This window comes from Macaca nemestrina, chromosome 11, assembly GCF_043159975.1.
Source record: "Macaca nemestrina isolate mMacNem1 chromosome 11, mMacNem.hap1, whole genome shotgun sequence".
NCBI lineage: Eukaryota > Metazoa > Chordata > Mammalia > Primates > Cercopithecidae > Macaca > Macaca nemestrina.
The window spans coordinates 138,732,494-138,792,948 of NC_092135.1; the positions used below are offsets into that span (position 1 = coordinate 138,732,494).

At 58.1% G+C, this 60,455-nt stretch overlaps 3 protein-coding genes across 6 annotated transcripts; 2 read left to right on the forward strand and 1 right to left on the reverse strand.

Moving 5' to 3' along the window:
* Positions 1 to 761: 761 nt before the first annotated feature.
* On the reverse strand, positions 762 to 4,848 carry LOC105473782 (probable E3 ubiquitin-protein ligase RNF144A-A). 3 transcript variants are annotated; one of them, XM_071073732.1, is made up of 5 exons: positions 4,683 to 4,848; positions 4,384 to 4,560; positions 2,228 to 2,325; positions 1,655 to 1,822; positions 762 to 1,442 (listed from the first exon to the last, which is right to left on the reverse strand). In XM_071073732.1, exons 1-5 carry the CDS (start codon positions 4,741 to 4,743, stop codon positions 879 to 881), a joined length of 1,068 nt encoding a protein of 355 aa, XP_070929833.1. In that variant the 5' UTR covers positions 4,744 to 4,848; the 3' UTR covers positions 762 to 878. The 3 variants fall into 3 exon arrangements, with proteins under 3 accessions (XP_070929833.1, XP_070929834.1, XP_011726107.1); XM_071073733.1 differs by having other exon boundaries at positions 4,384 to 4,509; positions 4,683 to 4,846; XM_011727805.3 differs by lacking the exon at positions 4,384 to 4,560 and having other exon boundaries at positions 4,683 to 4,838.
* A 623-nt stretch (positions 4,849 to 5,471) lies between these two features.
* On the forward strand, positions 5,472 to 33,437 carry LOC105473997 (uncharacterized). The gene is given in 17 exon segments (XM_071073734.1): positions 5,472 to 5,659; positions 6,206 to 6,334; positions 6,571 to 6,612; positions 6,912 to 7,008; positions 7,101 to 7,222; positions 8,500 to 8,573; positions 9,622 to 9,801; positions 13,241 to 13,339; positions 16,386 to 16,577; positions 17,441 to 17,572; positions 18,257 to 18,291; positions 18,836 to 18,886; positions 20,695 to 20,910; positions 28,617 to 28,840; positions 29,783 to 32,200; positions 32,341 to 32,389; positions 32,391 to 33,437. Coding segments are annotated over 17 exon segments (4,359 nt in total). The 5' UTR covers positions 5,472 to 5,508; the 3' UTR covers positions 32,539 to 33,437.
* A 14,974-nt stretch (positions 33,438 to 48,411) lies between these two features.
* On the forward strand, positions 48,412 to 54,611 carry LOC105473780 (aquaporin 12A). 2 transcript variants are annotated; one of them, XM_071072488.1, is made up of 4 exons: positions 48,412 to 48,580; positions 48,617 to 49,064; positions 50,724 to 50,840; positions 54,412 to 54,611. In XM_071072488.1, exons 1-4 carry the CDS (start codon positions 48,458 to 48,460, stop codon positions 54,609 to 54,611), a joined length of 888 nt encoding a protein of 295 aa, XP_070928589.1. In that variant the 5' UTR covers positions 48,412 to 48,457. The 2 variants fall into 2 exon arrangements, with proteins under 2 accessions (XP_070928589.1, XP_011726103.2); XM_011727801.2 differs by having other exon boundaries at positions 48,412 to 49,064.
* Positions 54,612 to 60,455: the final 5,844 nt, after the last annotated feature.

Below are 60,455 nucleotides of genomic sequence, written 5' to 3' on the forward strand. Positions count from 1 at the left end.
ATGAGCACAGTGGGGCCTGGTCCCAAAGTTCTCCTCTTAGGGCTCTGCTCCTGGTCTGCATCCAAGTTGATATTCCCTTTCTTCCCAGGCCCAGCACTGCACCCCCAGGGCAGCCTGGATCTCACTGAAGAAGCCCCAGGGAGCAAAGAGCCCAGAATATCAGTGAGCAGGGACCCCCAGCCTCATGTGGGTGACTGTCCCCGGTGGGTTCGTGCCTGTCTCAGCAGAACAGGTGGCTCTGTGCTTCAGTAGGTGTGTTTACCTAGACCTGGGTCTGTGGAGGCAGTCCTTTCTTCCTTTCCATCTTTTTTCCTGTTTAGCTTTCTATCTTTTATATCTGCATATGTCTATGTATCCCTTTTCCCATCTATACATCTATCCCCCATCCATCCATCCATCCATCCACCCACCCACCCACCTATTCACTCATCTACCAATATATCTATATACCTGTCCATCCATGCATCCATTTATCTGTCAATTCATTCATCTTTCCACCCAACCACTCATCTCTCCACCATAGTACCCATCCACACACCCATTCACTCATCCGTCCATGCATCCATCTATCCAGTCAGTGATTTGCGGCTGTGAATCTGGTGTTCTTTCATTTCCCATCTCTCTCAGCCAATGACTTGGCTCCTCCCTTGTTCCCTCAGATACCCTTGAATGTACCACCTTCTCTGCGGGCCCCGGACCCCTGACTCAAGAATGGTGTCTCCATGGTCATGTGGTTGGGTGTCAATCACAGATCAAGGAACTCCTCACAGCAGCTCTGTTTCTGAAAGGGCTGGTGACACAAGGCAGGGGAAGGACGTTTCAGGCTGAGGCAGGAAAGGCAGAGGTGGGAGCACCGAGTAGAGCCTGCTTTATGCTATTCATAAAATCAAACATCTCTCCTCGTTCGCCGCCGGCTGCTGGGCAAAAACAGCTCTCGGTCGAAAGGCTTCCAACTCAAGAGGCTGGCCTTGCAACAGCAATCTCTGTTGGTACGGGCTCCACACAGGAACGTGGCTTTGCCGTGGGGCCAGGGGCTTGGCGCACCGCTTAAACCAGCTGGCTGGCTTGGCAGCCTCGCAGGCTTGAGCCGTCTCCAGGCAGGCGAAGCAGAACTTCGTGTCGCACCGGGAGCACGTCACGTACTTGCAGCGCTCCTTGTGCTCGATGAGCAGCCCGCACTCGGGGCAGGCCCGGATGGAAGGGCAACCTTGGATCGAGCTGTCTGGGAGGTCCTTGGTGGCACAGGTGGCGAGGATGTGCAGGATCGGGTCCCTGCAGTCCTCATTGCCACAGCGGTTCGAAGACAACATAGGCCCTTTCCAGGCCTGCATGCACTGCCAGCAGAAGTCGTAGGGCACACCCCGTATGGTGCAACAGACTGTGCAATGCACCCGAAGCTCGGCTGGATCCTTCCGCTCCACGAGGCTCCTGCAGCCTGGGCACTGTGGGGAGGGGCCTCTCAGAGCAGGTGGAAGGAGCCCTGCCTCCCCCACCACCTCCCTGCGGGGACACAGTGAGGGCCCGGCTGTTGGAGGCAAGGACAGCAGGGCAGTGAAGGACTGCGGGGTACTGAGGTGCCTTTCTGGGGACCAGCATGGCAGGGCTCAGACCTCCCGCACTGTAGGGCAGGGCCACAGGACCTGAGGACTCTCACCACTTTCAGGTTGCAGTAGCGTCTCATTGCAGCCTGGGCAAGTCCTTGCTCGAACTCCTGCTGCTCAGAGTCGCTCAGCTGGGTGCAGCGGCGTACCTCCGGGTAGAGCCACTGGGCCCCACACTTCTTCCCCTTGACTTCCGCGGGGCAGTGGAGTGTGTACTTGCCCTGAAAAGACAGAGTGGGGAGGGCCCAGAGTGCGCCTCACACCAAAGGCCCCAGTGTGGCTGCAGTCCCCACCGCCAGCCCGCCAGGCCCTGTGCAGACTCCCCTGGGACACCGCCCCTCAGGCCCCCACATCCACCTGCCCTCCTGAGGGGTCCTGAGTGTGCTCTGCGCCCCAAACCAGGCCTGTCATGGAGCCCAATGTGCACACCGCATCCCACACGTGGGGCTGCAGCCTCCTGATGAGGACCCGGGGTGCTGCTTCTCAGCCCAAGGAAGCCGTTAACTGGATTCTCCCAAAGGAGCTGGGAGCCTGCCTCCCTCCAGATAGGTCAAATCTAGGGGCTCTCCGGCCCCCTCATATGGCAGGGAGGACTCCACATGGCATGGCTGTGGCCGAGCTCCTACCTGTTTTATCAGCTGGAGGCACCAGAGCTTCAGGTTCTCTGGGTCCACTGCGTGCCCACAGCTCATCTCCACCCTGTCCACACCGTCATACTCGTCCCCTGTATGGGCCAAGGGTCCTTGTCAAGGGCACAGTGCGGCAGGACTCTGGCACCCCCAGTCCACACTGTTCTCTGCCAGGGCTGTCGGGGACAGCACAGTCCCTCAGCCTCCTCATCCAGGGTCCTCCTCTCCCTCCACCACTCTCCTCTTGGCCTGAGCACACAGCCTTGTCCCCGGTGCACACAGAGAAGCCAGGGCCCTTTGCAGGGTAAGGCATCTCTGTGGGGTTCCTCTCTGGGCTGCTCCTGGCACTAGAGCAGGTGCCTGTGCCTTTTCAGCCCCCACCCACCCTGCCCCACCCCTCAGGCCTCATCTGCCATGGCCACCCCTTCTCCTGGCCTCCCTGGCTGGTCACTGGATTGCGGGGAGGGCAGCAAGGCCAGGACTGGGTGTGGCAGCAGGACAGGGCAGGGATGGGGACCTCAGCAGCCCTTCAGGGGGCAGTCTCAGGTGTTGGCTGTCAAGGACACAGTGGGGCCGTGAGCCCAGGGAGAGCCGCTCCACAGCGTGGGATGGAGAGGGAAGGATGGTGCCACCTCCATCACAGAGATCTTCAGCACAGGAGCCAGTGGAGGAGGCAGGGAGAGGGCTCAGCTTCCCACACACTGAGTCTGACCTTTGGGTTTGAGCAGCACCTGCCCCTGTTGTCATTAGTGCCCCAGATTTAATGGGGGTCCCTGAGAAAGTGGTCTAGAAGCAGCCAAGGACAGAGTCCTGTGTGCAGGACCAGGCTCCGGGGAGCACGAGGAGAAGTCCAGCATGTGTGCACAATGGAGGGTGACCCCTCCTCAGGCTCCTATGCAGAGCCTCTGGGGACTTCCACTTGAGATGAGCCCAGCGCAGAGGGAGGAGGGGCACCTGGAGGCTGTGAGTTCATCCCTGGCTCTGCTGGGCCTGGGAAGGCTTGCTTTCTCCCCGAGCCTGTTTGACTACAGAGACAGGGTGGGGAAGCTGAGCCCATGCCCGGCAGCTGGGACCCTGGAGGGCCTGGCTTGTGGGGATCCCTGGTGGTCCTAGGGGGCCTGCTGCTCTTCCTGGCCCTGCGTCCAGCACCGAGCCACGTGTGGCTAAGACAGCCCAGGCTTCTGGCTTTGGGTCCTCCCATCTTGGAAGTGGGGCCCTTCCTCGGCCCCTTTGCTCCAGCCTGGAGCTCTGGAGTCACGTTGGATTTATTCCCCCCCACTTTTCCCAGACCCTGCGGGGAGGGGTATCATACCCTGGGGGCTCCTCCCCACCTCCCCAAGGTCCCCCCAAGGTCCCCACCTGCTCTGGCCTTGCCCAGGGAAGACCCTTGTGAACCAAAGTTCTCTGAAAAGGAATCTGGAGGAAAGGGACTTTATTCCAGTGAACAGTTTGTGAACCCTGGAGGCTCAGCCTCCTGTGCTGAAAGAGCAGGGGAGGTCAGAGGCGCTATGGAAAGGAGAGGTGTGATGAGAAGGAGTGCCTTCAGCATCGCTCATTTCACTGGCACTGGTAAGGTTCCGAGGAGCTGGCAAGCGCTGACCAGGGAGTGCTCCCCGTGGTGTGGAAAACTCGTCTGAGTATTGTAGCCAGACTCCCGGGTCAGGAGATAAAACAGACTTCAGGTTACAGCCGGTGGCGTTCTCAGCTGCCAGGCTCGCCGAGAAGGCTGTTTGGAGTGATGTTTTGTGTTCTGAGTGCTGTCTCCCCCCTGGCTTCTCAGCTCTCTGGCCGAGTATGACAAGAATGACCCAGTTCCTAGGATCAACATCCACACCCTCCCAGCAGGAGCTCTCAGCCCTCCCCTCCCTCCCCCCCCTGCAGCCCTCCCTTCCCCCCCTGCAGCCCTCCCCTCCACCCCCTGCAGCCCTCCCCTCCCTCCCCCCCGCAGCCCTCCCCTCCCTCCACCCCCTGCAGCCCTCCCCTCCCTCCATCCCCTGCAGCCCTCCCCTCCCTCCATCCCCTGCAGCCCTCCCCTCCCTCCACCCCCTGCAGCCCTCCCCTCCCTCCATCCCCTGCAGCCCTCCCCTCCCTCCACCCCCTGCAGCCCTCCCCTCCCTCCATCCCCTGCAGCCACCACCCGCCACTGACCTCACCTCTCACTACCCTTTCCTGGTCCCCCAACTCCAGTCGCCGTGGTCCCGGGTGTCTGGGGTTCTGGGGATCCCAGGCTCCTTCCTCAGTCCTGTGTCTGCCCAGTGTGGAAGCCGCCAGGAAGCTGGCTGTAAGCCAGGTTCTCTCAGACCCCAGCAGCTTGTTTTCAAGTTTAGGAACTTGGGGGGTGACGGGGAGGAACTCCTTTTACATCACCTTTCCAGTCCAAACGCAAGCCTCTAATTAAATCCAGTAGTCCCCCGCCCCACCCCACCCCACCACCGTGTCTGCCCGGACTCACCAGTTATCTCATCTTTGCCCTGCACAAACTTGAGCGGGGGCTCAGGGGCGCTGTGGCTCATGGGGAGCTGGCTTGGGGGCCCTGGGGCTACAGTCTGGCCTTGCACTCTCCACAGCTGGCAGGAGCAGCCAGCAGCTCAGGCTCCAGCCCCACCCCTACCCACCCCTGTCCCGCCCACTGGGGGAGCTGCCTGGGCCACCCCACCCCAAGAGCTGCCAGGAAGGGGGCCCCCAGGGGGTGCACCCCATCTCTGATGCAGGGCAATGCTCCCAGTGGCCTTCCAGCTAGGGAAATGGGGCAAAGTTGGGGTGGACATCGACCCTGATAACTGAAGCGGACGCTTGGTGAGCTGCAGGCACCAGGGAGGGGAGGGTCCCCCAGGCAGTGCCGCCTCCAGGCCAGCGCAGTGGGGAGTCCCACCCTCAGGCAGAAGCCAAGGTCAGGGCCAGGCGTTCCCAGGCTCCTCCTGCCTGTCTGTCTCCAGATGAGGAATTTTCGGTTTGGGGGAGTGGCGTTGTTTGCTTGCCTCCATGTGCTCTGCAATGCATGGGAGACTGTCTCCCCACCTGCAGCCCCAAGGCCAGCCATGGGGGCAGGAGGGTGCAGTGGCTGGAGCCCACCCCTCAGGGCCATGCAGGGCAGGGGCAGTGCCCAGAGGGGGACAGGGGAAAGGGCACCGGGCTTCCCCTTTGGGGCCCCTTCCTCACCCCCCAGGATTTCCCAGTCCCCCTTCCCCCTCCAACACCCACACAGGAAGGAGAGGGCGGGGAGTTCTCAGAAATGTTCTGCAGAGGAGAAGGAAACTGAAACTTGCCCCAGCACAAACATGGAGCCCCACGCCCATCCTTCCTTGGCCCCCACCCCAGTGGCCCAGAGAAGGCAGCCAGGGCGAGACTTTGTCCTGCCGCACAGGGAACATGCCTGCAGATGGGTGAGGGCCTCTGGACTCCGTGCCATGAATCGCTTTCGTTCGCCGGGTAGAATCCCTGCCCTTTTCCCCTTACGGTGTCTTTGGTTCGCAGCGTGGGAGCTGCGCTGGCCTGCAGCGTGCTGCCTCCCTTTCCTGCGGCCCGGCCTCTCTGCTGCTCTGGCACCTGTGTCCCGGCCGGCACAGAGAGTGGCTCCAGGAGGCCGGGGTGTGCAGCCCGGCCGGGAGGCTGCAGACAGGAGGCTGCACTGTGCGTGTGGCGGGGGAGGGGGCACCGCCTGTGCCTGGAGGGGTCTTGTGTGGAGAGCAAGGTCTCCACTGACACTTTCTCCTTAAACCAAAGGAACATTAACTTTCCCTTGGGGAGGGCCGGGCTGCCCGTGCTCCAGCGCCTCCGGGACGCTGCAGCTGCCTGGGGCTCTCGTGTGGTGGCCTGGTGGTGTGAGCGTCACTGCTGCCCCTGGCCCCAGTTCCTCCTCAGTTTCCTGGGGTGCCTTTCACATGTGCTGGGCTCAGAGCAGTCACACCCGTCCGTGGGACACACCAGCCTGGAGTCAGCACAGAGCCCTAAGTCCTGTCTCCCCGGCCGCCGCAGGGACATGCTGGTGTGGAAACCGTGAGGCAAACGTATTTGCTGACCGGCACGCTGCAGGTGCTGCCTCGGGCAGGAAGCCTCGCCGTGGCCGCCGGGGCCGTGATGCCGTGACCCACAGAGACGGTCGTGGTAAGTCCACACCTCCAGCATGGGCCCGGGGTGGATGCTGAGCTCCAGGGAACCCAGAGCTTCTCTCCCAGCACCTGCCACCCAGACAGGACTTCCCTCAATGGCCTGCGGCAGCAGCACCCTCTGGGCAAGCATATCTGGAATGGAGCCGCTGCGGCAGGTTCTGCAAAAGGCGAAAGCAGTTGCGCTGTACTGTTCGGGGCCCCTGTGGGCACTGAAGCATTTTGTCACCACAGGCTGGACAGATGCGGAGACCGAGTGCAGCCAGGAGGCTCCAGGTAGGACTCCTGGGTCTCTGGGCAGGGGCCCCAGGGAGAGCCCTCTGGGATGGTGCTGGCCCTGAAGTGTGTTGAAGGAGGCTGCTGCCACTGTGGGCAGTGGACAAGGAAAGGACAGAGGGCAAAGGCCCTAGGCCCCCTTGGACCCCTCTGCCTGGTGAGTGGGGAGCTCCCAGGCTTGTGTCCAGCCCAGTGTGAAAAGGAAGGAAGTCAGAGGCCCCCTCTCTGAGACTGGGGGCGCCTCCAGTTCTTGGGGGAGAGCCTGTGAGTTCAGAAGGCTTTGGCCACGGTCATCCTAGGTGGAGCCCCCTTTGCGGGTCTCATCAATCAAGGCCTCACCTGCTACCTCAACGCCCTCCTGCAGTGTCTCTTTCTGACGCCTGAATTCCGAGACAGGTGAGAGGCTGGGTGGCCTGAGGGCCTCTGGGCCAGGTCCCGGCAGGCCCCTGCGGACGAGGTAAGGACCCAGGCTTCCCCTGTGGCCACAGGATCCAGGAGAAGCCTTGGACCTCCGAGCCCGAGCAGGCTCTTGGCGAGATCTTCAGGCGGCTGCAGAGGCGGTGTGGACCTGTGCCAACGAGTGCCCTCACCACCTGCCTGGGTCTGCACAGTGAGTGGACGTTGGGAGGCACAGGGACAGGGCACCAGGCAGAGGTGGAGCCCAGACCCTGAGATCCCATGAAGGGCTGTGTGTCCCCCTGAGGGGTCTGCACCACCCCTGACCTGGTGCCACTGGGGAGCAGCGTTCAGCGGAAGTTGGGAGAAGGCGGTTGCAAGATGGCCAGAGGCCTGCATGGGGCGGGTTCCAGGGGACAGTCAGGAGCAGAGAGGCTGACCCATGGGTGGAGCGGGCCCCTTTCCTGGACACCTCAGCATAGAGTCTGTGACTCACCTGCCCAAGAAGCATCCTGGGGCTTCGCACCGTTGGGAGGGGAGGAAGCGGGACCTCAGGGAGTCACCAATGTGATCCAAGTATGTGCTGGCCCAAGGAAGACGCTGCTGGGAGTGTCCAGAGAATAGGAGCCCTCTCAGTCACCCGGGGCTGGGACACTGCGGTCCATGAGCTGATGGTGGCAGCAATTGCCAAGTGTGGGGGGTGTTGTCAGGAGACTGGGGGTAGGGCTAAGGGACACTCGCTCCGTCAGCAGGAGGGACGTCCACCTTGTGCCAGGCTGGGTTTAGAGACTCTGCCAAGGAGAAATGTCCACACTCTAGAGGGTGGGTCAGAGGGAAGGGCCAGTGGCCAGGCTATAGCTGGGCCCCACCCCAGGCCCCATGGACAGCTGGGCAGTCAGCCTGTCATTCCAGGGCTGACTTAGAGGCTGGGCCTGAGGGTGCTCCACTGCCCAGCCAGGCTGTCCCTGTTGCTCTCTGAGTGCCCAGTGCCACTCCTGAAGTTGGCTCAGGGCCTATTTGCTGAAGGAATGAGTGAATCAGTGAATGGACAAAGGAGTGAACAAATACTGGAGCTTGACCTGGGGTCCCCTGGTCAGGAGGGAAGGGCCAGAGCAGGAGGGAAGGGCCAGAGCAGGAGGGGAGGGTCAGAGCAGGAGGGGAGGGTCAGAGCAAGAGGGGAGGGCCAGAGAAGAGGGGAGGGTCAGAGCAGGAGGGGAGGGCCAGAGAAGGAGGGGAGGACCAGGAGACAGCTTGGTGAATCCCAGCAGAGGCACTTGCTCTTAATAAGCCCCTGGCCAGGCAGCCTGGCAGATGCTTGCAAAGATGCGTGTGATAGAACCAGGACCAAAAAAGGAGAGGACATGGGGTCCGGGGTGGGTTCCAGGGTACAGCCATCAGAGGAGGTAGCTGTGAGGGGAGGGGCTGGGCCACAGAAGGCTCTGGGGTGGTGGGAAGCAGCTGCGCTGACCTGGCTCTGTCTCTGCTCTGCAGGCTCCGTCCAGCAGGACGTGGCTGAGGTGTTTCTGCTTCTGCTCCAGCACCTGGGCCGGGATGAATTGCAGGAGGTAGGCAGTGGGGAGGGAGGGCGGCAGCTGGACACCTGCCAGGGGATGCAGTGGGCAGGGTAGGGAGAGATTCGGAGGGCCACTGGCCAGATCACAGCCAAGAGGGCACCAGGGCCACAGGTGTCTGCCTTGGAGTGCAGAGTGACAGGCAGGAGAGACCTGAGACGCTCTCAGGAGCATTCACTCAGGCCCCTCGCCCTCCCTGCTGAGGCCATGAGCATGTTGGTATTAAATCAGCAGGAGCAGGGCCTCTCCCATCGCAAGGCTTACTCAGTGGGGCTGGTGCTGCTCAGGCCCTGGGCCCTGGGCTCACTGGATCCTAGCACTGCAGGCAGGTGCCACCATCACCATTTTTTTCTAGTGGCCACAGGGAGGACAAAACTTGCCCCAGGCCACCACACTGAGGACCAGGCACACAGGTAGCAGCTGCAGAGAGCAGGCCCCATAGGGACAAACAGGGTGTATTCCCTGGAGGTAGCATCGCCTCCCTGATCAGAAACCCGTGCACCAACCATAGCTGGATCAGCAGCCCTCCTCGCCAACCATGGCCAAGCCCAGGGCCGTGCCCCTGAAACCTGTCCTGAGGCAGCCACCTTAGTCCATCCCCATGGGGGCAAACCCAGGCAGGGCTCTCCCTGCCCACTCCTTGCCCAGTCCTTGCCTCCAGGCTGCATTTCCCAAGCCCCTGCTCTGGGCTGGGGACAATGTGACCTCTAGGCTCCCTGATGGGACAGAAGTCCTGTGCCTTGGCACACGGGCAGTGCCCAGGCTTTGACCCCTTCCTTGGGACTCCTGTGGTATGTTCCCATTTAACTCAAGGCTCCTTGTGATTGGACCAAGCAGTGTGTTCATAAGACAGAAGGACCAAAGCTTGTGACAGCACAGATGGGCAGTGTCAAGGGGGCCTGAGGATAGGGAAGGTTTTGTGTGGCCTGCTACCCTGAAAACGGAGCCAGGTGCCAGAGGGTGTTTCCAGGACAGCACTCCTGACTGGCAGGGCCTGTCCAGACCTGTGGTCCCGCCCAACTTGCCCCATCCTCTCACACAGGTGTTCCAGAGTGAGGTGGAGAAAATCATCCAGTGCTTGGTGTGTGGCCATGAGGAGCACATCCCATCGGGAGGCAGGATGCTGATCCTGCCCCTGGCTTCCCACACCCAGCTCTGTGGCTTGGAGGGGGCTGGGCAGAAACCTGGCAAGCCAGCCAATCCGTCTAGTGGAGTTTCCCAGGTACTGTGGTCCCAAGGTCGCCCTGCAAGGTAGTGTTCCTGAAATGCCAGGGCTAAGGGCCCATCATTCATTCATTCTTTTGGCCCACCCACCTGTCTGGAGCCCCTGTCTGTGCCAGGCTCTGTTCCAGGCACATTGATGTAGAGATGCCCAGATCTTGGCCTCTCGCATGGCAATGCCAGCCCTGATTGTCTGGTTGTGACTGATACCTAGGCTGGTGAGTGCGTTCATGGGGCTCATCTAGATGTTGAGGGCCACTGGCCCCTGCCCTCTGGTAACAATGGCCAGGCAAGGGAGCTGGCAAGTGCCAGGGAGCCAAGAGTCACAGAGGAAAATGGCCTCTATGTGGGGTGTGGGGTGGGCGTGGGGCAGGGTAAGGAGTGTGAGCCATCTCCAGTGATAGGTAAGGTCATATGGGTCAGGTGTCCACTCTTCCTTTAGTTCTTTCAGCGTCTTTAAGATAGAGTTTTAAAGTATTTATCTGGTAGATCTGTCATCAGGTCTTTGGCAGGGACAGCTTCTGTTGATTTTTTTCACTTTGAATAGGCCATGGTTTTCTGTTTATTTGTATGCGTTGTGATTTTGTTGTTGTTGAAAACTGGACATTTGAATCTAATAATGTAGTAATTCTGGAAGTTAGATTCTCCTCCTTCAACCAGGCTTGCTGTTTTTCTTATTGTTTTTGTTTATTTTTTTTAATTTTATTTTTGCAGTCTGTCTCTATGCTGAGGAACAGCCTGAGGTGTAAACTTCAGGTCTGTCCAGAGCCTGTGCCTTTCCCATGCACACTCACTTTCTAGTTTTCCTCTTACATGCAGTTGTTTTTCAATGCCCTGATCTTTAATATCTGGCTCCCAAAAGGGGAAAAAGAGGAAAATGAAAGGGGGAAGAGCTGGCCCTTTAAATCCCCCAAAAGTCACTTCAACCAGTTGGGGAGGGGCTTGCAAGAAGGGGGAGAGGTGCAACCACAGTGGCCACATACTTTTCTGTTTGCACCTCCTTGATCAGAATGAACAGCAATGGACGATCCTTCAAGTTTGGAGGACAGGGCCCTTACTGCCCACCCTGTGTCCGGCAAGCTCCAGGTTGCTCTAGAGGAGCACAGGCACACTTGCTGCCCCAGGGCTGAGGATGAGGGATGGGTAGGTGCTACTGGCTAAGAGCTGGAGTTGTTCGAAATTAACCATAATTTCCATCTGAGCCTTCCCCTGGAAGTTGCAAACCTTTGATAGACTCCAGAGTTCCAAACAGTCACCCAGGGCAGATTCTGCGGTGAGGTGTCCGGGAGGGCAGTTGGCCTCTGGATGCTTTCCGCTCTCCCGTTCTCCCAGAAGCTCTCAATGTGGACTCGTGTTGGAGCTAGAATTTCTCCCAGGCATCGTCAGGTCAAGCAATGTTCATTAGCTGCTTTTATTTCTTATTTCACAACTACATTGTTCCTGTCCCATATTTCATCAAGTTACCCATTTTTCTTATGGATTTATCAGATACTTCTTTATAACATGGAAAATGACTCTTTGTTACCATTTTCCCTATTCTGTCATAAAGGAGGAAGTGTAATCATTAGCAAAAGGTAGCATATTCAATAAACAACATTGGGACAGTCATTTATTACTTGGAGAAAAACTAAGTTAGACGCTCACTTCACACCATGTATCAAAAGGAAATCCAGCTGGATTAAAGTATGAGATAGATATGCAAAGAAGGGAAGAAATCACAAAGAAAGTTAACAGGAGAGAAGCAATGAAAATATACTTGTTCTCAGAATGGGAAAAGAGCATTAACAAAAGCAATAGCATCAATTGATATATTTGACAATGTAAAAGTAAGATCACGTTGTACTCCCTGCCCTGAGAAGGGCTGGCGTGGGCAGTGGGATAGGGGTCTGTAGGGTCCAGCCCCACAGGGTTGGAGGGATTTTCTCCCAGTGTGTGGAGACGAGAGATTGTAGGAATAAAGACGCAAGACAAAAAAGACAGCTGGGCCCAGGGGACCACTATCACCAAGACGCGGAGACCGATAGTGGCCCCGAATGCGAGGCTGCTCTGATATTTACTGGACACAAGACAAAGGGGCAGGGGAAGGAGTGAGAGCCATCTCCAATGATAGGTAAGGTCACGTGGGTCACGTGTCCGCTGGACAGGGGGCCCTTCCCTGCCTGGCAGCCGAGGCAGAGAGAAAGATAGGAGAGAGAGGGAGACAGCTTACGCCATTATTTCTGCATATCAGAGACTCTTAGTACTTTCACTAATTTGCTACTGTTATCTCAACGGCAGAGCTGGGCGTACAGGATGGAACATGAAGGCGGTCTAGGAGCGTGACCACTGAAGCACAGCATCACAGGGAGATGGTTAGGCCTCCAGATAACTGCAGGTGGGCCTGACTGATGTCAGACCCTCCACAAGAGGTGGAGGAGTAGAGTCTTCTCTAAACTCCTCCAGGGAAAGGGAGACTCCCTTTCTCAGTCTGCTAAGCAGTGGGTATTTTCCCTTGACACTGATGCTACCGTAGACCATGGTCCACTTGGCAACGGATGTCTTCCGAGACGCTGGCGTTACCGCTAGACCAAGGAGCACTCTGGTGGCCCTGCCCAGTCATAACAGAAGGCTCACACTCCTGTCTTCTGGTTATTTCTCACTATGTTCCCTCAGCTCCTATCTCTGTATGGCCTGGTTTTTCCTAGGTTATAATTGTGAGCAAAGATTATTATAATATTGGAGTAAAGAGTAATTGCTGCAAACTTATGATTAATGATATTCACATATAATCATATCTATTATCTATATCTAGTATGACTATTCTTATTTTATATATTTTATTACACTGGAACAGCTCGTGCCCTCGATCTCTTGCCTCGGCACCTGGGTGGCTTGCCGCCCACAGGGGTCTGGTGACCCCACCTCCCAGGCCCTGCCTGGGCTGAGGCCCTCCCTTCCCCCTGCTGAGCAGGTTTCTTCTCAGTCCCAGAACCCTGGAACAGTCTTTGAAACTCTGACCAAATGCCAGTGGGAGGTGGCTCAGGGTGTGGGTGACTGAACCTTGGACACAGCCGCAGGTCTCACCTCCAGGACCGCAGAGGCAGCCTTGTTCCAGCCCCACACTTTGGACTCTGGATCTGCACAGGCCTGCATGCAGTTGCAGGCATTTGATGGGCAGGGCAGGGTCCCGGGATCCACCCATCGCTGGGGAGGGGGCTCCAGAGAGGACTGGGGAGGCCCCCACCGAGCCAAGCCCAGTGTCCCTGCCCTCCCAGATCCACCAGCCTGGGAGGAAGGCAGGTCCTGCCAAGTCCCTGTCTTGGCTGTAGCCTGAAATCCACCCTAGAGCAAGACATAGGCAGTGGAAAAGAAGAGGGAGGAAAGGGTCTGGGGACCTGGGCGTCCACCTGTGTTATGGCAGATTCCCCAGAGACTCAGCCTCTTCATTTCTTCTTCTATAGGACACAGAGGTGCTGAGTTTCTCTCTAATCCAGAAATTTGATGATGAAGACAATCGGTTCTTCTGTGAGCCCTGTAATGCCAAGACCCCCGCCTCTGAGGTAGGGGCCCAGTCTGGGCTGCTTCCCTCACTGTGGTGTGGGAGCGGGACATCAGAGGGACAGGAACCTCTGGGGACAATGCAGACACTGTTGTCCCTCTGGCTCAAAAGAGCTTCCCAGGGGTAGGGGTCAGCAGGTGCACAGAACTTAAGACAGGGTAACAAGGCTTCTTAAGTATTTGTGGAATGGAGAGGAAAAGAGGGGAGGGAAGGAGGTAAGAGAGAGGGAGGGAAGGATGGAAGGACGAAGGGAGAAAAAGAGGCAGGAGGGAAAGAGACAAGAAGGGAGGAAAGTGGAGGGAAAGAGGAAGAAGGAAGGGAAGGAGGGACAGAAACAGAGAAGGAGGAAAAAGGGAAGTGAGGGGAAAAGGACAGAGAGTGGGGAAGGAAGGCAGGAGAGGAGGGAGAGAAGGAGAAAAAGGGAGAGCATCAGGACCCGGGTTAGGAGACAGACTCAGAGAGCAGAAAACCTAAAGGACCCACGTGTCTGTGGGATGGAGGATAAAACAAGAACAGCTTTTCCAAGTGCATATCCCAGCCTGAGAAAATGACTTGAGAAATATCCCTTTTCTATTTTTTGAAATAATATGTATAAAATTAGAGTCATTTCTTCCTTTAGTTATTGCTAAACTTTGCAAAGGAGGCCTCCTGGGTCTCGGGGTTGTCTGTTGTCTTCGTGGGAAGGTTTTGCTGACTGTTAGTGCCAGATTCAACTTTCTGATAAATAACTATGTACCTGTGTGTGTATGGAAGGATGCCCGTATATATATATATATATGTCCTACTACTATTCAAGCCTCTTATTTCTTCTCGTCATGGCTTTAGCTGCTTCCCTCAAGGTTTGATTTATAAGATTTTCATAACTGTTCACTTCAAAATATTTCTATTACATGTTATCTTTGACTTGTGGGTTATTTAGAAATATATTTGCTTCTTTCCAAACATGTGGGAATCTTCTAATTATCCTTTTGGTGTAGGTTTCTGGCAGTGTGCCAGAAAAAAATAGTTCTGGACTCTTTGGGCACAAATGTGAAAAAATTGTACTCAGAAAAAAACTGACCGATGGCCATTTTTAAAAAACTTGTTGAGACCTGTGAGAGACACGCACACGGCTACAGTCAGCTTTCATAATCATTTCACGTGCAAAGGAAAACCTCCTGCCGTCTTGGGGTGTACCGTCCTCTGCATCCTTTGGGGCAAGCTTGCTCAGTGTGTGGCCATCACCTTATGGATTTATTTTGCTCTGTTGTTCTTTCAGTTATGCAGAAAGTTACGTGAAGTCGTCCCAGTAGAACTGTGGATCGGCACAGAGGTCCTTGTGCCTCTGTCCATTTTTGCTGTACACATTTTTGAAGCTATGTTATTGGGTGGATAGACATTTAGAATTGTTGTCTTCCTGGGAAATTGACCTATTTAATATTTTGAAATGTCTACTTTTGGCTAAGCTTTTGCCTTAAAATCTTCTTAGAGTGATCTTAGCAGACCTGCCGCGGCCTTCTTTCGGTTGTGGTTTCCCCGGTCTGTCTTTCTCTACCCTGTCACTTTTGACCTTTCTGGATTCTAGTGGATTGGATTCTAGTGTACGCTTCCTCTAAACTGCATGCCCTTGACTTTCAAAATGACCTCTGACCATGTGTGTCACTGAGTTAGCGATGTGACTTCTACCTTCCTTATGCCTGTGTTAAATCTGCCGTCTCACGAAGCAGCTTCTGTGTGCCCCGCCTGCCTTGTGAGCTTCTCTCCTTTCTGGCATCCTCCATGTCAAAGAATGGTTTGGATTATTTCATTATCCAGAAGACCAGGACAAAAGCTGGACACCATACCCATCTGTGTCGACCTGCATGTTTGTGTGGTGTCGACCTGCGTGTTTGTGTGGTGTCGACCTGCGTGTTTGTGTGGTGTCGACCTGCGTGTTTGTGTGGTGTCGACCTGCGTGTTTGTGTCCTGCTGTTTCAGCTCCGTGGGCTGATGTTGGCTGGTTCTTTTGCCACTTCTCCAACGGTGCAGGAACTTTGTATTCACCTCTCTCCATTTCCATGGCATTGCGTGTCCTTATTGTGGGCTCTAATTATTTATTTTACATGCGCAAGGCATTTCTATTGCTCTCTACAGCTAGCATTTATCTCTATTTGCTCATTTGCCATTTTGGTTGTTCTTTCTTCCTGCAATCTTTGTTTGGATTCTTTTCACCCTGTAGAACCTCCTTTGGTGCAGACTGTTTTCCACACAGGTGCTAAGTCTTATCCTTCCAGTAAATGGGGGGTCTGTGGTGTCCGGCTTCTGTCCTGGTCGTCTGGAGGTGGGTATGGTGTCCGGCTTCTGTCCTGGTCGTCTGGAGGTGGGTATGGTGTCCGGCTTCTGTCTTGGTCGTCTGGAGGTGGGTATGGTGTCCGGCTTCTGTCCTGGTCGTCTGGAGGTGGGTATGGTGTCCGGCTTCTGTCCTGGTCGTCTGGAGGTGGGTATGGTGTCCGGCTTCTGTCCTGGTCGTCTGGAGGTGGGTATGGTGTCCGGCTTCTGTCCTGGTCGTCTGGAGGTGGGTATGGTGTCCGGCTTCTGTCCTGGTCGTCTGGAGGTGGGTTGCTTCCAATTGTCAAACTTTCCCAAAAGACATTCTTCTCCCTTAGAGCACAGACAGGAATCTTCAGCAAGTGCCAAGTGCCCACTCATGTCCATGGAGCTTGACAATGACCAGGAAGCTGCCCCCTGGTCCTTGCTCACTCCTAGTCTTATCAGCTTGACCTTCCCACTAAAGGCTCAAGGCAGGGTTGTGCTGCAGACAAGGCTGTCCCTGGACACACAGGCACGGGCTACAGTCGTCCGCCTTCCCAGGGCCCTGGGCTTCAAGACTGCCCACTTAGAGCAGGCACCACAGAACTGGGAGGTAGATGGTCATGTTTTGTGATATTCTCTGTGCTTTTTAAACCAGAAGCAGTGCAGACGAACCTTGACTGAGGAAATGTGGGAGGCAGCTGGGGCAGGTGGCTGGAAGGCTCTTCCAGAGCCAGTGGGGTGTGCAACTCCCTGCCCCCACCTCTCTCCTTCCTTAGGAGACACGCTTCCTGCGGCTCCCAAAGGTCCTGATTCTGCAAGTCAGGGAGCTGACATTTGAAAACGGGAGGTTTCACAAAATTCAGAAGCCTATCAACATTGCCCAGGTGCTGAAACTGCACACCAGCCCCAGAGAGCTGACGTTGCCTAAGTGTAAAGCTTCCCACAGTGGCACACTCACCCCCAACCCGGTGAGTGCCCAGTCTTGGAGAGGGGGAGCCGCAGTGTGGGGCATCATGCCCGCAGCCTGCAGGGACAGTCACATTTCCGGTCAGCGTGTCCTGCCTGCCTGTCCCTTCATGACAGGAACAACCGCAGGACAGGCAGGGTGGGCTGGCGCCGGGGGGTGGAGGCCATCCTGGCTATGGGAAACCTGTCTGCCGGTGTGATTAAGAAGAGCTGCCCACATCATGTGATGGAAGGCGGGGCAGTGATGGGGTCCAAAGGGCTTGGGAGGGGGCCCCGGCAGCTGGGGGCAGGAGGTGTGCGGGGCAGCTGCCCGTTGGCGGGGCGGCCTGCGTGCTGGGCTTTCAGGACAGGCCTTCATGGAGGATCTCCTCTCCATGAGCCCCTTGAGATGCTCAGTTCCTTCCAAGCTGACCCAGAGCCAGTGCAGGCTGAGGAGCAATGTTTGGGCTTTCCCCAGAGTGGCTGTGTAAGCAAGCCAGGAAGTGCTTCATTCTCAGATGGGGGCCGGGGATTCCCATGGCCTCCTGAGGGGACGGGAAGCCAGGTGTGGGATGGCACTTTCCAGGGAAAACCCGGAGCTTTAGGTTTTCAGAGCTAGGGAGTGGTGGAGGGAGCTGTGCCCCAGCCCACCCCAGCTGGGAGGCAGACTCTGGTCCTGTACAGCCCCGTTGCTCTTGGAAGCTGAGCTCTGGGCCCCGAGGCTGGCCTGCAGCTGTGACACTGAGGGGTGGTAGGGTGGGGTCCATACTCCTGCCCCCAGAGCACAGTCACAGCTAGCAGGGCCTCCCCCATTGCCCTGGAACTCAGTCCCACACACGCCTGCCCACGCACACCCCCACCCTCTGAAGCCCCAATCGCCCTACAGGAGCAGAGGGTCTACCACCTCTATGCCATGTGCTGCCACTCGGGAGACTGCAGCGGGGGCCACTACACAGCCCTGGCCCAGCCCCCCGGCAGGGCGGAGTGGTTCCGCTTCAATGACCAGCAGGTGCACTGTGTGAGTCCCGCCCGTCCTGCGCCCCGGGGTCGGCCACCAACGGGCATGTTTAGGGAGCCAGCGGTTCTCTGGGGCCTCCGGTGTACTGTCTGTAATAAGGAAACAAAGGGACCCCTGAGCTGGTGCTTAATGTCGCTTCACTATTGTTATCGGAAGTTCTGGGAACCTTTTTCTCCCCTCAGGTTTAACTTCTGTAGCAAAATGTTATGGTTTCTTAATTTCTGAAAGTAATGTGTGCCTTTGTTTAAAAAGAAAGTATAATAAGAAAGGAGAATTTTAACAGCACAAAAAAAGCTATTGCAGAGACAAGAACATGGGTGAGGGCTGTTGGACACAGTGAAGCTGAATGGGGAGAGGAGATGCAGGTGCAGGGGTGGGTGAGGCGGGAGAAGGCTGAGACAGGAGGAGGGTGGGAGGGGGGAAGGAAGCCGGAGAGGGTGGTGGCCCTGGGGAGGGCAGGCTGGGAGGGCTGCTGCAGGCCACTGTGGCAGGAGGGCAGCGTGGCCACCAGGGACGCTAGCGAGCATTGCAGTGGGCAGGTAAAGGTGGTCGGACCAGTGAAGGGCATGTCCGAGTGGAGGGCAGTGACTCTCAGGGTGACCCCGCTGAGGGCCAGGCTGAGGTGGGAGGGCGTGGGGATGGGTGGCAGGGCAGCATCCTCAAGGCCCCACCTTCCTACTCTAGGTGGGGCCAGAATTTCCTCTGCACCACACGTTCAGGTAGGCTGCTGGGCCCTCCTGGGGCGGGGTGGGACCCTGTCCTGCGTGATGACCCCAGGGCCCTGTTGTGGAGGCGGCGCCCGCTGAGCGCAGCTGACCTTTCACCCGGGGAGGGAGTGGGACAGGCGGGGCACCCTTCCCTGAGAGGGTTACTGTCGTGGGGTCAGGTTTGACCCATGGCCTGGACCCAGACCCCTCACAGGGCTGTACCCACACCCCGAGCTCACACCACACCCCTGTGGGAGGAAGGTCTGTGCCTTCTGCTCCCTCTTATCTGTGTGGCAAGGGCCCCACGGGCAGGGGCGAGAGTGGGGATCATCCCCTGTGTGTCATCTGCCACCGTCCAGGGAGGGGAGGTGTGATGCCCGCACAGCAGGGCTCAGGAATAGGAGGACCACCCAGGAAACGGTGAGTCTGGCCAGAGACCCGGGAAGCCGAGGCTGCTGAGCCTGGGTTTGCCGCTGTGTGGGACAGACGCGGCCGCGTGCCTGGTGGGCAGGACTCCACTCAGGCACGATGGGTCCTGTCCCTGCTCCTCTCGCAGGTCTGAGACCCCGTACCTACTGCTGTATCGCTGTCAGGACACTGAAGACAGGTGTGTCCCTGTCTGGTCTCGTGGGTGGTGAGTGTTCGGGGAGCCTGGAGGAGGCACAGCCACCCCAGCCAGCTTTAATTGGGTGGGCGATTTTGCCAAGAAGGGGATGGATGCTGTGGGTCCCGAGGGCCACATCTGTGGGGATGGGCTCTGCCCTGGGCCTCCTCCCCACAGGGCAAGGCTGGGGTCAGGCCTGGATTTGCAGGTCAGGGCGATGGGCTGAGGCCTCCCCTGGGACCCATGTGGTTCGGCCTGGCACCTGGTGCCTGTGGCCACACACTCCCTGGGGCCGTGTTCTGAGGCCTGGCACCTGGTCCCTGTGGCCACGCACTCCCTGGGGCCATGGTCTGAGGCCTGGCACCTGGTCCCTGTGGCCACGCACTCCCTGGGGCCGTGTTCTGAGACCTGGCACCTGGTCCCTGTGGCCACGCACTCCCTGGGGCCGTGTTCTGAGACCTGGCACCTGGTCCCTGTGGCCACGCACTCCCTGGGGCCGTGTTCTGAGGCCTGGCACCTGGTCCCTGTGGCCACGCACTCCCTGGGGCCGTGTTCTGAGGCCTGGCACCTGGTCCCTGTGGCCACGCACTCCCTGGGGCCGTGTTCTGAGGCCTGGCACCTGGTCCCTGTGGCCACGCACTCCCTGGGGCCGTGTTCTGAGGCCTGGCACCTGGTCCCTGTGGCCACGCACTCCCTGGGGCCGTGTTCTGAGGCCTGGCACCTGGTCCCTGTGGCCACGCACTCCCTGGGGCCGTGTTCTGAGGCCTGGCACCTGGTCCCTGTGGCCACGCACTCCCTGGGGCCGTGTTCTGAGGCCTGGCACCTGGTGCCTGTGGCCACGCACTCCCTGGGGCCGTGTTCTGAGACCTGGCACCTGGTCCCTGTGGCCACGCACTCCCTGGGGCCGTGTTCTGAGGCCTGGCACCTGGTGCCTGTGGCCACGCACTCCCTGGGGCCATGGTCTGAGGCCTGGCACCTGGTCCCTGTGGCCACGCACTCCCTGGGGCCGTGGTCTGAGACCTGGCACCTGGTCCCTGTGGCCACGCACTCCCTGGGGCCGTGGTCTCTGAGACCTGGCACCTGGTCCCTGTGGCCACGCACTCCCTGGGGCCGTGGTCTCTGAGAACACGTGTCCAGGGAGAGAGGGATGGGATCTTAGTCAAACAGCCTGTTCTCTCTGCAGCACCCACGTCTAACTCCCCTCCACAAAACAGGCAGTGGTCAGTGCTGACCGCCTGGAGGGGAGAGGGCCCTGGGGGAGATGGCGCTGGGGGGTTGTGGGGAGGTGATATCCTCCTCCTGGGTTGTCCCTGCAGACCTGCTCAGGGACGCTGCAGAGGTGCCCGGGGAGGGCAGATCACATAAGTCCGTGAGGGAGCTGAGACCCTAGGCCAGGCCTCAGGCCTCCAGGCCGCCCACTGGTCCCTTCTCCTTCCGCTTTCTGACAAAGACCCCCCATTTCCCCAGAGACAGATGCTCAGGCGAGGGGGTGTCTGTGGCTGGGGCTGCTTGTGGCCTTGCCAAGGCTTCAGGGACCCCCCATTTCCCCAGAGACAGATGCTCAGGCGAGGGGGTGTCTGTGGCTGGGGGCTGCTTGTGGCCTTGCCAAGGCTTCAGGGACCCCCCATTTCCCCAGAGACAGATGCTCAGGCGAGGGGGTGTCTGTGGCTGGGGGCTGCTTGTGGCCTTGCCAAGGCTTCAGGGACCTCCAAGCATGCCTGTGTGACTGATGCATACCAGGCCCCTGGGGCCTGTGAGGGGCGGGATGGTGGGCCCCTCTCAGCCAGAGTTTCAGTTCTCTTTTACTGCAGGCAGGAGCCAGAGGCACCCGGGCCTGACAATGGGGATATGAGAACCATGACAGATGTAGCTGTTCCAAAGGAGAAGGTGCCTTGTCCAGGAGTGGAGGGAGAGACCCTCAAGACAGACTCTGCCACAGTCTGCTGGGGAGGACACAGCCAGAGCCTCTCTCCTCTCCGGGACGACAAGCCCATCTGCCACAGACAGAGTCCTGCCAAGAAGTACAGGTACGTGACCACCTGACTTTGTCCTCTGGAGAGAGCCAGGTGGCCCTTGGCCCTGAGGTGGGCACGTTCAGCAGCCCCTGTGGGTTGGCTCAGACCCTGTCTCACTGAATATATGTGTGTGCACCCACCAAGGGCCAGAGACCCAAAGGGGACCAAAGAAGCAGGTCTGGGTCTTTTGGGAGCTGGGGGCCTGCATGGCTGGACAGAATGTGACTGAGAGGTACATGTGTGGATTTCCAGCAAGAATGCACTAACGCTTGAGGGCAAGTGTAGGGGTGGCCTCTTCTGGTCACAAGGCAGGGGTATAACCTGAGGGGCTGCATGCCACCTTGCCCGCGGAGTCGGAAGGATGCACAGGCAGTGTCCCTCGGAGGCATCACTGAGCTGGTGGGAATGTAAGGAGTGTCCCCTAGGGTACCTCTAAGCCAGTACTGAGGTCACACCAGAGCTATCCTGGTCTGCAGGAAGGAGAAAGCCAGTCTTAATAGTAAAGAATGTATGATTTAAAGATGGCGTTTGGAAAGGAGAGGGAGCCAGGGCCCCACAAGCAGGGACGGCCCCGAGACCTCTGCATGCAGTGCCACCGTGAGCTCTCAGGTGCAGGAGGTGCAGGGCGTCACTGGCCACGGGCCTCAGAGAGACTCGATCTGATGCATCTTTGGGAGAAAAACCATGTTCCCCTGAGAAGCTGTGCGAATGACTCTGCCGTCATGCAGGTTTGAATTTAGAGAATGTGCAGGGCCCGGGATCCTCCGAACCATGTAACTGATGTGAACAGAACAAGCTCCCCCGTGGCAGCGGGAGGCACAGGGTAGAGGAAAATATGAAGCCTCTCAAGACAGTTATGTCCTCACCTAACAGAGGGTCACCTGGCTCCCCACCCGCAAAGTCATTTTGAAAATGAGGAAACAATTCGTCATGCATGGGGGGCCCTCAGACAAAGTAAAGAGAAGGTCAGCCCCTGTGAGTTTCAGAGAATCTATAAAAATCAGTTGCAAAATTTAAAGACATGAAGCATAGGACTGAGAACAGAAAAAGAATGAGACATACTTAGGGTAAATTTGAGGAGAAAAATAATCTGTATCTCGCCTGTAATCCCAGCACTTTTGGAGGCCAAGGCAGCTGGATCACTTGAGGCCAGGAGTTCAAGATCAGCCTGGCGAACATGGTGAAACCCCATCTCTATTGAAAATACAAAAATTAGCCAGGCATGGTGGCGCATGCCTTTGTGGCATGAGAATCACTTGAACCTGGGAGGTGGAGGTTACAGTGAGCTGAGATCACACCACTGTACTCCAGTCTGGGTGACACAGCGATACTCTGTCTCACAAAAAAAAAAAAAAGGCCGGGCGCGGTGGCTCAAGCCTGTAATCCCAGTACTTTGGGAGGCCGAGGCGGGTGGATCACGAAGTCAGGAGATCGAGACCATCCTGGCTAACATGGTGAAACCCCGTCTCTACTAAAAATACAAAAAACTAGCCGGGCGTGGTGGCGGGTGCCTGTAGTCCCAGCTACTCGGAGGCTGAGGCAGGAGAATGGAGTAAACCTGGGAGGCGGAGCTTGCAGTGAGCCGAGATCGCGCCACTGCACTCCAGCCTGGGTGACACAGCGAGACTCCGTCTCAAAAAAAAAAAAAAAAAAAAAAGGAATCTGTAGAAACAAAAACATAGTCATTGATATTTTAATTGCATTCACTGTGTTACACAGCATTTAGAAATAAGAGAATAGATATTTCTCGGATTAGAAGATGGATCTTGGGAAAGCTTTTGCACGTATTTTACCAGAAGATAAAAAGATGTGAAAGAACGGTTTTCAAAGAGGGCATGGAGAATAGAATCAAAAGGTCTGAGTGACCTTCCAGAAGAAGTTAGAAATTTCCAACAGGACTGGCAAAAAGGGAGAACAGAGATCACGAGGGGAAAACAAAACTCAAGGAGATAATAAGTGAGAATTTTCCAAAACCAATGAAAGGCATGAGCCCCCAGCAAGGTTTAAGCCAGATAACCAAACCTAAATTACTGGGGGAACCCACCCCCAATATTTCAACGTAGGTTCTTTCTATTTTCCTTAAGTGTTGGCTGGCTGAGAAATAAAGAGAGACAGTGCAAAGAGAGGAATTTTACAGCTGGGCCACCGGGGGTGACATCACGTATCAGTAGGACTGTGATGCCCACCTGAGTCTCAGACCAGCAAGTTTTTATTAAGGGTTTCAAAAGGGGAAGGGGGGTAAGAACAGGGAGTAGGTACAAAGATCACATGCTTCAAAGGGCAAAAAGCAGAACTACTAATAAGGGTCTAACAAAGATCGCAAGGCAAAGGGCAAAAGCAGAACCACTGACAAGGGTCCAACAAAGATCACAGGGCAAAGGGCAAAAGCAGAACTACTGATAAGAGTCTATGTTCAGCAGTGCACGTATTGTCTTGATAAACATCTTAAACAACAGAAAATAGGGTTTGAGAGCAGAGAACCAGTCTGACCACAAATTTACCAGGGCGGAGTTTTTCCCCCACCCTAGTAAGCCTGAGGGTACTGCAGGAGACCAGGGCGTATCTCAGTGCGTAAGACAGACATTCCCAGAGTGGCCATTTATTTATAGACCTTCCCCCAGGAATGCATTCCTTTCCCGGGGTCTTAATATTAATATTCCTTGCTAGGAAAAGAATTTAGCGATATCTCTTCTACTTGCACGTCTGGTGATAGGCTCTCTGCAAGAAGAAAAATGTGGCTCATTTTGCCCAACCCCGCAGGCAGTCAGACCTTATGGCTGTCTTCCCTCCTTCCATAAAAATCGCTGTTATTCTGTTCTTTTTCAAGGTGCACTGATTTCATATTGTTCAAACACACATGTTTTACAATCAATTTGTACAGTTAACACAATTATCACAGTGGTCCTGAGCTGACATACATCCTCAGCTTACGAAGATAGCAGGATTAAGAGATTAAAGTAAAGACAGGCATAAGAAATTATAAAAGTATTATTTGGGAACTGATAAATGTCCGTATTAAAATGAAATCTTCACAATTTATGTTCCTTTGCTGCGGCTCCAGCCAGTCCCTCTGTTCAGGGTCCCTGACTTCCCACAACACTAAATCTATACCTAGACTTACCTGAGAAAAGTCTAAAAGCAACTAGAGAGGAAAGAATATTCCATTGAAAGGAACAATTATGTAAAAGTAGACATCCTAAGGGTAAGGTAGAAGACAATGTAATGTCTTCTTAACTGGCAGACTCTAATTCTATACCCAGCTAAACTCTCTCATAGTCAGGTTGTTTCAGGCAAGCAAAGGGTTAGAGAGTTGACCACTAGTAGCACTTGTATAAAACAACTTAAGGCTGATTTCCAGAAATATGTACATCAAGTCTAGGAGGAAGAGCTGAAGTGCAAAAACAGTGATTTTCAAATAAACTAGCAAAAATGTAACACAATAATTAAACATGGATTGTATAAAAAGACCTAATGATAATGGCTAATCTGGAGAATATTAGAACAAAACTAAAAATATGACACATCTCAAAAATCTAAATAGCAAGTAGGAGATTGGAGTGAAAGTCCTCTAAGCCATCCTTTTGTTTTATGGGGAGAGTAGAGATATTGGTTAACTGTCGACTTAGTTGAAAAAATAAGGATGTCAAAATTGTCAGGGTATCTTAGCTCATATTTCTTAAAAGTAGAGTTGGAGATGTAAGTGGTTGATTGAGGAAGTTCTTGAGAGGCTGGCCCCATGGAAAATGTCTGGAGCACAAATTGGGCAACAGAGGTGAACTTGCCTGGATGAAAAGGCATCAGCAATTTGTACTCCCATCAGACATGGGAGTGCATGGGGGCATGGCTTTGGGGATGTGGAAGCCCCTATTGGCCAAAGGCATGGGTCTGGAGAAGTCAGCAGCTCTGATTCTGAGCACTTAGCAGCAAACACTCCCAGCAGGTGTAGGACGCAGGCACCAGCGTGGAGAAAGGTATCTGGTAGGACACCACGGCACCCATTCCAGTCCATCCCCCAGGCCGCTCAGGCGCTCCCTACAGCAATGCAGCCACACCTTCATCAGCATTCCATGGTTTCATATCCTCCTGGAAAAACTTATACGAGGATAGTTAATAAAAACCTTTGACTGTACCCACCTTGTTGCAGTTATCTCTGGGGATGGACCCAGAATTCTTCTCTTTCCTCTGCCACTTACATGAGTGCCCCCTGATATGGTTGGGATATTTGTCCCCTCCAAATCTCAGGTTGAAATATGATCTCCGGCATTGGAGGTGGGCCTCGTAGGAGGTGTTTGGGTCTTGGGGCCAGATCCTTCATGAATGGCTTGGTGGCCTCCTACAGTAACAAGTGGGTTCTCGTGCTGGTAGCTCATGGAGGGCTGGTTGTTTAAAAGGGCCTGGCACTTCCCGCCCTTTTGTTTGCTCTCACCATGTGATGCGCCTGCTCCTGCTTTGCCTTCCACCATGAATAAGCACTCCCAGAGGTCTCCCCAGAAGCCTCGATGATGACACACAGGCTCCCATGTTGGCCAGCTGGTCTGCCACTCTGTGAGGCCTCAGTGGTGCTGGCAGAGGCCCTGAGGGTGAGAAAGAAAAACTCATACCTGGACTTTATGTCAATCCCTGACAGGATGAAATGTGTTTTACCTTCTCCCGGTGGAAAAGATCTGATGCCATCAACTTCCATCCAATGGGTGGTTGGTCTTCTCTGTGTTTCCCAGGCTTAGCACTGTGCCAGGGGCTCAGTGCCAGTCCCACAGGCAGGGCAGACAGGCAGCAGAAGGAGCCGGAGCCACTTTGGTGAGAGGGAACCCCTGCTTCTCCCCCGGGCAAAGCCCCCATTTTCTGTCTTGGATATTCTGTTTGCAAGCCCATTGCTCAGGAACTGGAGTGGCCAAGGACAGGCCCCCGTTGGCTGAGCCATCATGTTAACTTGGTAGATTGTACCTCTGTTGGCACACATTGCACCCTCTCCCATAGGTCCATTCTTTTCTCCAGGCTTTCTTTTCCAGATCTTTCAATCCTGCTCTTCCAAACCCTGGCCATGCAGCTAGGCTACTGGCCACACACAGCCTTCCTCAAGAGCCTCAGGGAGCTGCTCTGTGACCCTCCAGGTGGGACTTGCCGGAGGCTCCTGGTGGCTTCACTGTCCACCGTGAGATCTTCCAGGTCATAGGGCCCAAACTGCAAGGTTACTTTTACTGCAGCCTAGAGCTGCTGCAGACTCCTTTCTAGCACTGGGCCCACTTAAAGCTACTAGCCTCTGGCAGCGTTTGACAAGTAGGTCCTAGAAGCCTGCCCAAGTGTGACCTGTGCTGCCTTCAAAACCCAAATCGATTCACCAAGCATTGTGTTCCTTTCTCAGGGGAAGGGGAGCAGACAGCACAGTCACGGCATTGGTTACTCCAGAGGGAATATCCCAACAAGCACTGGAGCCCTGGGGTGCAACTGCACTGACGTGGCCACCCCTGGCTCTATGTGGGGTTTATCTCCTCGCCTTCTAGGGGGCCTTTTCCAATGCATCCAGAGTACTTCCTGCTTCTTACTAGCAAGTCCGATGAACACAGAGTTATCAAGATCGTGGGCCAATGTGATACTCTGCAGAACGTGCAAATACTCCACATGTTCTAGACTCCCTCATGACAGAACAGAACCAACTCAGCCTGGGGAAAGCCTGTGTCTGTGCACTGAGATCTGTCCCTTGTGCAGTATGCTGCCTCTGACAACCTTCCCTGATGTTAGAGAAAAGGATGTGTTTGCTGAGGCAGTGGCTTCAAGCCACGAATGCGAGACCGTGTTCATCTGACCCAGTGAAGGCATCCCACCCAGCAGGACAGCTAGCACTGGGCTCCCGCTTGGTTAAATTGGTAGTGGCTGGATCCAGTCCAGACAGGGGCGAGCTTAGGACGTTGAATGGGGATTGGTTAGGGTCTCCGTGCCTGCATCCCTCAAGGCTTTGAAGGGGGAGCTAATCCTTGGTGTTCCCCTGAGATGTGATGCTGTTGTCGAATCACTGACTTAGCAGGAGATCCACCGGGCCAGGGGCGCCCACTTGGCCTTTCCTACGATAGCTCTTATCCCGCAGCCCTGGGAACCTCAGCTAGAGTCCGGCTAGCTACTCAGGAAGTCATGCCACGGCTGCTTTCCAGAACTGGAGGAAAGTCCAGTATCGGTCCAGGCACCCAGAGAACACGGGCCAGGACGCTGCCTCAGGGCACTGCAGGGGTTCCCTGCCCCACAAACCCTGCTCATGGCGGGGGAGGGAAGCACATGGGAGCTGTGTGTTCTCTGTCTCCATGGGATGCATGTTCTCTCTCTCCGTCGGCTGTGTATTCTCTCTCTCCGTGGGCCGCATGTTCTCTCTCCATGGGATGCATGTTCTCCCTCTCCATGGGCCACGTGTTCTTCCTCTCCATGGGCCAAGTGTTCTTCCTCTCCATGGGCCAAGTGTTCTCTCTCTCCATGGTATGCGTGTTCTCCCTCTCCATGGTATGCGTGTTCTCCCTCTCCATGGGATGCATGTTCTCCCTCTCCGTGGGACATGTGCTCTCCCTCTCCATGGGATGCATGTTCTCTCTCTCGGTGGGATGCATGTTCTCCCTCCCCATGGGATGTGTGTTCTCTCTCTCCGTGGGATGCGTGTTCTCTCTCTCTGTGGGATGCATGTTCTCCCTCTCAGTGGGACAGGTGCTCTCCCTCTCCATGGGATGTGTGTTCTCTCTCTCCATAGGACGCGTGTTCTCTCTCTCCGTGGGATACATATTCTGCCTCTCCGGTGGACTTGTGCTCTCCCTCTCCTTCAATCTCTAGGTTCTGGGTCTGCGATTTGACTTGAATCTGAGCAAGGGGTTGTGACTGTCCTCAGGGCACTGACCTCTGTGGCCTCTCCTGCATCCTTGATCACATTTTCTGATGTGTGTTAGGCAGAACATTGGTTGCCTCCGGGAGCACCCTGTCCCTGAGCCGATGCCCGGGGGGCTCTGTCTCTGAGGGTTGGGTTCCTTCCATGCCCCCATCCCCCACTCCCTGTTTATTGTGGGAATTCGGGCTGTGACCACCATTGGGCCCTTTCTCTCCTGGACGCTTCCTCCGGGAGGATGCTAGGGAGCCAGCCATGTCCCCCAGCTGCCCTGGCCCCGCCTGCAGAGGACAGCTGCCCCGGAGCTTGCGGTGATGCTGGGGCCACTCGCAGAGCACCACAGGCCACCTTGTAGCCGACCTGCTGAAAAATAAACTCCTGGACGTCCAGTAACAGAGTGGGGCATGAGGGAAGCAGAAAGCGCTGTAGCTGCCAAGGTCAGGACAGGAGGGAAGGCCAGGACACAGCACTGGATAGGGTGGAAGAGAGGAGTGTGACTGTGTCAGCCGCCACCCACTCAGAAATCCACCCAGTTTGCTGGTTGAAAAACAGAGCTCGTTAGATTATATTTAAGCACACATATTGCTGAATCCCTGTCAATGGAGCTGCAAACCTCCGAGGAACCTGGGACAGGCCCTGCCTCCCCCGTCTGGGGCTTGCTGTGCTTGGGAATGGAGGGGCTGAGCTGGGCAGCCCGCACCTGCCCCCATCACTGCAGAGACCCAGGGGCTCTGCCCTCCTGCAGCCCAACGGTCTGGTGAGCTGAGGTTCTGGGGTCCCCACCCCAGCAGGGCCTCAGGGGCTTCCCTCTGCTCAGGCGAGAGTCCACTTTGTTCCATTAACCTCCTGGCTTGTGTTTCAGGAGGGACAGGGAGCCTGGCCTTGGGGACAGGGGCAGAGCCTCAGAGCACGTGGATGAGGAGGGCCCTAAAGCAACAGGGGAGCAGGGGGAGGCCCGAGGCCTGCCCTGCGGCCCCCAGTGTAGCCCCGAAGAGGAACTCCCTGCCGTGGGAATGAGGAGCTCGGCAGCTGAAGACCAAGCCCTGTCCCACCCTGTGCAGGGCCCGGCACAGCCTGGAAAGACACGTAAGTGACGCCTGACCCATGCTCTGAGACTGGGGCCATTTCCCTCCCTGATGGCTGCTGACTCTGCAGGGACTGAGCGGTCAGCCCCAACTCCAGGTCACTCACCACCTCACACCGATGCGTCCCAGCCGCCGCCATGCCCTACTCCTTCCAGCACAGGGGTCCTCACCCTGAGGGAGAGGCCCCATCCCTGCCCCACGGAGCTGACCTTAAGGGTCCGTGGCACCCGATCCCACGATGTCTCACACGGCCAACAGGCCAGCCTGCTGTCCTGGAGGAAATGCAAGGCTCAGACACCAGCGAGCCAGGTGGTCAAAGGGGCTCCCGAGGTGGGCGTTGGGCCTGAGGCCGACAGCAGGAGGAGGGTTGGGGTGGAGGAATGGTGGTGACAGCCAAGACTGAAGGGGCTGAGACCCTCAGATGAGCAGGAGCAAGGCTGGGAGGGGCTCATGGAGAGGCCAGAGGAGGCCCCGGCTGGGCCCAGGGGCAGCAGGGACTGTGCACCTGGGAGCCGGCAGGGACCTGCCCGGGGCCTGGTGGGGCTGGAGAAGAGTGGGCGTGATTCCACCCCTTGAGTTCGGGAGGAAACTTTCCAGGGCTAGGCCTGAGGTGAGGGTCTGGGGCAGCCCCAAGACGGCCCCAGTCTCTGCCTGGCTCACTGGGGGTGCTGGAGCTGATCCCAAGATGGGACTTGGAAGGGTGGGGTGGATGGCTGGACCCGAGGGCTGGGAGTTGGGTCTGAGGGACCCAGGGCTGGGACCTCTGTGGCCCCCAGCCCTTCCGTGTTGCCTGGTGTCCGGGGCCCTGTGTACAGGTGGTATAGGATTGAGGTGGGGGTGCCAGCGAGGTGAGGGCTGCCCACAGGGTCCACAGGGCCCATAGGACATGAGCGAGGGCTCTGTCTAACCAGCTCAGCCTGGGTGTCCACCCCTTGCTCTGCAGGCCTCAGGAGCAAAGATGGAGGAGCAGAGGCTGCCAGAGAAGGAGTCCGGCTCCTCGGAGACAGAGAAGCAGAAGTCATGGCCACCAGAGAAAGAGGAGTGGAGGTTGCCAAAGAAGGGGGCCAGCTCCTCAGAGACGGAGGATTGGAGGTTGTGGCCTCCAGAGAAGGAGGAGGGGAGGTCGTGGCTGCCAGAGAAGGGGGCTGGCTCTTCAGAGACAGAGGAGTGGAGGCTGGGACTGACAGAGAAAGAAAAGGGGAGGCTGTGGCCACCAAAGGAGGAGGAGAGACCATGGCAGCCAGAGAAGGAGAAGTGGAGGCCATGGCAGCCAGAGAAGGAGGAGCGGAGGCCATGGCCACCAGAGAAGGAGGAGCGGAGGCCGTGGCAGCCAGAGAAAGAGGAGCGGAGGCCATGGCAGCCAGAGAAGGAGGAGCGGAGGCCATGGCAGCCAGAGAAGGAGGAGCGGAGGCCATGGCCACCAAAGGAGGAGGAGAGACCATGGCAGCCAGAGAAGGAGGAGTGGAGGCCGTGGCAGCCAGAGAAGGAGGAGTGGAGGCCGTGGCCACCAAAGGAGGAGGAGAGACCATGGCAGCTAGAGAAGGAGGAGCAGAGGCTGTGGCCACCAGAGAAAGAGGAGGAGAGGCCGTGGCCACCAAAGAAGGAAGAGGGGAGGCCGTGGCAGCCAGAGAAGGAGGAGCTGAGGCCATGGCAGCCAGAGAAGGAGGAGCGGAGGCCGTGGCCACCAGAGGAGGAGGAGGAGAGACCATGGCCACCAGAGAAGGAGGAGCAGAGGCCATGGCCACCAGAGAAAGAGGAGGAGAGGCCGTGGCCACCAAAGAAGGAAGAGGGGAGGCCGTGGCAGCCAGAGAAGGAGGAGCAGAGGCTGTGGCAGCCAGAGAAGGAGGAGTAGAGACCATGGCAGCCAGAGAAGGAGGAGCGGAGGCCATGGCCGCCAGAGAAGAAGGAAGAGAGACCATGGCAGCCAGAGAAGGAGGAGGAGAGACCATGGCAGCCAGAGAAGGAGGAGCAGAGGCTGTGGCCACCAGAGAAAGAGGAGGAGAGGTCATGGCCACCAAAGAAGGAAGAGAGGAGGCCGTGACAGCCAGAGAAGGAGGAGCTGAGGACATGGCCACCAGAGAAGGAGCAGCAGAGACCATGTCAGCCAGAGAAGGAGGAGCGGAGGCCATGGCCACCAGAGAAGGAGGAGGAAAGACCACAGCAGCCAGAGAAGGAGGAGCAAAGGCTGTGGCCACCAGAGAAAGAGGAGGAGAGGCCATGGCCACCAGAGAAGGGAGAGGGGAGGCCGTGGCAGCCAGAGAAGGAGGAGCGGAGGCCGTGGCAGCCAGAGAAGGAGGAGTAGAGACCATGGCAGCCAGAGAAGGAGGAGGAGAGACTATGGCAGCCAGAGAAGGAGGAGCAGAGGCTGTGGCCATGAGAGAAAGAGGAGGAGAGGTCATGGCCACCAAAGAAGGAAGAGAGGAGGCCGTGGAAGCCAGAGAAGGAGGAGCTGAGGACATGGCCACCAGAGAAGGAGCAGCAGAGACCATGTCAGCCAGAGAAGGAGGAGCGGAGGCCGTGGCAGCCAGAGAAGGAGGAGCAGAGACCATAGTAGCCAGAGAAAGAGAAGCAGAGGCCGTGGCCACCAGAGGAGGAAGAGCAGAGGCCGTGGCCACCAGAGAAAGAGGAGGAGAGGCCATGGCCACCAGAGAAGGGAGAGGGGAGGCCGTGGCAGCCAGAGAAGGAGGAGTGGAGGCCATGGCCACCAGAGAAGGAGGAGCGGAGACCATGGCCACCAGAGAAGGAGGAGGAGAGACCATAGCAGCCAGAGAAGGAGGAGTAAAGGCCGTGGCAGCCAGAGAAAGAGGAGGAGAGTCCGTGGCCACCAGAGAAGGAAGAGGGGAGGCCGTGGCAGCTAGAGAAGGAGGAGTGGAGGCCATAGCCACCAAAGAAGGAGGAGGAGAGGCCATGGCAGCCAGAGAAGGAGGAGTAGAGACCATGGCAGCCAGAGAAGGAGGAGCGGAGGCCATGGCCACCAGAGAAAGAGGAGGAGAGGCCGTGGCCACCAGAGAATGGGGCTGGCTCCTCAGAGACAGAGGAGTGGAGGCCATGACTGCCAAAGAAAATGAAGGGGATGCCATGGCCTCCAGAGAGGGAGGAGTGGAGGCCGTGGCCACCAGAGAAGGAGGAGCGGAGGCCATGGCTGCCAGAGAAGAGGAGTGGAGGCCATGGCCACCAGAGAAGGAGGAGAGGAGGCCGTGGCCACCAGAGAAGGAGGAGCAGAGGCCGTGGCCACCAGAGAAGGAAGAGGGGAGGCTGTGGCCACCAGAGAAGGAGGAGTGGAGGCCATGGCCACCAGAGAAGGCTGCCCCTCAGAGATGGAGGAGGGAAGGTGCCAGGCTTCAAGGTGAGTCAGGGCACTGCCTGTGGCCAAGGCCACCACATCTGCAGGTCTGGCCCTGCCCCAGCCAGACGCTTGTGGGTCTTGGCTCAAGAGTGGATGAAGTGAAAGCCACCCCAGCTCCTGCTCCATGACAAGCCCCCAGGAAGAGACACCCCAAGCAGCCCAGTTGGATGCCCTCTCTGGGGTCCTGAGTCAACTCAGACCTGGGACCTCCACACATCCAGCCTCCTCCACATGGGGTGGCCAGAATCATGCCCTCCCTGCCACCCACAGCCCCTGCACCATCTTGCCCTGTGCACGCTGTGACAGCCTCTGCCCACTTCTGTGCACCCCAGAGCAGAGGCCTGGAGGCTTGAGAGACGGGGAGAGCCTGATGTGGCCACAGGCGAGGCAACAGCAGAAGGGTTGCTGGCCACCGTCCTCAGGCGGGACGTCCACCTGGCCTCTGCCTCCCTCGGAGCAAGACCAGCGGTGGGAAAGCCCCAGGGGAGAGACAGCCCTGGCAGTGCCACACCACACCAGGCTCAGTGCCCAGCCAGCGTCCATGGGGACCTTGGTCCCTGGAAAGAGATGAAGAGTGACCAGATGGCATTCATGCCCTGCCTCAGGAGTCCCCAGTCTAGAGTGCCAGGATGGCATTCACGCCCCTGCCTTGGCAGTCCCCAGTCTAGAGTGCCAGGATGGCATTCATGCCCCTGCCTCGGGAGTCCCCAGTCTGTCCCGTCCCAGAGCCCTCCCCTGGCCCTTCCAGCTGGAGAGCAGGACCCTGAAAACAGAGGGTGTTTGGGGCTTGGATTCCAGTTGGATTCCGAGGGGGAAGCTCCGGGAGGAGCCGGGGGTGGTTGATAGAGATGGACAGGGAGCGGGTCTCCACAGAATCCCACCTGGCCTGCCTGGAGCCGGCCCACCATAGGCTGGATGCAAGGTGGGGCTTCCCGGGCCAGCAACTGAGGCTCAGCCCAGGGCGCTGAGCAGCCCACACTCAGATAGGGGAGTCTGGGCCAGGTGCTGAGGGGGTCCAGGTCCCCTCAGTCCAGGTCGCACTGCTGGTGACTGCTGTGTGACCTCTCAAAAGTCACTGAACCCCTCACCATGAAATGCAGGAATTATTCCTGCTTAGAAAATGTTTTAGAATATCTTGGATTTCACAGACACCGTTTATTTATACAAAGTACAGAGCTTAGGGCTTCCCTCCTGGTGGAGATTTTCTAAATCTAGCTGTTGTTTCTTTAGGAATAATGGTCCCCCTCTTTCCCCACAGCATCCTGCCTTGGTGAAGCAGCTGCCACCTACGTCTCCAGCCCGAGCCTGACCTCGCTTCCTGGCCCCCACCACTGGCTCACCCCCAGCCCTAGCCACTTCCCCAGGTCTGTCTCCAGCACCCACTACCCTGCCAGCCTGGACGTTGCCTTCGGGGACCCTTGCAGCCCCCAGGGCGGAAGGCCTCCTATCGTGAAGCTGTCTAGGGCCAGTCCCAGGCCAGACTCCCACCCAGGGAGCTCCAGCCCAGCAGAACTAGAGGCGGAACAAGGGGTGCTTGGTGGGGAGGCTGGCCAGAGCAGGGTGGGGTCCCCAGGGCTCTCCTCTCACGCGCTGTCCACTGTTCACATGAGGATGGAACCTACCTTCTCCAAGCAACTGCAGACAGACAGTGGACATGAGGACAGGAAGATCTCTGCAGACCAGGAGAACAGTGAGGACGAGGGCTGGACCATGAGGAGGGACAGGCCAGCCTCAGAAGGCTCTGAACTCCAGGGCACAGGGTGGCCCTGATAACCCTGCCCAGAGACACTCTGGGATGGGGCAGAACCCCGCACCTGGGCAGAGGAGCACTGGCGCTACCATCCAACCCACTCCAGGTTCAGGTGGGCACTCAGGAAGGCGCGGAGCCCCATTTCCTGCATGACTCCACCCGGGTTGACAGTGGAGGGACTTTCCACGTGCTGAAGGCAGACCCCAGGGTCTCAGGTCACTGCCCTGAGCATCACCCCTCATGGGTGCCTTGCTGGTGGCTGCTTCCACCCTACTCTGGCCTCCGGGGCAGCTTCTCCCCCTCAGAGCTGTGACCCCAAAGTGAGCCCAAGAGCTTCCCCTCAGGGGGCTGGAACATCTAACTGACCTGAGCCTGCACGGGGGATGGAAACAGGTGGCCTAGCGTGGGGCATCTCCACTCTACAGCTCCTCACCTATAGGAGCCCCGGGAGCAAACACCTGTGCAAGAGTGAACGAAAGACACAGCAAATCTGCTCCTCGCCCTCTCTGGGAAGCAGAGGGTCTTCCCTGTCCCACCCACTCAAGGGATCCGCTGCTAAACGTTCAAAGATGTGGAAGGCCAGTCATTAAACACAGCCACTGTGAACAAATCACAGAAATTTGTACTTAAATAAATCTTAATAAAATAGGTACTTAATAAAATAGGTACTTAAATACCTATTAAGGTAATAATTACCTAAACTCAAGACTTCCTAATTGTTTTTTGCAACTATTTTTGGGGGTCGCTTACGTCTGTTGTCGCTGTATGGTAGAAATGCTGCGGGCAGGCACTGCCCCCCTCCCCGCCCCGGTGGCACAGGTGAGGCCCCTGGGCAGCTGGAAACCCACAGGTGCTGCAGACCAGGGCGTGACCTTCTGCTCTGTGGATCGTCTCTCTGTGGATTGTGACTTCAGGAAGGGAGGCAGCTCGTGCCTGAGGTTCCCAGTGAAGCCAGCGACACCTCTGCTAGGGCAGCTCATGACTGAGGTTCCCAGTGGCCGTCTGATTTTGTCAGGACCTGGGTCACTCGAAACCACAGGTTGGCCGAGGGCACAAGAGTTTGGCAAAAACCAACTGAAGCATCCTAAGAGGGTCGATGGCCACATGGAATTTCGCATAAGGGCGTTGCACGTATTGTTATTTTCTGTAACTTGTGTGCTACACACTCTTTGTATACAGTCATCCCTCGGATCCACAGGACACTTGTTCCAGGACCCCCTGAGGACACCAAAACCCACAGGTGCTCAGGTTCTTCCTATGAAATGGTGTTGCGTTTGCATATGACCTAAGCACGCCCTCTGCTTTAAATCCCCCGGATTACTTATCATGCCCGATACAATGTAAATGCTCCATACCTGGTCGTTACACTTTGTTGTTTTTTACTTCTATTATTTATCATTATATTGTTAGCTTTTTTTCCTGAATATTTTGTCTCGGAGGCTGGTTGAATCCAAGGACAGGGAACCCAGGGAAATGGAAGGTTGACTGTGGCACAACATGTCAATACAGGAGCCCTCGCTTACCTGCAGGGGAGACACTCGGAGACACACAGTGGGTGCCTGAAACTACAGACAGTACCAAACCCTGTAGACACTAAGAAGCCCCCGCAGGGGACATGCTCCGAGACCCACGGTGGGTGCCTGAACCTGCAGACAGTACCGAACCCTGTAGACACTAAGGAGCCCCCACTTACCTGCAGGGGGCACGTTCCGAGACCCACAGTGGGTGCCTGAAACTGCGGACAATACCGAACCCTGTAGACACTATGTTTTTTCCTATACATACACAACTATGATCAATTTTAATTTATAAATTGGATACTGTAGGAGATTGACAACAATAATAAAACAGAACCATTATAATAATAATACAGTGTTCACAGCTTCCCAGATAGAAGTTTCATTCTTTAATCTTTATCTCAGCATAGGATTATTTTCCTCTCCTTATTGAGAGCTTCCACATTTTCACTCGAAGGAAGAACTTACAGCTTCCTCTGACCCCTGCCTGGCCCAGACCCCTGGAGGCCATGACCATGTGCACTTTCTCCAGACCTCGCATCCCTCTTACCGGGAGCCTCCCAGAAAGGCCAGGGCTGCGCTGTGCAGATCTCACGATGCCCTTCACTATGGGTTCATTTTGTTTTCCTAAAAATGGAGCCATGGCCAGGTTGTGGGACAGGTTCAGGATCTCTAGTCCAGCACAAATGCTGTGCCTGGGAGCTGTGTCCCCAGGAAGAAAAGGCTGCAGGTCCCATAGGGAGGAGCTCAGAAGGGGCCCCCACCAGCCTAGCCGCCACCCCAAATCCTTACAAGGGCTTAGTCTTAGCTTTTTGGGGTCCCTGTGAACTGCCCCGCCTTCCCTCTGCCCAGGATGGGAGAGGCTCCTGGCCCCCTGCTGACTGGGCTGTGGCTGTTTTTGAGTGGCTTCACTGGGAAACTCAGTCACGAGCTGCCTCGGCAGAGGTGTCCCTGGCTTTACCGGGAAACTCAAGAGATTGCACAGCCTCATCCTGACCGCCCCTGGCTGTTCCCGCGGGGTCTTCTCCATCTGAGTCGGCACCTCTTTCAGGCCATGCTGCTGGTGCTCCCACGGTATGGCCTCCTGGGTGTCCTCTGGGATGGCAGTTTCACAGCTGCCATCCGGAATTCTGGCCACTCAAGAACTCTGATGTGGGGAAAATCACTCAGTGGAAAGAAGCCTTAGCTCATGAAGCAGAATCACGGCCATGCTCTGCTCTGCTTAGAAAAGCTGGCCTTGGTCCTGCGAGAACAAAGTCCGCTACGGCGAAGCTTCCAGCTGTCAATAAAACTCGGTTCTTGAAGAGAGGGTGTGACAGGAGGCCCCGCGCCACCACGGGCAGCAGCTCTGCTCGGGATAGGAGTGGGCGGGACGTCACGTGCACCCACAGCAGGAGCCAGAGCCTCTGCTCAGAGGACGCTCGCTCGGGACCAGGGGCCGCTGGCTCCAGGAGGAACGACGCACCCCAAAGGCCCCTGTGCTCCTCATGGGCCACCTCTTCAGGGGGTGCTGCTTCTGCCCTGGAAGCCCAGCCATTCTCCCTCCTCCACTCCCGGGCCCGAGCTGTCAGGGACACGCACAGGACTCCAGCTGCCTCTTCCTCTAGCCAAGTGGGAGCCGGGGCTTTGGCCAAAGATTCTTGCCGCGCTTCCATAAACACTACAGCCCATGCAGGGCAGCCGGGAAGAGTGTCCAAGGCAGCCCTTCCTGGGTTGGGATGTGCAGAGCCAGGGTCTCAAACCACAGCCAGATGGGCACTGCCTATTTCCATAAACGGAGTCACGGGAACTCAGCCTGGCCTTCGTCCGCGTCATCCTCCAGTGTCTGCGGCTGCCTCCACCCTCCGCCGACAGCGTGGGCACCTCACCGAGGAGGCTGAGGACGTTCACCGACCGGCCCTTTACAGAAGAGGCTGCTGGCCGCCGACGCAGACCCCTGGCCTCAGGGCCCAGCAAGCATGAGGGGTGGTTTTGTTTCTGGTGAGCGCCCACCCCACGGGTGTCTGGTGAAAAGATTCCATGGTGCATCCTGCAGCAAAGGATCCAGCTGCACAGCCCCAGTCCAGCTATGGACTTTATACCCAGAAAGTTTCTGAAAAAGCAGATTTTGGACCAGTGTTAAGATCTGCACATCACAGATCTGTGTTCTGTGGCCTGACTTTGTCCGCCATTGGCTGAAGGGGAGGAGTGAAGATTGAGGTGCCACCAGGGAGGGGCAAAGGCTTTGAGAAGGAGCTTTAGGAGGGTCAGCTTCTGGGAGCATCTGCAGACACGGGAGCCCAGAACACGGAGCAGGTCCTGCAGGCTCAGCTTCCAGGGCTGAGGACCCAGGGCTGCGACATCCTCCCCCTAGGAACTATTGTCAGTGGACGAGCAGGCTCCCGTGTGGTGTCTAAGCCCACACAGAGCTGTCCACCATGGCTTAACCAGAATCCGAGATGGACCAAGAGGCGGTGCAGGGCTGAGGAGTCCGCAATGGGAGGAGGGGCTTTGTCCCTGGTGAGGATCCTGCCCAGACAGGATTTCTGCAGCACAGCTGGGAATCTGCAGAGAAGGAGGAAGGAAGGAAGGGGTCCCCAGCCCCCCAACCTTCCTCACGTGACCTGCTCCTGAGGGTGGAGGAGGTAGACGGCACCATCCTCCTTGGTCACCTGCACTGGGGGCAGCTAGGACAGGAGAGCTCACATCCAGATGGGTTCAGACCTCAACACACAGGGACCCGCACGCTCACACCACACACACGGAGGGACACACACAGAGACACGGGGACACGCACGCTCCACACACACGGAGGGACACACAGACGGAGACACAGGGACACGCACGCTCACGCTACACACATGTGGAGGAACACACACAGATGGAGACATGGGGACACACATGCACATGCCACACACACGCTCATGCCACACACACACGAGGGATACACACAGATGGAGACACAGGGACACACACACTCACACCACACACACATGGAGGGACACATGGACAGAGACATGGGGACACGCATGCTCATGCCACACACACGTGGAGGGACACATGCAGAGAGATGGAGACACAAGGACAGAGACGTGGAGGGACACACACAGAGAGACGGAGACATGGGGACCCGCACACTCACACCACACACATGCGGAGGGAAACACACAGATGGAGACACGGGGACACGCACGCTCACACCACACACATGCGGAGGGACACAGGCAGATAGACAGAGACATGGACATGCACTCATGCCACACACGTGGAGGAACACATGGATAAACGGGGACACAGGGACACACATGCTCGCACCACACACACGCAGAGGGACACATGCAGATGGAGACACAGGGACACGCGCTCACACCACACATGCACAGAGGGACACAAGACACCAGGACACACAGGAATGCACACACACAGAATCTGCAGATCCTCACCACACGGGGACATGCACACTCACATGTCACACATGCAAAGGTGCACAGGGACATGCACACCCTCCAACACGTGTGTCACACACACAAAGGTGCACAGGGACACACAAAGGTGCACAGGGACACACAGACCCTCTGACGTGTGTCACACACGCCAAGGTGCACAGGGACACACACGCCCTCCAATACGTGTCACACACACACAAAGGTGCACAGTGACACACACGCCCTCCAATACGTGTCACACACACAAAGGTGCACAGGGACACACGCGCCCTCCGAGAGCCCTAGCAGCTTGAGCAGGCGCAGCCCCTTCTCAGCCAAACTCTTAGGGAGCCAAAGCTGCCTGGGGAAGGCAGGAAAAGTAGAAATCCCCAAGGGCAGGGGATCAGGGAGGGAGGAGGGCTTAGGGAGGAAGGAAAAGAGGAGGAGGGGCGGGGAAGGAGGAGGGGCAGGGAAGGACGAGGGGCGGGGAAGGACGAGGGGAGGGGAAGGAGGATGGGAGGGGAGGGAGGAGGGGAGGGAGGAGGGGAGGGCCCTGAGGAGGAAAGAGAGGAGGCGCCTCGGGAGGAAGGAGGGGAGGGGCAGGAGGGGCCCCCAGAGCAGCAGCAGCTGCAGCTGCAGGCCGTCCTGTCTGCCCATTGTCAGCTCCGGGAGGAAGATGATGTACCAGCTGGTGGTACACGGTGTCATGGGCAAGAACACGGTGCTGGATGTGGCCAGTTCTGAGGAGGAATTCAATACCATGACTGTGAAGTGGCTGATGAAGTTAGTGTCCAAGGCTGTGCTGAAGGCAGGTGAGCAAGGGGGTGGGCTCGACTGCAGGTGAGGAGTCCTGGGCAGGACTCTGGGTCTCCCCTAGGGCTACGAATGGGGAGGGGATGGCTGGGTCCCCATCCAGGGCTTGGGGTGGACATGAGGCCTGGGGGCTTTGCTGCGGGTCCTGTGGTTCCTCACTCTGGGGTCTGTGCCCGGCAGGGTGGCACTCCATAACTCCTGGCGGAGTCTCCATTTCCGTCTCTGGATGTGGAGGTTTGGGGGTTCAGCAGCGGCCAACCTCCTTGGCGTCCTTGCTGGACAAGGAGAGGCCCCACGCTTGCACTCAGGGCTCCTCCATCCCGGGGAGGGCCTGCCTTCTCTTCTGATTTCTGCCTTCTCTGAGCCCCTCCTCTGTGCTCCCTTTGCCCCCTAAATTCAGACAGGATGTGGGTATAAGCCCAGCAAACTGACAGGGTACAGAGCTCACCCCAGCAGGAGAAGTGCCCCAAGAAAGGAACTGAGAGTGCAGACCCCAAAAACACTGTCCCCTCACCTCTCTTGGGGAATATGCTGGGATCCCTCCCCAGCCAGGGCCCTGCGGGGATTCGGAGGCCAGGCCCAGGCTGACGCGCCTGCTCTCTGCCCCAGACACCATGGATTTCCTTTTGATGTTTGCCAACTACCGCCTGGACCCGGAGAAGAAGCTCCAGGACTATCAGATCAGGAACAAGTCCACCATCATCATTGTGGTGCAGCTTCCTGGTGGGGGCCCAGGCCACCAGGGATGCGCAGGCCCCGTGTCGGGGGGACACCTGGTTGTGGAGCCCCATTGGTCCTAGGTTGGCTCAGCTGGGTACTGACAGGGATGGGGCAATAAACAGTCGTGATCCCCAGCCTTGCCTGGGCCTGGTCCTCCGGGGCGATGGGGAAGAATTGGTGTTCCAGGACAGGGAGGGGCACCTGCCCAGGGCCTTCCGCAGGTGACCTGCTGGGACTGGCCTTGAAGGAACCCCAAGTACACTCACCTGCACCCCCTCACAGCCACCTCAAAATGGGCCCGCAGTGTCTCAGCTCAGTATTTCCTGGGAGGGGACCTCACCCAAGGCTCCCCAAGGTTCCAATCCTCAAGGTCAGGGAGAGGCGGAAGAGAGCAGGGGCTTCCCATTGGGCGCCACAGTGCAGTGCTGAGCCCCATATGCCCCCAGCTCAGGTGGGTCCGGCATTCCCTGCGGCTCTGGGGGCAGATGAGCAGAAATGGATCGGAGTCCTTGCTCAGCTCACAGCACCCTTTCCTCAGCCTCACCCCATTGGCAGCGGCCCCTGAACCCTCTGCCTACCCACCCTGTGCACTCCTCTGGCTTAGCTCTGGGAAGGCTGGGAAGGTCCCCGTCCCACCTCGAGCCAGGTGTGGGAACAGAGTGGTCTGTCTGGGCCCTGGAACAAAGATCAAAGCCAGGGTGAGGCTGGTCCAGAGATGTCCCCAGGCCCTTCCAGGGTTAATGTCCTTCACCCACAGGCCCCTGGTTCCCCCAGGAGGGACTGAACAAAGACGACATAGTGGGGATCCCCTGCTCTGCCAAGCCTAGGGGTGCCCTGGCTTCTCCCCTTGCCTGTGTGGGTGTGTGAGGATCCCAGGGTAGAACTGGGGAGGGATGCGGCGTGCGAGGCCCGGTGTCGGGCAGCACCTTTGGAGGGGACTGAGCTTGTCCCGGCTGTGACCGGCCCTCGAGGCTTTGGCTGGCTGAGGGGGAGGGGCCTGTGCCTCATGCTCCAAGGCTTTCCATCCTGGACAAGGAGACCCCTGGGCCCACAATAGCTTAAATAGGAGGCCACATGGCTTGTGGCCACAGGGACCCTTCACCAACCCTTTTCCCAGGCTCCCTGTGTCCTCACAGTCCGGCCCCCACAGCTGCAGAGCCCTTCACATGCCAGACAGGAAGACACATCACGGAACTAGGAGGTCCCAGCTGGCAGAAAGGGGGTTGGGCACCTCAGGCAGGCCTCACCTGCATGCCCACACCATGCTGCCCACGGCAGGGCCAGGCCACTCCAGGCCCCTCTGTCCTGCAGGCGAAAAGCCAGGAGCGCAGCTGCCCCAGGATTGGGTTCTGAGCAAGGTGAGGCCCCAACCCCATCCCCACTCCCCCAGGGCAGGCCTAGGGTGCAGTCCTGAGGGCGCCTGGGGCTGGCCTGCCCCTGTGTACCCCCCACCCGCAGAAAAGGCTGGAAAGAAGTCACACCTGTAGGCGGAGGCCAGAGGAGGGGACAGCCTTGTCCTTGCTCCCCACCCTGCCTGTCTGCACAGGAGCCCACGGTGGGGCCCAGGAGGCACCTCCCTCAGGCCGACTGTCCCTCCCCACCTAGGGCCCGTGAGCTGGGGGTACCGCTGGGTGCTGGATCAGGGCCCAGAGCCTGCTACAACCAAACCTCTAGGCCCCAGTATAGGAGTCAGGGCTCTCCAGAGAAAGAGTCCAGGGAGATACATGTAGGAGATTTTTATGGGAATCGGCTCCTTGATCATGGAGGCTGAGAAATCCCACAAACTGCTGTCCCTAAGCCGGTGAACTGGAACAGCGGGATGCATCATTCCGTCCGAGCCCGAAGGCCTGAGAATCGAGGAAGCGCTGGTGTCACTCCCAGAGCGCAAGGGCCTGGGAACCAAAAATGCCTGGTCTGTGGGCAGGAGGAGACGGACGCCCCAGCCCAAGAAGACAGAGGAGCCCCCTGTGCCTGGGTCTGCACTGGGCTGGGTGCTACCCACCCTCATAGCTGAGGGCAGATCTGCCTTCCTCAGCCGACTGACGAATCCTCACCTCTTCCTGAAACACCCTTACAGACACACCAGAAGCCATGATTTGCCAGCTCTCTTGGCATCCCTGAGCCCAGTCAACTTGACACAAAAAGTTAAGCATCGCGAGTCCACCCCTTGTCAGCTTGGCACCCGTACCCGTCTCCTTAAGCCATACTTAATTTCTAAAAACACCATAGTGTGTGGCTAAAAACACCATGCTGAGGCCACGTTTCCACCAAACCTGATACAAGTGTCCTGGGTACAGCGGAAAACATGCTCGTCCCATCCCCAACAGGGGAGATGAAGTCCTTGAAGGTGTTTATTTATTCCCTGATATCCCATAACATAAACATTCTGTTGTAAAATTCACGAAGCTTTAATAGTGTGACATAAGTCAATGCCTCTCATGCTACGTGGTGATGGGAGAGCAGAGGGAAGCGAGTTAACATGTTTGCTTTGGACATGTCCACACAAAACCTACACACACACAACCCTACAAAATCAGGCAGAAGCGCTCCTGACAGCCGCAGCCCTCCTTTCCACAGGGGCCTGTGGCTGCCGCGGGTCTTTGGAGCCGCTGTCTTCTCCAGCCCAGGCTGTGTCACTGTGGCTTTCAGCAGGTGGCTCAGCAGGCCATGGCTGGCAGGGATGGAGGAAGACCCCATTCCAGCACCGTGAGGGGCACCTGGGGGGACTTGAAGGTAGCCTGACCTCCCAGGCCATGAGCAGACCCCGAAGCCTGCTCACCAGCAGCCCCTCACAGCCACCTCCAAATGGACCCACAACCTTCCAGTTTGGTGTTTCCTGGGAGGTCCTGAGAGTATGGGGCCGTCATGCCCTGTGACAGTAAAGTCTGCAGAGCCATCTCCAGGCCTGGGTCTCCCAGGCACGGCACCAAGGCTCCGGGTCCCACAGGCCTCTGGTCCAGGTGACACCAAACAGCTCCATCTATGCCAGGACATCCCCTGGCCCCAAGGTGGGGGCCTCCTTCCTAGGCTGCGGGCACAGGGTGACACCAGAGGAGCCTGTAGCCCCCTCCCCATCTGGCTGCTTCTGGGAGGGCATGTTGACTAAGTCCCACCTCCAGGTGTGGGAGCAGAGTGGCCGTGTGGGGGACACTCAGCCAGTCCTGGATCAGGTTGGGCCCTGGCCCAAAGCTCTGAGCCAGAGGCAAGGCTGACCAAGAGGGGTCCCCAGGCCTTCCAAGGCCAGTTTCCCCCATCCCCAGTGATCGGGAAGGACAGGGAAGGCCCACGAAGTGGCCCCAGGTGACCTTCATGTGGAAGGGAGGCCTGTTCCCATGCACACTGGAGTGGACCCTCTGACCGCCAGGCACTGAGGAGGTGGCCTGGGCAGAGGCCTCAGGCACCCCTCGCACCTGTTTCCGGGGAGAGGAAGTGCAGGGTGGACCCTCCCCTACTTCCACTGTTCCTCCAACGGTCCCCTCCCCTCCCTGTGGCTTGAACTATGTCCTGCCATAGAAATAAGATACGGATCTACTTCCTTCCCACAGCTTCCTGCGCCCCACCCTGATGCACCGCCACCTCCACGTGACTGCGGCTTCAGTTTCATTTCTCAGGGGCTGCCCATTTCCAGGAAGACCTCCTCTGACTTGGGGTTCCTGGCCTTGGGTGGAGTCCGGGCATCCGCTGCCTGCTCCCTGCAGTGATGCAGCCCCTCCCAGGGGCCCCTCCCAGCTTCTTGGAGGGGATGTGGGGAGGCGGGCGGAACTGGCTCAGGAGCAGGAGTGAGGCCCTGCATGGCCGAGGGCAGGTGTCCTAGACAGGTCACGGGTCAGATGACAGGAGTGGCTCCCATGAGGCCCTCAGAGGCTGGCTCAGGGCTGGCCAGGGTCCTCTGCAGGGCAAACTCTGGGGGCTTGCACAGGACCTGGTCATGGGGGGAGGCTGGGCCCTGACTCAAAACCACAGAGGGAGCCCCAACAGCACCCTGTTGGATGGTAACTGGGCCTCAGGCCGGCCGGCACTGGACTCTAATGCCCTTCAGGACGTGGGCTCTCTGACCTTCTGCTCAGGCAGATACCAGAGGTCCAGGAAGGTCAGTCCTTAAGCAGAGCCCATGGGAGGGGGCTGTGGGGGCTCCGGGCAGGGATTCTGGGAGATGGGGGTGGCTCTGGCTACTCCCTCCCGGAGCTGTGGGCTGGGGGGCTCTGTGCTCGGTGGCTCTGTGTGGGGCCTCCAGGCTGTGGTATAGGCCAGGTGGGCTCTCGGCCCAGGCTGAGGGGGTTCTGGGCAGGTGGTGATGGCTGAGAGTGGCCTGCACTGCCCCACACAGAGCCCACCCCTTGCTTTCTGCCTCCAGTCCTGGTCCCATGCCCAGGGCCAGGAGGGCAGCTCAGGGAGTGGGGGCAGCATCCTAGGGGCTGGAAACCAGGCTGTGGTCCCCAAAGCATGGCCTGTGCACCCCAACCCCCCCTTCACCCCTGTCTGTTGCCCTCCCAGTGCCAGGGATGGCCAGTTGCCTCCCACAGTCGGGCCTCCATCCAGCTGGCTCCAGCGGCCACACTCCAGGCCTGTGCGGCCCGCCCTGTCCCGGCCCGAGGTCTGGGCAGCAGGGGCAGCGTCACAGCCAGCCTCGCCCCCACGGGGTATGCTGCATTTCTCAGAGGGAAACATTGTCCAGGAGAGACATCTGGGGACTTTCCCAAAGCGGGAGTGGGGGTTTCCACTCTGACTGCCCATCACTAAGGAGAGGCAGAGCCTTGTACCCACAAGGTGGAGCCAGGGCTGGGTGTGGCGTCCAGAGCAACTGGACATCCACGTGGAAACACACAAAACCGCACCCTTATGTTGTGCAAGAAGCGCCGACTATCTGAATAGGTGTCATTGACCTCACTTCACAGGGAAATCATGAAACGTCTGGCAGAAAACATCAGGGAACATTGCTGTGACCTGAGAGTGCACAGACATTTCCTGGGCAGGGAGGAGAAAGCAGTGACGAGTGCATTTAAAAATAATCAATTTGGCTTTATTCGAAGGAAAATACTCTAGTTATCAAAAGACACTACGCAGAAAATGACCAGGAAGTCTGCGGAGATACTGCCAAACAAATCTCACACAAAAATCTCGAATCCAGAATATAGAAAGAATTATCACAAATCAATAAAAAGACACACAACCCCACTTTAAAAATGAACAGAGGAGACTGGAATGGACAGACCGTGCGGGACTAATTGTTTAACAAGTTTTTGTCATGAGGGAAATGCAACTTTAAGCCAGGAAGAGTCAGAACCGCACAATCAGCGGAAGAGAGACAGTTTTTAAATCTCGACACCACCGACTTTTAAAGACACCAAAACTGTCACACACGAATGGCGAGAGTTAAAACACCGCAACCACTTCGGGAAAGGTTTGGACAGTCCCTTAAAACGTTTTCACTCGCCTACCATAAGAGAAGCAGAAATGAAATCCCGAGCCCCCGCACCAACAAGCTGAACAGACCCCTCTCGGCCAAGGGGATTCCAGAGAAATCTGAAAAACATGCCAAAAATTCCGCCATGACAGAGCGGGAGGTGGGACCCGCCGCGTCACAGCCCCTCCGTCTGTGGTTGGGACACCACACTCACCCGCATGAAGGTGAAGGCGGAGAGGAGACTGACAAAACAGGTTCCTCGTGATGATAAGATAGCAAACAGTCAACAAGATCTGAAGCCCTGCCTGGCAGGGGTGGAGTCACGCACCGGACGGACACTTAAAAGCAGAAACCAGGGGCTGCTGGCCAGGAGGGTTCTCTTTTGCTCTTGCAGCTAAACCAGCGCTGGCCTCCAGGAGAGCCATACTCACTCAGGTGCAGCTCACCCACTGCAGACGCTGACACACAGCCCCACTCCTCTGTGCCACAAGCCCTGAGTTTGATTGGCCAAGAGGCTGATTTCTGTAATTCTGACCAGGGACCACCCAGCAGGGACTGGTTCTGGTAGGTTTCCAGAGGCTGTGCACTGAGCGCCTTTGTGTTGCTGCTTCACCTTTCCAGGCACGGGTCTCATAGGAACACATTTAGATGTCACGTGTCCATCCCCAAGGGAACTTGGGATGCATGTCACATGCGTGTTTGTTCAGTATGCATGAGTGACGACCCCTTCCTGAATGTTCACGGCTCCTCCAGCAACCCAGGGAGCGCGTGTGCTTAGCCGACCTGTTCAGCAGGAAGCTCCTGCCCCAACCCCCTCCTTCCAGGTGCCCGGCCCGGGCTCTGCCGGCCACCCTGAAGGGCCTACCCCTTTCTAGGAAATAAAGTCTTCTTTCCGATTTTATAGATCTGGGATTTATTCAGTGGACAGAGTTCACCCGGGGCATTTTAGGAATTTACCCAAAAGACATAAAAGTCTGTATCTACAAAAGGAATAGACCAAAATGCTAACACCAGCTTTATTCATAGTAGTAAGAACTGAAATCCACCCACATGTTCATCATCAGAAAAACGGCCAGACTGTGACTCTTCATGACATGGGTTCAAGTCAGTAATGAAAAGGAACAAAACTCTGAAACATGCTCAAGGGACACGAACTCTCAGGGACAGGGCTCTCCCTGAAAACAGGCAGTGCCCTCGGGCAGGTCCCTTCCCTCCTGGTCTCAGTCTCCCCAGCTGTGCCAGGGGGACGCCAGGTGGGACCCAACTGGGTTTCCAAAAATAAAAGGAAATCTAAGTCTCAGAGAAAGGGGAGCTGTGGGCCAGGTTGGGGGAAGGCCCTCGGGGGCTGGAGTCGGTCCTGGGGGAGAAGGACAGGGCTGCGGGGGGGACACCGGGCAGGTCCCACGTGCTATACCCTGTATGGCCGTGGCTGGTGTCCCAGTGCTTGGGTGCAGACCCAGTGGACAGGAGCCATGCTGCAGGGTGACAGACTGCCCATCATGGGGCCCGCAGGGTTCATGCCCCATCCCTCGGGGTCCGGAGCTCTGGATGGTCCCAGCCCCGGCTCTCTCCCCCTGCAGACACCCAGGCTCAGCACCATCTCCATGCAGCTGTGGGCAACTGTCCCCTCTGCAGGAATTTCAAGCAAATGACGATGGCACTTTCGGTTTTCATCTCTGGGAAGCGCTTTCTGGGCAGGAAGGTGGGAGGGAGGTTGATGTGAGGGGTGGTCTTGAGTTCTCCTGAGGGGCAGGTGAGGGCAGCACAGGGCAGGGAATGTGGGGCTGGGGCAGGGGCTGCTGCCGACTCTTGACCAGAGGGGACACACAGCAGGTGGAGGAGGGTCTCACCCAGACCGGACCCTCGGCAGGTCAAGAAGCTTGGGGGTCCCTGCTGAGGTGGGGACACAGTGGAGGTGCAGGCAACCAGGAATGAGGGGACCTTTCCATAGGCAGAGACACAGCCCACGTGCAGGGGGCCTGGCCTCGGTGGGGACACAGCCAGGTGCAGGGAGCAGGGTGTGCTCACTCAAGGGAAGATACCTACAGGTGCAAGCAGGAGTGAGCTTCACCTAGGCAGGGTCAGGGAACAGGAGCAGGGGCCATGAGGGGCCCTCCCAGGTGGAGACACAGTGCAGGTTCAGTGGGGGTCTCACCCCGGTGGGGACACAGTGCAGGTGCAATAAGCATGGGGCCCTCACTGCATTCATGCAGGGAGGCAGAAATGGGGGCCCTTGTTCAGGCAGGGACCTGGAGGAGGTGCAGGGATCTGGGGGACCCTGCCTCAAGAGGGGCCAGGTGCAGGGAGCAGGTATTGGGGTCCTGGAGCCAAGAGCGCAGGTAGGAGTAGTGGAGCTCAGCTGGAGGCTCAGAAGAGCTGGGCCAGTCTCCCGAGTCCACGGCTGGCCGAGCGTGGCCAGTGCGTCTGGGTGTGTCGAGTGCCGGGAGGATGCCAGGCTGTGGGGCAGGGCCGCTGTGGCCATCCTGGCAGTGCACCTGGGTGGCAGCTGGTGGGGCGGGAGCTGGGGCTGCAGGTGTGGTGTTCCCAGAGGCCCAGGTGCCCTCTCCCACACTCCTGGGCCCTCTGGGTTGTGGGAACTGGCCAGCTTCTGCCCTGTCCCCTCCGGTGTCCTGCAGGCACAGCTCCTCGGCGGGGCCCAGGCCGATGGCAGGTCTTAACGTGTCCCTCTCCTTCTTCTTTGCCACCTTCGCCCTCTGTGAGGGGGCCAGGCGGGCCTCCAAGGCCCTGCTCCCAGTGGGCGCCTATGAAGGCTTCGCCCGGGAGGTGGTGGGCGCGGTGCAGCTCGGGGCCTGCTGCCTGGAGATGAGGATGCTGGTTGAGCTCGGGCCCTGGGCTGGGGGCTTCGGGCCTGACCTGCTGCTCACCCTGCTCTTCCTGCTCTTCCTGGCGCATGGGGCCACCTTGGACGGGGCCTTGGCCAACCCCACCGTGTCCCTGCAGGAGTTCCTCATGGCCGAGGCGTCTCTGCCTGGCACTCTGCTGAAGCTGGCGGCCCAGGGGCTGGGCATGCAGGCCGCCTGCACCCTGACGCACCTCTGCTGGGCCTGGGAGCTCAGCGACCTGCACCTGCTACAGAGCCTCATGGCCCAGAGCTGCAGCTCGGCCCTGCGCACATCTGTGCCCCACGGGGCGCTTGTGGAGGCCGTCTGTGCCTTTTGTTTCCATCTGATCCTCCTGCACCTGCGGCACAGTCCTCCCGCCTACAGGGTGCCCGCCGTGGCTCTGCTGGTCACCGTCACGGCCTACACAGGTGAGCACTAATTCCCCTCAAGACCCCTCCGCCTGTGTGGCCTCCATGCACACTCAGGCCCGTTCACACCCAGGAGAGCGGGCTGCTGGCCCAGGCGGCAACAAACCCACGAGAAGGGGCGGTGACTTCCTGCGACCTGGCGGGTGGACGAGGGCCTGTGCTGGACATGGGGTGCTGTGGAGGAGCCTGTCCCCTGCCAGGGCCATCATGGCCACTGCACCTCTCCCCAGTCCCAGCTGCTCCCGTTCCTCCCAGAAGTTCTGCATCTGGGGTATTTGGGACGGCCGAGGCAGGCGCTTCCTGGCCCAGCCCTGGTCTGGTGTGGGAGTCCCTGCACCCTCTATCACCCCTTCCAGAGTGACAGGTCCTGTCCCACCTGCCCCACTCGATCTCCCTGGCCTCCTAATGACACCTGCATCCTGTGATCCCTGCCTGCACCTAGGCTTACCGTGGGACCCACCTCTCATAGTCCCCTCACCCCCTTGTGAGCTCCCTCCACTCAGACCCTCCGTCTGACCCAGCCCCCCATGTCTGCTTTCCCCTCCGAGCGCTGGGCTCCACCACCACAAAAGCCTTTGTTCGGCAAGCTCCCGGGACAGGTGTCACGCGCTGGGGCTGCGGGGAGAGCCAGGGGCGGCCGCCTCGTGCTCCAGGCACTGGGGACACCACAGGAAGGGCTGCAGGGAGCATGGCGCCAGGTCTCCTTCCCAGGGTCTGAGGTCCTAATCAGGACAGGACCAGCACTTGGGTCCGTGGCACTACCCCCGACCCAGCACTGGGCAGACACCACGGAACCTGGACCACAAAGGCCATAGGAAGGTGCCACCAGAGCCCTGTACAGATTGGGAAACTGAGGAACAGGTGAGCAGGGAGCTCTGCAGGGACACACGTCTGTGGCAGATTGCCCGGGCCTCTGTCCTGGGTGGCACTGGAGAGCTCCTGTCAAAGGTCCTGCCTCCATGAAGCCGAAGGAGCCTGGTTTCAGGCACAGAGCTGCCCATCCTCAGGGTCCTGGTTTCCACGTGGGCGGATGCAGGCTCCATGTCCCTGTGGCCCTTGCCCTCTGCTGGGCCCACTCCCTGCTCTTCCCTGCCCAGAGGCAGGTCCCTGGTGTTGGTGGATCCTGTTATTTGGGGTAGTCACCCTGGCCTGGGGCTGCAGAACAGCATCTCACATCACACAGCCGGGTCCTCTCCTCTCCTCTGCTGCTGCCCGTTTCTGAGATCTCTCTCCGTCTCTCCTCTCTCTCTCTGTCTCCCTGTCTCTGTCACTTTTTGTCTCTCTCTCTCACTATCTGTCTCTCTTAGTCTCTGTCTCTGTCTCTCTCTGTCCCTATCTTTCTTGAGGGCCACTTCCTCCAAGGTGGGGTGTTGGAGGGTAGCATGGGTGGGTCACATGGGTGAGACGTCGGGAGGGTGTTCGACGGCCCTGGGGCCCCCAAGCTGCTGACCCGGACCCAGAGCTTGACTGAAGCAGCCTGGCTGTGTTATGTGTCCGTCAGTACGGGGGGCCAGGCGGGGCTCCAGGAGCCAAGAGCAACCCCCAGGCCTGCACACAGTGAGGTTCTCGGTGTGGGTTCGGTGGTGGGTGTCAAGTCCTGGCCTGGAGAGGGGCGTCAGGCAGGGCTGGGGACCAGGGTTGACTGTGCTCTGCCCACAGCTGGGCCTTTCACGTCCGCCTTCTTCAACCCTGCCCTGGCCACCTCTGTGACCTTTGGCTGCTCAGGACACACCTTACTGGAGTATGCCCAGGTGTACTGGCTGGGCCCTCTGACAGGTAAGGGCAGGGGCGAGGTGGGGTCCCTAGGGCTGCTGGGGCCCAGAGAGTGTCCTGGCACATGGGGTCCTACAGAGTGGAGGTGAGGGTGCTGGGTCAGTGCTCCTGGGGAGGTCTCTGCAGTGGGCACGGTGTGTGGGGAAGAGGCTGTGACGGCATGTCTCACTGTGGACACCGTCCTGGTGCCGAGCAAGCTGTAGCCAGGTAAGAAGGGGGCAGGCTGGGGAGAGGCCAACCTTGCAAGGGGCGCTGGGCACATGGGGAACGGTGTCTGCAGTGGGGCTCCATGAACCTGGGGTTCCCATCCCAGGGGGTATCTCCACATACCCGGAGCTAGGCTCCCCCGAGAGGGGCTCATTCTGGAGTCCCTGAATCCTCAGGATACAGGGAGCTCCACTTAGATGATATAGGGTGCCATCGTGCACTTACAGGGCTGTGAGCATGGGGTGGAGCAGCCGGTCCCTTTGCCTCCTGGTGGGGCGGATCTGGGACTCGCTGATGCACACAGGGGACCCCTCAGCTCCCCCACAGTGCTTGCCCCTCCTTCCCTGCATCCTGGACCTAAGCAGAGGAGCAGCAGGGGGAGTTCATGCAGCCCCACTTGGCCCTAGATCTGGGGATTCTGGTTCCTGGTGTCAGAGGCCCAGGTGGAGCCCACACCTTCTCCTGCACCTGCTCTCAGACACTCGGCTCCACCTCGCTGAGGTACCAGAAGGGCCCTTGGGTTCCTGTGGAATTCTGGAAGCTTTTTTCAGCTTCTGCTGGCTCTACACTGGGGAGGTCTCAGGGTCAATGCCTCAACCTCCCCTGGGGGGAAGACAGGAGCTGGGGGTCTCTCAGGCACCCTGGCCCTGCAATGGTGACACTGACATCATTGTGATCTGTCGCCGTGGTTCTGATGTGGTCACACTATCTCAGGCATGTGCACGGCCCTAGAAAGGGCATGAAGTGCATCAGGACCCCACTCCTGCCCCTCGTCCCCGAGGCAGCACCGCCCTCTGCTAAGAAGCAGCTGAGTGTTGGCCTCTCTGTCCCCACACACTGGCCTGCAGGGCTTCTCTGAGACTCTTCAGTTCAGGCATCAACCCTGGGCTGTCTCCTGCAATGTGGGGGGCCGGCTTTCCTCCCTTGCGGCCCCCGCACTCCCCTGCGGATCCTTCACCCAGGGTGGGTCGGCCTCCTCCTCCTGATGAGCTCCAGAGCCCTCGCTAGTTCCCTGGCGTGGAAACACGACCCGGGTGAGCTGTGGTGGCCCAGGACGCCTCTCTTCCTACACAGGCCTTGCTTCCTGAGGTGAAGGGTCCTGGACTCTCCCCTGCCCAGGCTTCTGGGTGATTTGGTTAATTCAACACCAGTGCTCTGCGTGGGCACCATCTCCCCCAAGGATCCACAGCTCCGGGTTACCCACAGGTGTCCATCTCCAGTCTGGGGCTGCCCTTCACCTCTCTCCTGGTTGCATTTCTGTTTCTTGCTTTCCTCATGGCCTCCTGCTTTGGTTTATTCCTTCTTTTTGCTGGTGCCTGTCTCACAGTAGCTTCCTGAGAACGGGGACCTGGCAGGTACGCTTCAGACCTCCTTTGTCTGAAATACAGTATCCTGGTTCTGACCTGCACTTGAGTGTCGGCGAGGCCTGGGCAGAGTTCCGGGTGGGAGATCAGTTTCCTCCTGAGTTTCTCAGGCTGCACGCCATGGCCTGTGGTGGCTTCATGGGCTGCAAGGCAAAGGATCAAATGAAGAGGCTTCATGTGACAGGGTTGTATGCTCAGCCAGCTCTGGGGGCTGGAGCCTGTGATCGTGGCATTGACAGGGTCAGCTCTCCTTGGAGGCTGCTGGGGAGGAGCCTCCTGCCTCTTCCCTGCTCTGGGGGCCTCTGGCACCCCCGTTGTCCCCGGGCTTAGAGACGCACCACTCCCATGTCTGCCGATTCCCCTGGCCGCCTCCTCTGTGTCATTGTCTCTCTCTTCGTATACGGACACCAGTCATTGAATTTAAGGTTCACTCTACTCAAGTATGACATCACTGTAATTTAACTAATGTTATGTCCCAGACCCTATTTCTAACAAGGGCACATCCTGTGTTCTGGGAAGGACATGTCGCTGGGGAAATACTCTTCACCCCGCTACAACCTCTCACTGTAGAACCACGTCTATGGAGAAGCCCAAAGGGCGTCTGCGGCTTCTAGGAGCCAAGTGGGAAGAGGCTGGGATCCCTGTTTCAGGCGGGACTCCAGGCTCGGGCGGGCCTGATGCTCGAGTCCACATGCCCCCTCTAGAGAGGACCCTGTCTCCTGCCAGGGCCAGGGAGGGAGGCACTGGCTGTGTCTGTATTTTGGGGTTTGGGGCTCTGGAGCTTCCCATGTGGAATTGCTGTCCCTCCTCCTAGGCGAGTCCCAGGGCTACCCCATCCCACAGAGACCCGGGCACCAGCTTCTGAAAGCACGGGGCATCTGCGGACGAAGTGGGTTGTTTCCCGGCTTTCGTCCCTGCGGGAGGGGATCCGGCCCCTCTATGTCATCGGTGTCTTGTCAGTCCCACGCCGTGCTCCTGCGTCTCTTCCCGTCTCATCCATCTGGATGCTTGACACTTCTGACAGCATCCCTTTCCTGTCATCTTAGAGCAGCTTCAGGAACCCAAAAAACAGGCTGTGTCCCTCCATTAACCTCCTTTATCCACATGTGCAGTGTCAGCATGAGCCCTGGGGAGCTCTGAGGCTGCAGGAGCCCCGTAGCCAGGTGGGGACATTGGGCTGGCTCCCTGGGTGTAAGCGGCCACCCGCACCTGCTGGCTGCGCCCCTGAGCAGGTCATCCGGCCTCCTTGGGCCTGCCCTCCTGGGAGCAGAGATAGGACCAGAGTGGGCCTTGGAGGGCTGAGTGAGGGGAAAGGCCAGTCTCAGCAAGCTATAGGCACAGGGGCCACTGTCCGGAGCCACAGCAGCTGCAGGTGGTGACAGGCAGGTCCCGCTCAGGCCAGCCCTAGTGGAGCCAACACGCTGCGGGTTAAATCCTTAGAGGACTGAGATCAAACTTGAAGAGGATCCACTCTCCCCTTCTGCCCAGGACACCAGCCCTTCCCAATGACCTGGAAGGCAGGTGGGGATTTAGGAGTCTCTGCTCCTGGAGTTCTGGAAGAACGTGGGCCCAGCCTCCCACCAAGGGGCACCCACATCTTTCTTGTCCACTCACATCCCACCTCTAGGCCAGGCCACAGTCCTGCAAACAGCCACCCTGGGACGCCACATCATGTCCCAGAAGAAAATGGCCACAGAAGCTCTGCAGGTGGCTCAGGACAATGTGGGGGCAGGGGAATTCCAGTCACTCATCCCAGAGAGTGGTTCAGAAGTACAAGGAACCCCACGGGCTTGCCCCCATCCCCACGGCTGGCATACCTAGAGGGAGGGGCACGACCAGGGAGGGAAGACCAGGACCAGGCAGGGGCTGGGCCTCAGGGTTCTTGGGGCCCCTGGCCAGGCTGCCTGGCTCCCCTGTCCTGACACAGGCCTGGAAGTGGGTGTCCTGTCTGTGTTTGGGCCCAGGAGCCCTGTGGCCCACCTAGGATCTGCTTTCTCTTGCAGGGATGGTCCTGGCTGTGCTGCTGCACCAGGGCCGGCTTCCCCGCCTTTTCCAGAGGAACCTGTTCTACAGCCAGAAGAACAAGTACCGAGCACCCCGAGGGAAGCCGGCCCTGGCCTCGGGGCACACCCAGACCCCTGCGAAGGGGTCCAGTGGCCGGGAGCCTGGGCGCCGCAGTGTTGACGGGCCACATTCCAGCTGAGCAGCCTTGCTCTGTGTGAGCCACGTGTGAGGACCGTGCTAAGAGGGAACCCAGCCACTCCCCTAGAAGCCGTTTGTCAATAAACCATTCCTAAGACCTGTGTGTCCCCGGGGCCCGAGAGAGGTTTCTGGACAGGCAGGCAGGGGTGTGTGGAAACACGGTGAGGCTGGTCTGAGTCTTCCCATCTCCCACGGGCTCCTTCCTGCCTCTTGTTACAGAAGAAGCAGGAGAGGAAAGGGCTGGATGACAGGGAAGACCCCAGGGAGTTTGCCAGGTCCCGAGTCTGCAAAGATGGTGCTGTAGCCCTGGACGTGCCTAGGAGGGAGCCCACAGCCTGGGAAGCCTGAGACCCGCCGGGAAGCTGAAGATGGGAGCCTGAAGATGCAGGCTTGTGAACCAGGCACAGGGCACCCAGTCCCACCGCCCCTGAGGTCGCCACCCTCAGGACCATGGCCTGGTCGTCGCCCAAAGCCACGTCATTCACTGGGACCTTGTGGCAGAACTGGGACCTGGAGACATGGCGCCTCCAGCCATTTCCTTCCCAAAGAACAGGGCCGGTCCGGAAACTTCCACCCAAAAGAGACAAGGGTCCCTCTGCTGCGGGTCCTGCTGCCCCGTCCAGAGGGAGTGAGTGAGGTGGTGGTGGTCCTGCCGCAGGCCGCACCCGGTCCTCTGGTGGGCCCAGCTGCTCTGCTATGGGGGAAGGAGGAGAGGAGAAAGCAGGGAGATGTCCCCGATTCGGTGGGCTAGGGGACACCCCAACCCCCAGTGAGACCTCCACCCGGCCAGCGTCCAGGCTCTCGACACCACTGCGAGAAGGAATCAGGGGCGAGTCGGCAAATAGTGAAAGGCAGAGAGTTCCTGCGAAGGCCGAAGCTCCCACTGGAGAAAGGGAGTGTGGCGCCCTCTAGAGTCCGTCCCACGCAGGGGCGCTGGGGCCGGAGGAGAATCCACAGGATTCCTGGAAAAGGTGGAGATGTCTCCGAGCTGCAGGGCCGCCCATTTTTGCACAGATCTGGGTGTTCTGGAGCCGTAGTGCGCGGTGGGGGTGTGATGCGTATGCTAATGAGCGCATCGTGAGGCCGCAGGAGACACCTGGGCACACCCAGAGCCCTGTGGGGTCCAGGCGGTCTCAGCCAGCGCGGCCACACCCTGGTGTGTGGGGTCCTGTCAGCCCCGGGCTCCTGCAGGGTTTCCTCTTCCTAGACATGAGAAGGGGCTGCCTGGAATGTCCACTCCCCTCCAACCACCCTGTATTATTCCCGTCTCATGGTGCGTGGGCTTCTCCCTGGGGATGCCGGTGAGGCCACATTTTCCTGGACGAGCGTCTGGTGGAGGGAGAGAAAGAAGAATCTCCCCCACCCCGAGGCTGCCCCTTCACACACACACCCTCCTCCCCGCCATAAAGCCCCTCCCACCCAGGCAAAGAGCTGACTCTTTCTGGAGCCCCGGGCTCCTCTTCCCTGCTGTGGATTGGGGACAGGAGCCCCGTGGCACACGCCTGAGAGCCAGTCCTGTGTGTCTTCCAGAGGCCCCGATGGGGCTGCCAGATGCTGCCAGGCAAAGGACTGCTGAGCACACAGGGGAGCTGAGGGGGTGGGGCCAACCAGCTCCCCTCACAGGCGTTCTGCTTGAGGGCCTGGCCATGCCTGGGTGTCACATGCCAGCCGCAGAAGCAGCAGCAGGGGGTGGGGCCCCAGGAAGGAGAGGGGCTTCTCCTCGGCTGGCAGCACCCAGCCCCTGGGTGCCGGAGGTGTGTTTGTTCCCCCAGGAGTGCCTGCAGCCTCTGCACAGATCCCTCCAGGAGGGAGGTCCCGGTGCTCAGGCAGGAGCTGTCAGTACCTGAACCTGGGAGGAGCAGACACAGCCACCTCTCCGTGAAGTAACCAGGAGGCTGTTAGAGTTACTCCAGCTTAGAATTTCTGAAAATCTCGAAATTCTCAACAAAATCCACAAGGCTTGAAGCAAGGGCCACTGCATTTGACAGAAATGAGCACAATTTTCATATAAGATGTTGGAGTATCCAGGTAATAATGCAGAAGAAGTTTTGAAATTCATTTTTCTTATAGTTGAAGATACACTGTTAGAATTCACAAACAGACGTTGTAAGTTGTGTATAATCGTGAATTCACCTTCAGTCTCTCCTATGAGCTCCACAAGTACAGGAAACGTCAGGGCAAACATAATCAGGATAGATTTGCCTCTAAAACCACACTCAAACTTATGATCCAAAAAGTGATCTGTCTGAAGCGCAAACATTTGTGGGAATAGCTGCTCATCTGCTCTAGATGTGCTAAAATCTGCGACTCCAGGTGGCTCAGCAGAGCAGCTTCCCAGCTCGCCACAGCCTATGAGACACTCCCAACATCTCCGGAATGTTCCCTCAGCAGAAAGAGCCTTCTCCACATTAAAAATTGCCAAAATGCAGGGTGCGGTGGCTCACACCTATACTCCCAGCACTTTGGGAGGGCAAGGTGGGCAGGTCACGAGGTCAAGAGATCGGGACCATCCTGGCCAACATGGTGAAACTCCATCTCTACTTAAAAAAAAAAAAAAAAAAAAAAATTAGCTGAGCATGGTGGCGCATGCCTGTAGTCCCTGCTACTCGGGAGGCTGAGGCAGAAGAATTGCTGGAAACCGGAAGGCATAGGTTGCAGGGAGCTGAGATCACACCACTGCACTCTAGCCTGGGCAACAAGAGCAAAACTCCTGAAAACAAAAAACAAAAAACAAACAAACAAAACAAAAAACGAACAAACACACACAAAAAAACAAAAAACCTGCCAAAATGACTTGGAATCGTGCATCTGCCATGGACGACCTACATGGCTTTCAAGTAGATGAAAAGCAAGTTGCTAAAAACAGGTTTCGCCGCCCTGCGGAAGGATGCGCAGAAAAGGGAGCCGGGACAGCGCAGGTTCAGCTGCGGCTCCTGGCCACTGTCTCCCGCCCTGTGGGGTCCCACGTAGCAGGGGCTGAGGGCGCGGCCTTCTGTTCCAGGGCCCTAAGGACCCCCGTCCTCCTCTGAACACGGCCCGCATTTTCCCCTGGGCCTGGGACTGCGGCGCGAGGCAGCCTGGCCGGGGGCTCTGGTCCCCCAGGGCGCCCGGGATCCCACACCCGACCCGGGAACTGGTCAGGTACAGGCGCCTGGCGAACTGCAGCTCGGGGGTGGCCAGGTCCCGGCCGTGGCGGCGGGTGGCCGGGTCCAGGTCTGGCCGCAGCTGGTAGCCCAGGATGGGCGCCAGGTCGTGCTGCAGCGGCGCCAGCTGCGGGTCAAACTCCGCGCCCCGCCCCGCGGCCTCGCCATGCGGGAGGCAGGTGCTCGCCCACCGCGCCCCAGCGCCGCCACCTCCGGCCGCAGCCCCGCGGCCCCCAGCGCGCCCAGCCGCGCCCACAGAGTGAGGTTCAAGGTCGCACAGAGCGCCAGGTCCAGCGCGTTCTAGGCGCGCTCCCTGCGCTCCAGGCGCGGCTCCAGCGGCTCCGGGCGAAGTCCGCGCCTGTGGGCGGGGAAGGCCACCAGGTCATCCAGGCCCCAGCACAGCGCGGCGCAGCAGCCCCGGGGACTCGTCCGGGTGCTGGGCGATGGCACCAGGGGGAAGCGCGGGGCCACCGCTTGCACCTCCACAAGGCGGCGGCGCGTTGTGGTCGAAGCCCGGGTCCGAGGCCATGAGGTTGCGGCCACAGTGGCTGTCGGGCCGCCGGGGGTCGTAGAAGGCGCGGGTGTGGGCCAGGAAGTGTCGCAGGCTCTGGGCCTGGACAAAGGGCGAGGCCGTCTTGTAGAAGGTGGACTCCAGGCCCCGGGCTGGGTCCCTCAGGATGGTGAAGGAGAAGATGTGGCAGGTCAGGATGTGTCGCTTGTGGGCGGGGAAGGGCCTGTGTGCCCACGAGGGCGGCTGGCTCTGGGGACGCTCCAATGGCTGCAAGGGCAGGAGTCGCCTTGAGCCCGACCCAGGCAGAGGTTCCATCGCCCTGGGCCTCTGGAGCTCTGGCCTGTCCATCCAGAGGCCCCGGAGGAGGTGAGCCCCACCCTTCTGTCTGCACTCAGAGTCCCCCACGGACCACTTCCCAGAACCTCCAGGACAGGAATGGCCACCCCAGCGCTCTGCCGGCAGCCACCTCCCCTCCCTGCTCAGGGCACCAGGTTCTCCAGGAGAGAAGCGCAGGGCTCTCATTCTTGGAAGACGGAATGCTTTTCCACACCTGTGGGGTCTCCTGGGGTTCTGTGTGCAGGTGGCATCCATCTAGAGTGTGGGCCATGACCTTCTCCTCCCACACCCCAGTCTCAGGGCCCAGGACTCACCTCAGTGGGCTGGAACCTCAGGTGCCGGCAAGTGATATCGAAATGAGGGCTCCTGCCCCTGGAGAAGCCCTCCACCACGCTGGCCTAGAAGCAGACCGGGTAGAAGAAATGGGCGGCTTGCTGGGAAGGCAGAGCAAAGGTGAGGCGGTGCTTCCACCTGAAGCGGAACAGAATGTTCACAATGGTGCTGCTGATGCTCTTGTGGACCTTCAGGAAGAACAGGTGGGTCCAGGGCTTGCAGCTGCCTGCCTGGGAGAACACCAGGGTGCTGGGCTGGCCTGGAGCTGGGGCTGCCACCCCAGCGGGGTGAGGGCTCAGGACCTGGCCCTGCAGTGACATGGCATCTGCCCTGGACCCCTGGGCTTCTCTTTGCCACCCCAGTGGCTGTGCCTGGGCACTGCCTGGTGGAGTCATTGGTAGCTGGCCCAGAGCCTGGCCCTGGGTCGCTTCCGACCAAGCTGTGCCTGGAAGGTAGCTCTGCGGAGATGCACTGAGTCCTGCTCCCACGAGGCTGCTTCCATGCCAGGGCTGCCCCTGTGGAATGGGCTGGGCATCCGGGGTCCACTCGAGGTTCCACCTGTCTCCGTCCATGGTGGGGTCAGTGTGCTGTGGCTAGGAGGTGGCTGACCACAGGTTCCCCGTGGCACTGGTCGGGTGCCCCTGCACAGCATGCAGGAGGTTCCTGAGGAGCCCAGAGGTGTGGGGCGGAGCCTCCGGGCCGCTGCTCAGAAGCCAGCCACCCTACAGTTCTGTGCCCAGCCCCGCCCATGAGCTGCTCTGCATGAGGGATGGGGGCTGGGGGAGCTGTAGCAGGCTGTGTGTTTGCTGGGGGGTGCGGCACATGGTGTCCTCTTGGGAACTGGCCAAGAGCAGTGACACGTCCTCCTCTCAGAGTACCCCCCGTGACCCTGGCTGCCCACCTCTCTCCTCTCTGTTCTCCTAGACCAGTCCCTTGTGTGGACCTCCCCACTCCCTGTAGCCACAAACACGGTAAATATGCACAACATACCAAGTACAAAATAATACAGAGTTGAGGCCAAACATGCCAATCACAACAAGAAACGTGAATGTCCATAGCTCACCTACTGAAAGGTTCACATTGGCAGAGGCTCACAAAGCAAAGCCCAGCTGTATTCACTCATAGAAGACACGTTAAATAGGATAAAAATAATGGGACTGGCAAAAGGAAATAATAAAGTGGGAGCTGTGATCCTGACATACGAGTAGGTAAAACTGAGGTCCAAACATATTTAGTGAGACAAGAGGTCTCCTTGCTAATGTTGAAGTCAACCAGTGATCGTGAAGACTCCACAGTTATGAACATCTGTGCATCAGGGAGCTCAGCAGGCACCATCCTGGACCACAAACTCCAGAAGATTCCTGAAGAAGTAGAGCCAGCCTGACCGAAGGGCTTGCACAGTTCTCAGAGGAAAATTAAAAGCTTGGCATATTTGCCCCAATAGAATAAAATAAAATAAATCAAATATCCACTTCAAGAGGTAGAAAAGAATAGCATGATAAAATTAATGGAAGCAGAGTTT

What these genes read in the sequence shown, in the direction of transcription:
- LOC105473782 (XM_071073732.1), bottom strand. Translation starts at nt 4,743, where the DNA reads ATGAGCCACAGCGCCCCTGAGCCCCCGCTCAAGTTTGTGCAGGGCAAA. An exon ending in GGGCAAAGATGAGATAACTG is followed by an intron (nt 4,561 to 4,682) that starts GTGAGTCCGGGC and finishes TCACCCCCCAAG; the next exon opens with TTCCTAAACTTGAAAACAAG. An exon ending in GCTACTGCAACCTGAAAGTG is followed by an intron (nt 1,443 to 1,654) that starts GTGAGAGTCCTC and finishes CCCTCCCCACAG; the next exon opens with TGCCCAGGCTGCAGGAGCCT.
- LOC105473780 (XM_011727801.2), top strand. Translation starts at nt 48,458, where the DNA reads ATGGCAGGTCTTAACGTGTCCCTCTCCTTCTTCTTTGCCACCTTCGCC. An exon ending in CACCGTCACGGCCTACACAG is followed by an intron (nt 49,065 to 50,723) that starts GTGAGCACTAAT and finishes CTCTGCCCACAG; the next exon opens with CTGGGCCTTTCACGTCCGCC. An exon ending in CTGGCTGGGCCCTCTGACAG is followed by an intron (nt 50,841 to 54,411) that starts GTAAGGGCAGGG and finishes TTTCTCTTGCAG; the next exon opens with GGATGGTCCTGGCTGTGCTG.